At 38.1% G+C, this 60,948-nt stretch overlaps 2 protein-coding genes and 1 pseudogene across 2 annotated transcripts; 1 reads left to right on the top strand and 2 right to left on the bottom strand.

Moving 5' to 3' along the window:
- Positions 1-12,301: 12,301 nt before the first annotated feature.
- LOC137730048 (protein LATERAL BRANCHING OXIDOREDUCTASE 1-like) lies at positions 12,302-16,073 on the bottom strand (annotated as a pseudogene).
- A 13,456-nt stretch (positions 16,074-29,529) lies between these two features.
- Positions 29,530-30,940, top strand: LOC137727481 (protein SOB FIVE-LIKE 5-like). The gene is made up of 4 exons (XM_068466335.1): positions 29,530-30,107; positions 30,239-30,322; positions 30,415-30,476; positions 30,611-30,940. Exons 1-4 carry the CDS (start codon positions 29,646-29,648, stop codon positions 30,624-30,626), a joined length of 624 nt encoding a protein of 207 aa, XP_068322436.1. The 5' UTR covers positions 29,530-29,645; the 3' UTR covers positions 30,627-30,940.
- A 15,543-nt stretch (positions 30,941-46,483) lies between these two features.
- On the bottom strand, positions 46,484-47,717 carry LOC137730170 (uncharacterized). The gene is made up of 3 exons (XM_068469234.1): positions 47,404-47,717; positions 47,255-47,301; positions 46,484-46,809 (listed from the first exon to the last, which is right to left on the bottom strand). The coding sequence occupies exons 1-3, from the start codon at positions 47,618-47,620 to the stop codon at positions 46,678-46,680; spliced, it is 396 nt and encodes a 131-aa protein (XP_068325335.1). The 5' UTR covers positions 47,621-47,717; the 3' UTR covers positions 46,484-46,677.
- Between the last annotated feature and the right edge of the window lie 13,231 nt (positions 47,718-60,948).

Consider the following 60,948-nt stretch of genomic DNA (forward strand, 5'->3'; position numbering starts at 1 on the left):
TAAAACTACCTGAAACCAATGCGATCACGACGAGTGAACAATACTCCTCATCGGAGCTTTTAGTTCCAGAGGTTCCCGAAGCCCTCACGTCCAACCAAAACTATAGCTCAACTCCTGAGCTTGCAAGGAACACGAAAGTAACGTCCAGAACCTCAATCTGTGAGTGATGAGGTTGGTTGAGAGGTTGTCCGTGCAGTTGTACGGAAATGGAAGAAAAATCCGAGAGAGAAGAGAGAGAGAAAGTCCACGGGTTGGTTTAGGTGTGTGTGCGTGGTCCAGGTTGTAGCCAACCAAAAATAAGGAAAAACTTAGTTCTAATTGGGTCCAAACAATTAGGACTTAACATATTTGGTCCACAACCAGAGTGCTTGTCACACAACACCATTTAACGTCCAAGGGTATAAAAGTCATTTCATGCTATTGAAAATATATTTCGGGACGGGCTATCACATAAATAGTTTTCAATTCAAAACATTTCCAAAATAAAAAAAAATTAGAATAAGTTTGTAACCCTTAATTTTTTTATAAAAAGGTTTCCAATTTTTTTAATCTTATATGTACCCATTCATGTAATTTTTCAATTTTTTAATCTTAAAATGTACCCATTCTTAAATATACCAATTTGTTGTAGTAAAATGTACCTTTTTTTTTTTAATTATAAAAAATCTATTCAATTTTTTTCTAATCCATTTTTAAACTTATATGGGTACATTCTTTTTCTTGATTTGAGAATGTATCCATGTCAAGTTTAATCAAAGAAATTTACCAATGCTATTAAGCTTAATATCTATTATTTTTTGTGTGGTTTTGAAGAATGTACCCATATTTTGGTACAATAATTTTTTTGTTAATTTTGATGAATGTATGTGACATCCCACATCGCCCATGGGAGTGATCCTTAAATGTATATTCCCATCCTTACCTAGCATGATGCCTTTTGGGAGCTCACTGGCTTCGGGTTCCGTAGGAACTCCGAAGTTAAGCGAGAAGAGAGCTAGAGCAATCCCATGATGGGTGACCCACTGGGAAGTTGCTCGTGAGTTCCCAAAAACAAAACCGTGAGGGAATGGTAAGCCCAAAGCGGACAATATCGTGCTACGGTGGTGGAGCGGGCCCGGGAAGTGACAATTTGGTATCAGAGCCTAACCCTGGCTGCATGTGTGTCGACGAGGGCGTAGGGCCCTTAAGGGGGGTGGATTGTGACATCCCACATCGCCCAGGGGAGTGATCCTTATATGTATATTCCCATCCCTACCTAGCACGAGGCCTTTTGGGAGCTCACTGGCTTCGGGTTCTGTAGGAACTCTGAAGTCAAGCGAGAAGGGGGCTAGAACAATCCCATGATGGGTGACCCACTGGGAAGTTGCTCGTGAGTTCCCAAAAACAAAACCGCGAGGGAATGGTAAGCCTAAAGCGGACAATATCGTGCTACGGTGGTGGAGCGGGCTCGGGAAGTGGTCCCGCCCGGGCCGGGATGTGACAAATTGGTATCAGAGCCTAACCTTGGTCACGTGTGTGCCGACGAGGACGTCGGGCCCCTAAAGGGGGTGGATTGTGGCATCCCACATCGCCCATGGGAGTGATCCTTAAATGTATATTCCCATCCTTATCTAGCACGAGGCCTTTTAGGAGCTCACTGGCTTCGGGTTCTGTAGGAACTCCGAAGTTAAGCGAGAAGAGGGCTAGAGCAATCCCATGATGGGTGACCCACTGGGAAGTTGCTCGTGAGTTCCCAAAAACAAAACCGTGAGGGAATGGTAAGCCCAAAACGGACAATATCGTGCTACGGTGGTGGAGCGGGCCCGGGAAGTGATCCGCCCCGGGCCGGGATGTGACAATTTGGTATCAGAGCCTAACCCTGGCTGCGTGTGTGTCGACGAGGGCGTTGGGCCCCTAAGGGGGGTGGATTGTGACATCCCACATCGCCTAGGGGAGTGATCCTTATATGTATATTCCCATCCCTACCTAGCACGGGGCCTTTTGGGAGCTCACTGGCTTCGGGTTCCGTAGGAACTCCGAAGTTAAGCGAGAAGGGGGCTAGAACAATCCCATGATGGGTGACCCACTGAGAAGTTGCTTGTGAGTTCCCAAAAACAAAACCGTGAGGGAATGATAAGCCCAAAGCGGACAATATCGTGCTACGGTGGTGGAGCGGGCTCGGGAAGTGGTCCCGCCCGGGCCGGGATGTGACAAATTGGTATCAGAGCTTAACCCTGGTCATATGTGTGCCGACGAGGACGTCGGGCCCCTAAGGGGGGGTGGATTGTGACATCCCACATCGCCCATGGGAGTGATCCTTAAATGTATATTCTCATCCTTACCTAGCACGAGGCTTTTTGGGAGCTCACTGGCTTCGGGTTCCGTAGGAACTCCGAAGTTAAGCGGGAAGAGGGCTAGAGCAATCCCATGATTGGTGACCCACTGGGAAGTTGCTCGTGAGTTCCCAAAAACAAAACCATGAGGAAATGGTAAGCCCAAAGCGGACAATATCGTGCTACGGTGGTGGAGCGGGCCCGGGAAGTGATCCGCCCCGGGCCGGGATGTGACAATGTACCTATATATATATATATACACACACACACACATACACAAAATATATTGGAGATTATAATTTATATTTTAATAATCTTAATCCACAAATTATGGGTTTTTTATATATTTAAAATCTCATTAATACATACAACTATAAATTTCAAATTTTAATTTAAAAAATATAGTAACCTACATAGAAATATATTATCACATTAATTTTAGGGACTTCGATCAAAACTTGAAAACCAACAAGGTTTCAGCAAAAAAATATTGATAGTTAGGGACCGCATTCAAAGTGTCTCATCCTCAATTTATTATTGAGTGATTACTATAATCTCGTCACTAAGAGCCATCGGTGCACTATTAGGCCATCTCCAACCAAAGGAGGCCCATATGACTCTCTTTAGCCCTATAGCCCTCCAAGAAATTATATGTTAATGAATAGTGTCAAACCATATTTCAAACCATCTCCAACCGAAAGGGCCAAAGGACCATAAGCCAAACATAGCCCTGTGACAAAAAACCATGTCCAACCGAGGGGCCAAAATACCATAGGCCAAACATAATTTATTATTTTAATTGAATTAATATAGTTAATTAAATTAAACTACTATATTAAAATAAGATTTTCGGACATATTGAAGGATTATTGAAAGAGGTGCCCATTTGAAAATTATTGAAAAAAATTAAAGGAACAATTATTGGAAGAGAATAGAATGTGAAGAATTGAAATAAAATGAGGTAAGATAGTATGGAATGGTGAAAAATATATGAGAAATGGTGTAGGAAAAAAATTAGAATTAAAAAAAAAAAATTCATCCAAAAACAAAAAAAAAAGTGGTATAGGTTAAAAAAAAAAATTCGTCCAAAAAAAAAAAAAGTGGGCTGGGTTCATCGGGCTGGTTCAAGATGGCCAGCCCGCTGGCTTGATTTGATGGTTTTGGCCTGGTGGGCCCCATAAGCCCTTTGGCCTAGCCATCGGTTGGAGACGGTTTTCATATCATTTTGAGTTATTTTTAGCCCTACAACCATTTGGTTGGATTGTTTGGAGATGGCCCTCATTTTTGGCCTTATAATTTATTATTTTAATTTAAAAATTACAACAACGTAAATTTAAAAACTACAACTTAAATTTAAAAACTACAACAATTTAAATTTAAAGTCTATATTATAGTGAATCACAAGAATTCCTCGCCTTCCCAAGAATTCTAAGCACTATATTATAGTGAATCATGAACCTCATAACAATCCTTTCTCTTAAACCACTCAAAAATCTCCCAAGCCCTTTTCCAACACACCTGCTCCTTAAATTATACTCCTGTCCTTGTTAGTAAGCCTATCTTCCCACCGCCTCAGAGTCTCATCCAAATCCTCAATTTCATCCAAAGCCTTCAAGATTGCAGGAATGCAACCTCCGTAACTGACGCATTTGGTCGAACACCTGGAGTGCACTTTCTTCATCGCTCCATTCCCTCCCCCTCCCTCAACCCACCATCAATATCTCCACTTTTCGCAAAACCGCCACTACCCTTTACGTTTTTCCTCTTCTCCCCACCTGGGTTCTTCACAAAACTGGGTTTTTTTAGCTCGACCTCATGAACAACGACGCCATTTCCACACCTGCCATTTGTGGGTCGATGAACTTCACCCAACTTCTTCTTCATCCCTCCTCCTCCATTGGGACTCTGAACCACTATCTGTTTCCTATCGTTGCTTATGAGTTTAAGTTTGTCTAGTGGAGAGCGTCCTGCGTTGGGTGACGTTTTAATGGAACCCATAATTGGGAGGGCTGGTTGATCTTGGCCAACATGCTGACCTGTTTTGAGATTTTTGGCCGGGTGGGATCCACAAGCCCTTTGGCCTAGCCTCGGTTGGAAACGAATTTCGTGTCAAAACAGGCTATTTTTAACCTTATAATCCTTTGACTGGGTCGGTTGAAGATGACCTTAGGCCATCTCAAACGGAAGGGTCCAGAGGGCCAGAGGGCTGAAAATAGCCTGAAAACTGTCTCCAACCGAGGACTAGGCCAGAGAGCTGTGGAATCTTAGAGGACCCCACAGAATCGGAGAGGGCTGGCCAGAAATACTGGGAATCCTGTAGGTTATAACCAACAGGAATACGTTTTATATTATTTAATATAAATGTATTCCTATCGGTTATAACCGACAAGAATTTTTAAAAATAATTTTGAAGCCAATGGCTAGCTAGCGTCAGCTAGCTAGCTCCAGTTACCGTTGGATTCAATTTTTTTTTTTAAGGGTTTTTTGGGCCTTTTTTTTTTTAAAAAAAAAATTTCTATTTTTTTTTTCCTATAAATACCTAAATCATTCCTCACAAAATTTTCACCATTCCTACCATTTCAATTCTCATATTTTCCTTCCTCTTTCAAAAATCTATCCTTCAATTTTTTTAATAATTTTGAAATGGCCTCTTCTGCAATGAAAGGTAGGGCTTGGACCCGAAAAGAAGATGAAGCTCTTTGCAAGGCTTATAGATGGGTGTCGGAAGATAGTGTGAGGGGGAATTGTCAAACAAATGACGGTGTTTGGACTCGTGTGTCCAAAAAATACTTAGAGTTCTATGAAGGCACCACTCCATTGAATATTCGAAACCACGAGAGTTGTTCTTCAAGATGGAAGAAACATCTTCAGCCAAGTTTGAACAAATGGCATCAAGCATTGTTAGTAGCCACAAGTAGACATGAAAGCGGCGCTAATTACTACGACGAAGTAAGTGTTTTCACAATTTATTTTAAATATTTAATTATATTACATTTAATTTCATAAATTAATTTCCTTTCATTTTTTTCTAGGTACGCCAAGCGGAGGAATTGTATATGGATAGCAGCTCGAAACCCTTTCAGTTTCACAGTTGTTGGGAAATTTGTAAAGGGTGTGTGTTATTTGAAGATCCACCAAAGAGAGCTCCTATGCTGGTGTTCGAAACTGCATCCTCAGCTGTAGAAATGGATGAAGATGGATCTCCAACCATTCAACAAAAAAGGGTAGAAAATCTGTCTTCGGGTGAAGGTTCCATACCTAGGGCTATGGGACGAAACAAGGCGTGAAGGTTGAAGGAAAAGGGCAAGGCAAATGATAATTTCGCCGCTCAACATGAAGTGGTGGCCTCATTGCGATTATTGGCGGAGCAAAATACCCTTGAGGTCGAAGAAATGAAGCGTAGGCATGAAGAACAGGCAAAACAAATACAAGAAGAGATGGATGATAAAAATATGGAAATGAACACTTCGAATTACATTCCAATGAGTAAGGCCTATTTTGATACGAAAAGAAAAAAGAAATTATGAGCCGACGGCAATTGTTTACCTCTGACTATACTCCTATGATGGCGGATGATGAAGATGATGTTGATTATGGATATTAAATTTAAGTTGTTTTAGTTTTTAAATTTAAGTTAATGTTGTTTTCGAATTTAATTTGTAGTTTTTAAATTTTAGTTGTAATTTTTAAATATAAGTTGTAGTTTTTAAATTTAAGTTGTTATAGTTTTTAAATTTAAATAATAAATTATGTTTGGTCCTTTGGCCCTCGGTTAGAGACGGTTTTTTGTGGTAGGACTAAAACAAGCCCTCTGACCCTTGGTTGGAGACGGATGCAAATATGGTCCTGTACTGTTCATTAAAATATTAATATCTTGAAAAATCTTGAATGGCCAGAAAGTTAAAACGAGCCCTCTGGCCAGCCATCGGTTGGAGATGGCTTAGTGACTACAATAGCATTGCGGGCTGAAAATTTTATTTATGTGGGGGCATAACTGGATTACTTGGGGGCTGGTGCCTACACTGAGATTTGCGTTGGGCGGATCCACAAGTATTTTTAGCTTCAGTAGTACAATACTTATAAATTTCACGCATGACGGTGGATTATGACTTCAAATGCGGTGTGTACATGCAAATTTTTCTCTTTTTAGAATCATACCGAGGGGTCAAGAAAATGATTGTTTTATCTTTTTTATTTATATATATTTCCATATCTAACACTTGAGATCCGAAGACATTTTGATATTTATTTTGTGGGGCATTTTGTAATTTTTTTCAATGATTCAAATCGTTTATATTATAATTCATCATTTATAGACAACCGTTGCAATATATTTGACAAATCCAAAACCATTAAGGTATTTATTTGTAGTGAAAAAAAAATGGACGATTACGGTTTTGCAAAGAAACATTAAAATGACTACCATTTAATATAACACTTATATGATTCCAAACTTGGATGATTTTTTGGTAAACATGATTTTTGAGAAAAGACCTAAATGATAGATAGTTCAAATCGTTCAAAAAAGTTATAGAATGAATGGTACAAAATATGTGTCAAAAAATGGATATCCCCGATCCTAACACATGTACATACATATTATATATATATTTCAGTTATTGCTGCATCTTCTATTTAATTGAATCTTGACTTGCTTGTAATTTATCTTACGTTACCATAAATGCAGGTGTACGAGCAAATAATAGAGGCATCGGGGCGGGGAAAGGTTAAAATTCATCGGTTATCAAAAGTCTTGGGGGTTGCTGGCATAGCCGTGTTTCTTTTTTCTGCAGGCGCGACGGTATGGGAAATATATTTAGCTGACAACACACTTCAAAAGGCAACACGTGCGGCTGTGGTGGCTATATCATCAGTTGGAGGTGCGACGCTAGGAAGGGATATAGGGGTTGCCCTGGCAAGCTGTCTCCCGGTACATCCTTTATTCGTGGTGATGGCAGGAATAATAGTTAGCATTGCAGGAGCTTTTATTATTGGGGATTTCGCCGGCTGGTTGGTTGATTTGATTTTTGAATCTGGGGGTAGTACCACCTTGAGCACTGAGGGGCTTCGGTGCTACGTAGCACCTATGCTGGATGGCGTCGCTTTAGCCCGCCAAATTATGCATCATCATCCACCAAAATATTAAAAATTTATGATGTGTATCTGTATGGATAATATTGTTGTAGTATAAATCGTGAACTGATGTGTTAAGTGTTTGTATTAATCCTAGCTTACATTGCTGGATTAATCAGCTTTGGGTTTAAATGTAATTTGACTTATTTAAGTCTTATAGGTTTTAGGTAAGTGAGGTGGCTCTTCATCTTATAAGGTGTAAAATGGAAGACTGAGATTGCTTTGATGTAAGCTTGAACATTGCCAAAACTATGTAACCGTTTGCAGAGTGTGGGATTACTTCAGTCTCTCTCTTCTCAGCTCATGTTGTATGTGTGAATGAATTTTGCAGAGTAACATTCTCTGCTTGCAGTCTCTGTCTGTCTGTCTGTCTGTCTGTCTGTCTCTCTCTCTCTCTCTCTCTCTCTCTCTCTCTCTCTCATCGTTCTCCATTTTTCTGTACTGTGATTATTTCTTCTTCTAGAAGAAGTTGTGCGGTCGCTGCACACAAATCTCTCATTTAAATTCAAATTCTAGCAAATATGTGGTCCCCTACATTGGCCAATGGCAACATTATTATTTAATGAATATCAATTACTTGATCCTGAAAAGATAATCAATAGATCGATTCAGATATATGATAATGATTATCATTATCAGTTACTTGATAATTATTTTTTAGCTTAATTGGATTAATAGTTCCTGTAATGATAGAGTAGTTGGAAGATTACCCATGTGGTAAAAAAAAATTAGGATTTAAGCTCCTGTGATGAAGTTTGTTAGGATTTATGCCTAAAATTAAAAATTTCGTCAACTTTTGTTATTATTAGCACGTGGTGTGCTAACAATTAACATAAAGTTGACGGAATTTTTAATTTTAAGCATAAATCCTAACAGACTTTATCACATCGACTATCTTCCAATTACCATATCACCATAGGAATTAATAATTCAATTAGGCCTTACCTTTTTTTACTAAGAGGGAATAAACTTAGCTCATATCCTGAAGTATTGGGCAAACCAAACTACAGACAGGGATCCGAATTGCGGCCGTCAATGTAACCTACCCCTCCCCTTTCAAAGCAATTGGAAGGTGCCAAGCCCCCGATAGCTGCCTCCCCTATGAACATGAACCAAGAAAATTTTAACCGTAGACAACATGAAAAAGTACTAACAAATCCGATAAGTCGGAAGCTGAAAAAAGCTACGCAAATAAGCATAACAGCACAACCAGAACAACAATGTACCTGGCAGTCGACACCATAATTAGCCATAGAATTCGCTGCCTGAACCTGATTACCCTCTAAAAAAATATGGGAAACTCAAAATTGTCATGAAAGAAAAGAATATTATAATTGGCTGCTCAAAGATGAGTAAAAATTTCTACTCAAAATTTTTAGAATTTGAATCACAAAGCTTTGTGCATATAATCAAAACCGTTCATATTATCAATCACACTGTGTCACATCCCGGTCCGGGGCGGATCACTTCCCGGCACCGCTCCACCACCGTAGCACGATATTGTCCGCTTTGGGCCCCGACCACGCCCTTACGGTTTTGTTTTTGGGAACTCACAAACAACTTCCCAGTGGGTCACCCATCATGGGATTGCTCTAGCCCTCTTCTCGCTTAACTTCGGAGTTCCTATGGAACCCGAAGCCAGTGAGCTCCCAAAAGGCCTCGTGCTAGGTAGGGATGAGAATATACATATAAGGATCACTCCCCTGGATGATGTGGGATGTCACACACTGTAAAGATCATCTTTGGAAAAAATGAATTAAAATTAAGGTCGTTTAGTCAATCTATTTTAGCAAATATATAGACGGTTCATAATGCTTTTACCAATTTCGTTCATTTGTTTTTATACAGTTCGATGATTAAACAACCTTAGTTTTAATTTATTTTTTGTAGAGCATATCTACATAGGGTGATTTATATTATGAACAATTCTGATTATCCTTTTGAGTAGCCAAGTATTGTTCGGGAGAAAACCCTGACAGTTATGCCAATGTAAACGTGAGGCCCAAGGCACCTGCGCCATAGAGGAAGAAAGAAAATGGACTACTAGAGATGAATCACTTTCAATCGACAATGCTTGCGAACCATTTTTAATCGCCAAAGAAACTGCATGAATCACAGCATAAAGCTCAGCCTCCAGAGAAGAAGTCAGACCAAGGGAGCCCGCAAAACAACCCAGCACAAGAGCACAAGTCCATTATGATCACGGAAAATCCCATAAAGCCAGCCAAACATGGGGAACCTCCAGCTGCACCATCCGTGTTTACTTTAACCAAATTTGTAGGATTTTGATGCCCAGAAACTCCAATGGCTCATAAAATAACTCAGAAACTGAATTTCATGGAGCCTAGTTTAAAAGAATGAATCTCAACAAGTTGAGTTTGATCGCCCTAATTAAAGAAGCAACAAAACGTTGCCCATCTCGAAAACGCAAATTATTCTGAGTCTGCCATAGTAAATAAAAACCCGCGCCAATTAATCCTCACCATAACAATTGCAACTGAGTACCCGGACCCTGATGTAGTGGTTAAGTGAAAAACCCATGGATATCATGATACCAAGAACAAACTTGAAACCATGTTAAACAAGCCGACCAAAATTGTCTTGCAAAAGCACACTAAAGAAAGAGATGATCCACCGTAAAGGGATCACATAGAAGCCAACATAAAACCTCTCTACCTTGAAGCATATCATCAGTCAAAAGTTTACCATGCAAAAATTTCCATAAAATTACTCAATTACGTGAGCGAAAGCATGGATGCCAAACCCATCGATCCTAAAGAACATGAGGTTGACGACTACGCTAAAAATCACAAGCAAGCTTAACTGAAAGATTCCCATCAGTGCTGCCATCCAAAATAAAATCCGAGACCAAAGCATGCAAACGATTAGAAATAGGCAGAGGAAGTCCCAACTGATCAGAAACCAGCACATCCAACCACTTTGAATGCCAAATTTCACCTGACCACCCAAACCAATAATCCATTTTTACCCATCAGAGATAGCCGAATATAAGGGACGTAGCCCAGGCCATACCGAAGAACACTTGTAAGACGAACAAGGATGACCCAAATTATTGAAAAATCTCCTCCGAAAAAAACAATAAGCCATACTAGAAATCACTCGAATGTCCCAAAAAAATTTCATTTGAAAAGCTAGATTAAGAGCTGCAAAGTTGCGAATACCAAAACCACCCTCATTATACGCACAACACTACTTTTCTCAAGCAACAGTGAAAAAACCACTTGTATCAGCACACAACTTGACCAAATAAAATTACGAGCCCAATTCCGAACTTAAGTCAGGACAGAAGAAGGCCAAGCATAAACTGAAAAGCTAGGAGATAACATGCTTACCACTACCGATTTGAGTGAAGTAATACGACCAACCATAGAGAGAAGGTGTCCTTGCCATAACATACGAGCTCGGATCCTATCCACCAAAGCTTGGAAATTTTGTTTACAAGGCTCACCTCGAAACAGAGGACCACCTTTGTAACTGATGGGAGCTCACCCTGAGCAATTCCCAGCAAAGAAAGAATCTGATGTCGGCTATGGGTCGCATTGTTAGAATGCACAATTAATATGACATATTAAGAGGCAACCTCAAGTCATTTGCATGATTTTAGAATTTAAATGCATCTGGTTGAAATGGTTGCCACGCAAAATGCCAAAGCCTAAATACTAAAGGAAGTTCGTTGTACAGATGCAAAAGCAGGCTAAACCAAAAGCAAAAAAGAAAAGTTTAGATCATTGAGGAGGCGGAGCTTTAGAAAGTAGCATAATAATCTTAGTCTTGGTTGAATTTGAATGACAAGTAAAATAAAGAAATTAACATATTCTCTGAAGATTAATTTCCAAGATTTAACAAATAAACTTTAAAAATATGTTAATTTGACAACCAAGAGCAAGAAAATTGTACTACTATCTAAAACTTCACCTCCGCAATCTTCTAACTAGCCACTTTCTTGATCTCCACTGCAATGAATATTGTGGAGCAAAAAATAATTCTAAAAATGCAGAACATGACGCATGGACTTTATGCCGAAGAATATAAAATTGCCCTTATTAAATGGGCAGCAGGACACAATTATTCCCATGCACAACTCAACATACTTGGAGGTTCAAGAAGTTGACTACAACTGCTCTCACCTCCCATTCTTGTGGCATGGAAAAGTTAAAGACATTAAAGTTAGGATTAATCACCAAATCCTATCTTGACAAAAAAAAAAAAAAAAAAAAATCCCCGATTCATATCTTTAATACATTCACAATTAAAGATCAACTCCATCAAATAAGGAATCCCTTTCACAATCAATCATAGATGTTTCCATCATCCCAAGATATTATCTCCTAATTAATATCTTGGGAATATTATTTCCTCATTCATTCAATGAATGACACATGGCCAATCGGATGCCGCTATGTGTATGCCATAACCCTAACCCTATGGCCGGCCACTCCTCCCTATAAATGCCTTCATCTGCATCAAATTTTGGTAAGTTTTATGCTACACATACAAACTCGAAGCACTTACTCTTTTCAAAGATATTGACTTAGGTATCGGAGATCCATTGCCCCCCCCCCCCCAACACCAAAAAAAAAAAAAAAAAAAAAAAAAAAACCTCATGTGGCACGTGTGACCTTGGTCTCGATGAAAAGTGTTGAATCTTTTGTAGGTATAAATTTGTCAAGACTGAAAACAACGAATTTTTGCTACCCCACATGTTTTTTTGTTTTTTCATTTGCTTCTGGCCTGGTTGCCTCTATAAATCACACAAATAATAACCAAGCCGCACATACAATAATTAAAAGCAATACGCATGAATCCTGTGCTAGTTAGATTCGCACATGATAACAAATCAAATCCGAGCTAGGTGCCAAGGATCACATTCCAAACTCATATATTGGTTAACAAAAATAACAACATTAACAAAGCATGTAAAATCCCACACACCTCATTACGTTTTGGGTCTTTTGGAAAAGTTGATTGCTTGTTTCTCCGCAGTAGGACTAACTCTATAAAAGTGTTGCAAATAATCACCCACAACCACCTTCTCATACCCCTCATCTTTCAAGGAATTACGATCCCTTATAGGATCAATCAAAGTTCGGGGAGATGGATTATAGAACAAAGCCACTGAGAAGCGCTCAACATCCATTTGGGTCACAACCCTATGCCATGGGCTTTTTAACTTTCCATTGCTCATAATCTCTAGCAAATCTCCCATATTCACTAGCAATGCCTCTGGTGGCCAAGGCACATTCACCCATTTCTTGTCCTTCAAAACCTGGAGACCTCCAGCGGTGTCGAATTGCATAAGGAGAGTAAGGGCACTGGCATCCGAATGCGGAGTTAGACCGAGGGCATGGTCTGGTCTAGGACATGGTGGGTAGTAGTTGACTCTCACATTGATCTCACTGTCTTTGGGGTCAAAATTTTGGAGGAATACATGTTTTTCTAGTGATAAGGCTTCGGCAAGGGCTTCCAGTAAGTCATTCAAGATGGTTCTTGCTTCATGAACGTTGACACACCCAGACCGAGATCAGGGCGTGCTGGCCGTCACGCTGAGGTGACGTAACCATGTGCACGTGCGGAAGCTAATAAAATAGTAATATAAAAAGTACGAATAAATAAAAACTAGCAACAAAGTAATAAAAACAAGTGCTAGCGCAAGTGAGACACAATTTCAGAGCGTAAGCCTACAGCAGTCCAAAAGAAAGTGATACGACAACAGTACACCCGAAGGTGACCCTACGCTGGTAAGTGTCTGTCAGAAATGCCGGGAAAGCCCTCTGGGAAACCACCAAACCTGCTAGACAACTAGAACCTGGAGGGGCGCAAAACAAAAGCGTGAGTGGGCAAAAACAAAGCTTTTCGAAAACCATTTAGTAAAATACATTCTAACCCCTCGCCGTAAAACCTGTATACTTCCCAGAAAATAAACATATATACGTATGTATATAGATATGCCAATCATGCTCAAGAATATGCCATGTCGAAACCTCATAATGAAATGCAAGTGCTCAGGTATAAATCATATCAATAACAAATAATCTGGCAGCCGGAGTCACCTAACGTGACCTGTACGGCTGCATATAGAGCTCAAATCTCAAACTCAATAACTGAACCTGCCCACGAGTCGGAACCACCTAAAGTGGTCTGTACGACAGGCCTGGGTGTAACAAATATATACGCTCAAGTGCTACGATCACGTGAAGGCTGTGCGAATAATCGCGGGTCACCTACGAGTCGGAACCACCTAATGTGGTCTGTACGACAGGACTGTGCACCTAACTTGGATCCAAGCTGAGCGTGTGGTACGGGAGGTGAACATCACGTGAAGGACTGTGCCCTACTCTGGGCGGGAGCACTAACACCGGGGGTGCAGGTTATGAGCTCTCTAAGCATCTCGAATCGCTACTGAATGTAAACATGAATAACACTTACCTGGCACTCACCTGTGCGTCCACAGCACCCAATATGCATATGTATATATATGCAACTAATAATGTACTAACAATGCACAACCAACGATAATATAATGCATGGCATATAACTAATAAACATTTAAATCAATTCTGGGAAAATATAGTATATAGGTATATACGGAAAACCAAAAGCCCACTCACTGGTATGTGGAAGGGTCGTAGCCCCCCTGCCTCGAGTGACCACGCTCGTCCTCGGGATACGTCTCACCTATATGAGAAACAACTATAAAAACGTAAATTTTAAAGCACATAACCAACTTCTCGTAATAACTTCTCATACATTGCTCAAATTGGACAAATGAATATACCAACGTGCTCTACACAACCTCAGGATCACACCCAAATTTTTAGAATAATTTTTCACCGCCGCACGCTCCCCCACGCGCCGGCCAAGGCACGGCCACACGCGCCGGCCACGCGCAGGCACGTGCCTGGCACGCTGACGGCGTCAACTGACGCCGTAGGGAATATTCCGTTAGTTCTAACGGATTCCGTTAACGGCGTCAGGAATATTCCGTCAGATTTGACGGAATATTCCGTCTCCTTCTCCGGCGCCGGAAAACTGGAAAAATTTCAAACGTTGATATCTCGTTCGTTTTTCACCCAAATTTGACAAAATTACTACTAATTTGAAGCTTAGACCTAGGAGAACACGAATATACCACTTTTAAGGGTTAAAAACCACGAGATCTCACCAGCCACCACACTCCAATTCCGGCCAACTTCGAATACGCGATCCCGACGTCCAATTCCTTCAAATGAACTACTCTGAGACTCCTTGGGACCTCACCAAGCTACCTACAAGCTTCATTTTCCCTAAAACGTGAGAAATCACGTGAGCATGAATAGTACCCCAAATCGGACTTCGTGAAATCGACGTGAAAACGGTGGTTTTCTTACCTGAAAATGGTACAGCTGCACTCCTCCCAGCCTCACGAGCTCGAATGTGCACTCAGTTCCTTCGAGCTCGAATAGCCACAAAAATGTTGATTAGTGTTTAAAATTTTTGTGGCTAATGGTTAGGGCGATGGATTAAAGATAAGTTGCTTCAAGGCGTGCACACACACACATATATAAACAAGCCCTTTATCACCCATTGCAATATTTCCCACTTTATATTATGAAATTATTCTAACAATTACAGCGTTCCATGAGCTGATCAAGAATTTGATTTATTCTAAATCACTAAATGTTTGAATCAGTTGGCTAAATTCATTATCAATGTTGGATTTTTTTTAATTTATTCTAAATACTTAAATCACTACAGCTAAATTCATTATTACTAAGTAATTGTTTAATAACTATTTCGTTTTTAACTTTTGTTTTCACCTTTTGAAAACTAAAAATAGAAAAATTCTCAATCTCCGAAAAAAAAATTAAAAAGATTATCATATGTGTCAGAAAATAAAGGTACCGAAAGTATGATCGATGCACGCTTATGTTTTATTTGGTGAAATGCGGCACCTGAAATCGGCAGGCCTTTGAGGCCAAACATGGAGCCCTTGGGTTGCTCCGACAGGAGCTGCTTTCACAGTCACACGGTCAATCCAATCCAACGGTTGATCTTCCGACTTCACAAAGTTCCGGCCGTACCCCATGTTATCCACACTCACATACGACCCAACGCTTGCTTTCTTCTCTTCAAACGACAACCCAAAGAACTCCTTGACCACATCCTTCACACCATCTCAAACATGCCCTGGCACACCATGGTCCTTGATTATGAGCATACCCCAAGTATTAGCACCGCTTGCTAGCTCGGCCAGCTCTCGGGTCCAGTCTGTGGACTCAGACCGGGCTCGTAATTTAGCCATGCTTATGGATGGTAGGACTTCTGAGACATTATTAAGCAAAGATAAGTCGACAACATCATAATCGTGTTCAAGGTGCACCCTTATGAATCTCTCAGGCAAATGTTTGAATCCTCGCCGAGAGAGTTCTTGAACCACGGGCACTCTGGAAGTTCTTAATTGAACTTCTTGGTCTAGGTAGGTGGCTTCATGGAAGCAATTTTCACTCAGCTCCTCCATATGAGTCTCTCTAGCCAGCTAATTAAGCACTTCCTATTTCTTAGAACATGGATGGGCAAATGTGCTTGATGATTGTAGGAAACTTCAGACCTTAAGAGGGATGGCGTAATTGGTTTGCATGCTTACCTGATAAGCAACTAGTGAAATTTAGACCACATCTTTCATCAACTTGTTTAGTTCTAAAGGAGATTGATCGATTGCATGGGCCATGCGAAAATGACGCTTTGATTGGGTACATGAGGCCAGGCCAGAGGCCTAGAGGCTAACTTGTATTGCATTACAAGTATATTGGACCTGTAAAAACTGGAAAGAGGCCTTATATACAAGTCAACATACTAACTTTGTTCGACCAGAAAACGTAGATGGAACTACTGGACCGGATCACTTTTGAGTATTTAACGTGGCTTGCAAGGGTACGATTTGATTTTAAGTCACGTTTACTGTGATGCACTTCTGAGCCTATACGTATCCCAATAGGAAATGCATCTAGACCCACCAAACACGCTAAAACTCCCATCCAATTTAGTCAGACTTGTCATGTCAAAGCAGGTATGCGAAACACGGGCTAATACTAACATGCAGGGTAATTACAAGTCACTCTCTTCCAAAGATAATCATGTTTCTACTACTGTAAAAAGTTAAACAATTTAGAGCTTGTGGGATCATTATATAAATTGGTATTCTTCCACACAGTTCATGTCATGTGCTCAGGTACAAGTTCTTGATTGTTCATATTCTTGTGGCCCACTGCTACAAAATTAGCTTTAAGATTCGGATGATGGTGACGGTTAATAAGCCATTATATTAGATAAAAGTAATCCGACACATTTTTTAATTAGTGTCGGATAAAACGTAATTAGCGTCGGTTTAAACCGCCACAATTTTTTTTTAACCGCCAGTATTTGTGTTTTTTTTTTAAAATATTTTTTTAATATTTTGGTAGTTTTTAAGTTAATAGTGGCGGTTATAACCGATAGAAATTGACTATTTTATTATTTTAGTATTCTGGCGGTTATTATTTTAGTATTCTGCCGGTTATAACTGACAGAAATCGACTATTTTATTATTTTTATGCCAAAAGTTTTTCTGTTTGTTGTTCATTCAGATTTCTTTCTCTTCTTCATCTTCAATCTTCAATCTTTATCTTCAATCTTCAATCATTTTCTTCTCTTCATCTTCAATCTTTTTGTTCTTTTCATCTCACAGTAAGTTTTTAATTTCTTTTGCTTCCATACTTTTTATCTTCTATTTCTTTCTTCATCAAGCATTTCATCTTTTTCTGATTTGATTTTGCAGGGGCTTTATTTGGTTGGCTGACCATGTAAAGAGTAGATCGATGACAGAATTCTTCAATAGTTCAGGTTTTATTGCTGAACTTCTTGATGTTTAAATTGTTTGTTTAACACACAAGATTATTTATTTAGAGATTTTAATTTAATTAGTATGATAAATTAGGATTATTTGTGTTCCATTAGTTTATTTTATTTACTTAAATTGTTATGAAGAAATTGAGATAAATATTATTTGTAAATATTTATGTTAAATTGATAATATTTAATATACCATAAATTGGTAATATTTAGTAATATAGGTATATATTATGTTAATTAATTAAACATTTCACTCCAATTGCTATGAGGATATACAAAACTTAAATTTAATAAATAATCAAGAGTGTAGATAAACATATTTTTGTTAACCTTTGATTGTTTTTTTAATTTGTTTTACTGTGATAGGTGTTGAAAATTAAATTGCAACTGTGGTAGTCCGAGGTTGAAAGATAGGGATTGAAATTTCTAATAGTTATGCCTACATGATAGGGATTGAAAGATTGTAGGCATCTTAGTTTCAAAGTAATATTTGCTATCGTACAGTGGTAAAACATGGAAAATAGTTGGTAATATCGTGAAATTTGGAAGCATATACAAATGAAATTAATTTGTTTTTGGATCAAGCAGTTGCGAATGGTGTTGGCCCCGATAAGTTTAGATGTCCTTGCAAAAGATATTGTAATCGATATACTTTTGTTAGAAAAACTATTGTCGAACATCTTGTGTTGTATGATATGGATAAAGATTACAAAAATGCTTTGTGGCGACATCATGGGGAACCTTTCATTGGAGAGCAAAATATGAGGATTGGAGAAGAAGGTGTTGGGCCGTCTACTGAAATAGGAGATCGGTTGACTGGTATTCATGATGTTCTTAATGATGTATTTGTCCAACCATTAACGGAAGAAGGTATTGGGCCATCTACTGAATCTCTTTCTGGGGAAGGGCGTCCGGAAGAGGTCGAGACTTTTTTTTAAGCTGCTTGAAGAGACAGATCAAGATTTGTGGCCAGGTTGTAATGAATTTAAAAAATAGGCGGTTGTAAGATTGTATCAGATCTTCACCACGTTACTCGAGTTAATTAAAAAAATGTTGCCTGATGGAGATTGTTTGCCTGAATCTTGTTATAAGGCAAAAAAACATATAAATGACTTGGGTCTGATGTATGTGAAGATTGATGCTTGTCCCAATAATTGCATGATCTATTGGAAAGACACTGCAGAGTTAACCACATGCTTAGTTTGTGGTAAATCAAGATATAAAAATATCAACGAAGATGATGGCTCTAGAAAAAAAAAAATCGAAGCTAAGGTTATGTGGTATTTTCCTTTAAAACCACGATTGTATATGTCGAAGCATACGGCTTAACATATGAGGTGGCACGCAACTGAATGTCCTAAGGATGGGTTTATGAGACATCTTTCAGATTCTCCAGCATGGAAGCATTTGGATAATTTATATCCGGAGTTTGGATCAGAAATGCAAAATATTCGATTAGGGTTGGCCAGTGATGGATTTAATCCTTTCAGAAAAATGAGGCAAGATCATAGCACATGGCTTGTGGTGCTTTCAGTTTACAATTTACCGTCCTGGATGTGTATGAAGCAACCCAATTTGTTGTTGTCTCTGTTAATACCAGGATCGCGCAGTCCCGGTAAAGAGATTGATGTATACATGCATCTATTGATTGATGAGTCGAATGAGTTATGGGAGGTGGGCACTCCTACTTATGATGCGTATTCCAACCAAAATTTTGCGATGAAGGCTGCCGTCTTATGGACTATAAGTGATTTTCCAGCTTATGGAATGTTATCAGGATAGAGTACACATGGATATAAAGCATGTCCACATTGCATGCATGATAAAAAATCTATTTACTTGCCGGCGAGTAGTAAGATTTGCTATTTGGGGCATCGATGCTTTCTTCCTGTTGATCATATGTTTCGAAGGCAAACCACATCTTTTAATGGTCGGCGAGAGCATCGTAGTGCACCAAGGCAATGGACTAGTTTACAATGTCTTGATGAACTTTGTACTTTGAGATTTACTTTTGGAAAACCAAAGAAAGATGCTTCGGTTGGGCAACACAAAAAACGAACTGAGAGCAGTATAAGTAGTAAGAGCCAGTGGAAGAAGAAATCTATTTTTTATGAACTACCTTAATGGAGGCATCTGTTGATTAGACACAATCTTGATGTTATGCATATTGAAAAAAATATATGTGACAATATAGTGGGAACATTGTTAGATATAGATGAAAAAGTCTAAGAATAGATTGGTTGCACGTGCAGATCTTGAAATCTTGAACATAAGACATGGACAACATCCACGTAGGGAAGGAAATAGAACATTTCGACCTCCAACATTGTTCACATTGAAAAGAGAAGAAAAAACTGCATTTTGTGAAGTGTTGTCTATTATTCAGGTTCCCGATGAATATTCATCAAATTTGTCGCGATGTGTGCATGTGAATGAACGAAAAATACACGGATTAAAAAGCCACGATTGCCACGTTTTAATGCAGCAGTTACTCCCACTTGCAATACGTGTGGTTTTGCCTAAATCTGTTACTATGATATTATTAGAGTTGAGTGCAATTTTCAGACAATTGTGTAGCAAGGAGTCCGAGGAAGGTTTCAAGCAACTGAATTCAAGAATTGCCTTGACACTATGTCAATTGGAGAAGATATTCCCGCCTGCATTTTTTGATGTAATGATGCACCTCCCAGTTCACTTGGCAGATGAAGCAGCTATTGCAGGGCTTGTTCAATATAGATAGATGTATCCAATTGAACGGTAATTAACAAATCTTTATAAAATTTGTTAATTTATAATGATAATTTTTATTAGTAATTATAATAATTTTTGTTTTGTATTATAATTATAGGTATTTGCAAACACTGAAGCGTTATGTTTGTAATAAAGGTCATCCTGAAGGTTCTATTATTGAAGCATATTTGGTGGATGAATGCTTGTCCTTTTGTTCCATGTATCTTAGAGATGTCGAGTCTCGTCGCACTCGTAGAGGTTGAAATGAAGATAGTATTGGACGTGGAGTATCTGGTGGGTTATCAATTTTTGACTCTAAAGGATGTTATATGGGTTCAGGAGAAAATGTGGAACTCAGAGTTAAATGTTCTTGATCAGTGCCATAGATACATTCTAAATAATTGTGATGAGGTCAACCTATTTAAAAGGTAAGAACATCTAGTCATACGTCTTAATGTTTTATCAATTTTCTTTACTTTGAAAAATTAGTTAAGCATATTTGGACCTGATTGGCTAGGCAACGAATTCTTGAAAAATCAACATCGTCGAGCAAGGCTGACTATGCGATAAATCAAGGAACTAAGCAAGAAGGAATTTCCAGAATGGTTCCAGCAACATGTGAGTTAATATAACGGTCACGTTATTACTTTTTTTTTAATTTTTTTTTTTTTTACATTTTAATAATGACGTGTTTATATTTGTTGTGTCAACTTTTATCCTTTTACTTATTACAGATTAATTCAAGATGTCATGCTAATGACATCTTGATATTTGAAGACTTGCATTGGCCAGCCAATTATCCTAGTAGGGTTGTGACGAGATATAAAAGTCACATTATTCATGGGTTCAGATTTTGTACAAAATCTGTGGACGATAAGCATAAGAATCAAAATTGTAGTGTCTTTGTACCTGCAAATGTCCGTGGTGCAATTGGGCAAGTGAATTGCTATGGCAGAGTCATAGACATGTTTGAGGTTAAATATTGTGGCCCTACCTAAGCAGGAGACAAGGGTCGAGCTGTGATGTTGTTTAAGTGTGAATGGGTTAATAGTGAAAGTCCAAGAGGTATGAAGACCGATCAATATGGATTTACTTTAGTAAACTTCAATCGATTGGGATTTAAAGAGGATCCTTTCATATTAGCTTCACAAGCATTACAAGCATTTTATGTGGAGGACACAATTGAAAAAGATTGGCATGCTGTTGTTCGAACGCAGCCGAGAGATTTGTTTGACGTATTAGAGGATAATGATGCACTTGATGATTATGCTATACCTGATTTGGATGATCGTGTACTTGACAATGAAAATTTGCATACAAGGGTTGGTGTGGAAGAGACTCATTTTCACGAAGTATTACCGTTGCCTACCCAGTTCCCTCATTTTGTCAATGTCGATGATGACCTAACAGAATATGAAATGGAATAGTTTTATTATTTACCTTATGCTTTTTAAGTATTAATTAGACTATATTTCAATTTGTGTGGTGACTTTTATTTAAAATATTTTAGTTTGTGTGCTAAAATTTAAAATGTTATTTAAAAACACATGGTTTAATTTTTTTTTTTTTTTTAAGTCATTCCCTGTCGGATATAACCGACACGAGCATAACAAAATTTTGGGCGGGATATTTCCCGTGAATTTGATTCAAAAAAATTTAAGGCGCACAAAAACCGACGAAGGAAAATTTTATGGCGGTTTTTGGATATTTTTGTCGGTTATAACTGACACAAACCTGACATGCATATTAAATAGGCGAGCGCTTTTTAGTCATGTTGTCGGATATAACCGACACTATGTACTTTATTGTCAGTCATAACCGACAGTACTCTGACATCTATAACTGCACCGTCCTGACATACATAAATGCACTGTACTGACAAAAACATAAAAGCTCTGTCAGATTTTAATTTTCTGGTGGTTTTAGTTGAATTTCTGTCGGATATAACCGACAATATTTATTACCCTCAACTATTTCCCATTTTCACTTCAGCTTCTCCTTCCCATTTTCACTTCAGCCATTTTCACTTTAGCCGTTCTTTTCCTTCCCATTTTCACTCCTTCCCATTCTCACTTCTACCCATTTTTACTCCTTTTCTCCTTCCCATTTTCACTTCTACCCATTTTTACTCTTTTTCCCTTTTCCATTTTCACATCCACCCATTTCTATGGAGGAACAAAATGAATGTAGGACCAGCGGAGCTGCTATTCCAAAGTGGAAAGGAAGACAACTTTGTCTATTTGATTCAACAGGGAAATGTGTTAGTGAAAATGCCGGTGAATTTTTGAAATTGATAGCCTCGGAGGTTAGGGATCCAAGACATATTCCATTGAAGAGGGATTGGCGCTTGAAATGATAAGGAAGTTTTGTGGGAAAGAATTAAAGTATATATTTTTGTTTTGTACTTCTATATTTCAAGACTATACTTCGGATTTATACTAACATGTTTGTTTTTATGAAAATAGGGGAATATCATATTTCTTGATGAAGACCTTGATAGAATGCCTGTGATTTGTAACATGACTCTCCATGTTGCGGATCATGCATACAAGGAATATCGTAATTGTTTGAAAGCGAAGTATTACACCAAAAGACAAGAGCATGAGTGCTCAGAACCTCCCCCTGGTATGGATGGTGATCAGTGGGTCAAGATGTTAGAGTATTGGGATAATCCTAAAACAAAGGTAAAAAATTAGTGATTTGATATTTGGTATTGAAATATGTTTGTCTTATAAGGTTTTTTTTTACACTTTTCAGGAGGTGGCAGAGAAAAACAAGTATAATCAGGACTTAAAAACGATGAACCATACAACTGGTTCAAAAACGTTTGCTCGGGTTTGCGAGGAATTGGTATGTGTTGCTATTTTGTAATATATGTAGTGTTTTTTATTTTTGTATTTATAATCTGGGGGCAATCTGTATTTGTTTTTCTCTTTTAACATATTTAAACAAGAACAAGCATGGTAAGGAGCCATATCCCATCTTTTTTTTTCCGAGCTACCCATACCCGAAAAGATGACTCTTGGGTTGATGAATTGTCACAACAGAGGGGGTAAATGATTTGTAACTCTATTCAGATTATGACTATTTGTATTTAATTCTTATTTATCTTTCTATTTCGATTGTTGAATTTGTGTTCTAACACATTATTGAAACACAAAATCTATGTTTATATGAACCTTGTTTATCTTTCTGTTTTTATGAACCTGATCGATGAATCTGTTTTTATGAATCTTATTTATTTTTCTATATTTCAACTTTTAATAATCTTTTATTATTTTGTTTAAATATTATATTGCAAGACATCTATGGAGAGTCAAATTCAGTCAATTGTCGAGTCTGGAGAAGAGGACACCTTTGAGGTTAGAACACAGATTTATGTTGAGCAGATGCGTTCTGAGACTAGAAATAGGGTTTGAGTTTATGGTCATGGGGTGATATCAGAGATGGTGTCTTATGCAAGCTCTTCAGGTGCTAGCTATTCCAGGAAATCATCCAAGGGTGCATTGGCCAAGGTGGTAGCTGAGAACAACGAATTGAAGAGGAAGGAGGAAGAAGCCTCTAGAAAGTTGGCGGAGGTAAAGGCTGAGCTTGAGAAATCAAAGACCTCGCAAGAGCAGGTAAACCATCAGCAGCAGGCGATGAATTAGCAGTTCTTGATGCAGCAACAAAAAATATTGATGTTGCTTATTCCACAACATCTGCAGCAGCCACTACTCAGCCTTCAGGCATCACAGCATTCGGCCCCCAATTAGCCACCTGCGCCTGCATATCCCATGCAGCATATGCCATTTCAGCCGCACTATCCAATGCCAGTATATTGACCTTAGATGGCTTCTCCCGGTGACTCACCTATTTCTCCAGGTGGTTTCAATGGTGGATTATCCCCGGGTTTGTTTTCCAGATTGCTGTTGAGTAGTTTTGATGGGGATGTGCTGAGGTATTTGGGAGCACATGGAGGATTGGCAGAAGGCTTTGGATCACAGGAAGGATCGGCAGAAGGCCCTGGAGCACAAGGAGGTTCGGCAGAAGGCTCAGGTTCTATTAAATAGTTTGTTGGTTTTCCTTACTGATATGTCTGACACTTTATCTACGTCGAACAAATGTTTTTTGTCTAGTTATGTATTATGGCGGATTCAAATGACTGTATTGTAGGTTAATTTATATTTAACGTCTACTTTATGTGTTATGACAGATTCAAAAGACATTATAGTAGGTTAATATTTGAATGCATATTATGTTTGTTACAAGCTTTGATTATTTTATTCACTTATTAATTTTTTTTTAATTCATTCTGTAAAATTAAAAAAACAAATAGAAAGTTTCGTTTTTTTTCTATTGGTTGAGACCAACGAAAAGTAGTAGATTTTATTTTTTTTAAAATTTTTTCTGTTGGTTAGGACCGACAGGAGGAGAATGTGAATCCGACAGTATTTTTAATTTTCTGGCGGTCATGACCGACATTAATTGATAATATCCGACAATAGTTTTCCATTTATTGTCGGTTATATCTGACACAATTTCTGTCGGTTTTGGAGTATTTTCTGTCGAAAAATTCATTTCCTGACGCAGACAATTCTGTTGCTTATTATATCCACCACTGCATCCATTTTCTGTTAGGTTTTACTTAATATCCCACAGTAATATATGTTTTTTATCGGTTATCAGAGCGTCACTAATAAATGATTATGTAGCCCCTTGTTTATGCAGACTTCCGACCCACACGGAAGTGACCAAACACCCACTTTTATAAGTAGGACAAGTTCCTGGGTGTTAGTGTTACATATATCATCCCTACCATCTTCACCAAAATAATAAATTAATCTCTATCCACCACATGATTGAACACATGGTGCGGAAGACAAACAAAAGGGAATTGTGCAGAGCCTTGCTTTTTTTACTAGATCTACCTACTCCATATATACTCCAAGCTAATTTTACAAAGTATCTAAGAAGATGATAAGGACAAAGAAGTGCATGATACAAGAGAAAAGTAAGGCTTTCTCAACATCTAATGATTTCATTTTGAAATGATAAGAATAAATGATTATAATCATCATCTTCTCATGAAATATTGTAAGCATCACCATCATCCCTTTTAATACATTTGTACTACTAGTTATAAGTGTATATGGAATTCAAGAAAGTTGTTGGGAAGAATAGGGAGGGGAGATAATATTCTATATGACACGTTCATGTGAGCTATGACAATTGTACGTAAAAAATTCTTATTGAGGCACTTTAGGCCTATATGTGAGGATAAACTCGCAAAAATTACTTCTCATCTTCCATTTGTATCTCTCATTCACGTAATTACATACTTTATAGACTAGAGTGATGAGACTTATATATTGCATTATGAGGGTCGTAATACACAAATTTTTAACTCTATACATATTAATAATTTTTATATATACACGACTATGCAATTTTTTTGTAAATCGAAAGAATAATTAACCTAAATGTTGTCTTTAAATCGAATGATATAAGTGTAAGTCTATGAAACATAGAAGTAGAGTAACATTTATCAATAACACAATTGAGCAAGTAGAGATTATTATCTGAGAATGCTCAAGAATGCACTCAATATCGATTGAAATTTTGGAGTTTTCATTTTAGACCCATGCTAGTGCTAGCCACCTGGAGCTGACAGCTCAACTTACTCAACTCTTCTTATGAGATGAGAGCAATACAGGATCCTGTGATCTCAATTCATCAAATCCTACCAACGCTTTAGCCCCAACAATATGGGGTAAATTAGACACACACATACACACTCACAGTTGCCCTACAAGTGCGTGTACTATAAACAGTGACGTGGCGAGGACCTTATCTCAATCTTTGTCCGGGACATGCATAGTTGCCGCAAAAGGATTGGCAACGATCCACGTGGAGGCAAGATGAACAGCTCCCTCCCCCTGTAGACATTTTCGTCGTAGATACTCGATATGGCGAGTGGTCGGTACAGTGTGCCCTCGGACGCCCGTCCATACGATGTACACTTGCTATGCGACAAATCACTACCGTTGTTCTTGTATCTTGTGTGGATCCCACGTCTGTGTTCTTTGGAACTACCTCACTTTGCCAGCTGGAATCTATTAATGGATTCGCCATCGTTTTTACTACGTATTTCTAATTGTACGTGGAATGCTTTAGAGCTTCATGTTGTAAATATAAACCCTAATTACGTTCTTATCAGATTTAACCTGATTAATCATCTAGTTATACAGTATAAGTATATTAAGTTCTTTTTGTTTTGCCACATGTGTGTGTGTATATATACACATGCACGTACGTAATGCAATTACAACTTCATCTACATTATGTCATATGTGTAAAAGTTCAATCGACTCATGAAACATGTCTAACCACAGAGGAATGACTTCAAAACTACCTATTGTAATGTTAAATTTGTGATTCATACTTGTAACATTACTCTTTAATACAAACGAGATATTGAGGAGGAAGAATTTATATTTAAGGGTGAATAAATTTAATCAATTGAGTCACCATTTTATAGTTCAAATTAACATTGTTAAATCAATAATACTACAAACACCAAATTAATTTTTTTTTTTTTTTTATGCTTCATTTGCTTTTAACTTCATAGAAGTCCTCTTTAAATCTCTCTCTCTCTCTCTTTTCCTTCTCTTTAACACATCTACTAGTAGTTAAAGATTTTGAGTAAATGCCACTTAGTATTACGGTCTAGTGGTATTCCTTTTTACTTGTAAGTGAGAGGTCTTAGGTTCGATTTTCGTCAAAGGCGAATTTAAACCACATTGTTGCTAGCCTATTGTGAGGCTTAACTCACTCTCCCACCCATTAGGGTAGATAATATTGTTTGTTAAAAAAATTGAGTAAATTATAGGAAAATAAACATCCCGGCAAGTATAAATGTATTTATGTGCTAATTAAGTAGGTTAACTAATTAACCAAGCATAACAACTTAATTAAGTAGGTTAACTCCTTGGGTTAACTGCTCATCTAATTAAGCGTGTTTATGTGCTAATTAAGTAGGTTAACTGCTCATCTAATTATCTGACCAAAAATAATAAACACGCAACTAATTAAGTTGACCAGTTCATTGAGGGAAGATGAGGTTAAAATAGATCAAGTCTATGACCCAATGTTTGTTATGCCCCCCAATCAGCATTTGTCAAAGCGTGGTCCATATGAGCTGGATTGGACATGGGTACCTATTTTTGCTACAATCAAATAGAGAGAGAGAGAGAGAGAGAGAGAGAGAGAGAGAGAGAGAGAGAGAGAGAGAGAGAGAGAGAGAGATAGATCATATTTAATCTTCGGAGTTACACAGTACTAGACACAGCACCTGCATCACAAATTGGATGGGTTTGATAGTTACACTTGGACGTCCTAATGAAGCATTTGATGGGCTATTAATAATGAGTGATCCAAGAGGGAATGCACTTGGCTTTTTTAAAGTTGTAACCTTCGTTTTCTTTGCTACCATATATGGTATATGTGTGGTTGCCCTATTGGTTTATGTACTATAGTAAACCACTAGGTGTTTAATCCATCACAATAGGTTATGCATGAACATGCGCATGAGCTGATTCTAATCATTAATCGATACATGTGTAGATTAGGATGCATTAATACTCTAGATCACATTAAACACATAAGACAGTGGTCGAATATTGCATTCCTTCTCGTACATTTGGCTTGTTTATATAATATACAACCATATATGCTTCAATTATTATCACTATACGTGTTGATGATAGTTTATACGGCTACGGATAAGTTTAGCACATATTCTTGTGCCCCTTTATTTGACCACCACATGCGTAATACACGTTGCTTTGTCTTAATTTTTTTTTTTTAAATATTCAATACATATAAATAAAAAAAGTATACCAATTAGGGCACATCGTAAAAATGGCAGGAAAGAAATTTTTTGAAAGGGAAGATGTGAAGGAAGTTAACATTGGAACTTTGGAAGTGGTACCAAAGATAAATATAATCTCACAAGTGACCAATTTTAAAATGCAGCTTTGAAAGAGCAATTTAGGTTGAAGTGCGTGTGCACGTGCAGACATGTGTGTAAATATGTGGGGAATTCTGCATATGCATATACACACGTGCCCACATGCGTGTGTGAGCCCTTAGAGGTAAAGAGTAAATCCCTCTGCAGAATTTCAGTGTGAGAGGAAGAGAGGGAGAGAGAGGTGTGAATGTGATTGCATGTGGATTCATAAACACCCAGTCAACTGCGCTTTGCCCCAAGAAATTTCTACAGTCTCCACTCATGCAGCCATGCCCTAATAAAACTTTTAATCTGTGTTTAACCCTTTTAATTATTGTGGCTTGATTCTTAAGAGTAGACAATAACTTACGAATACACCTACTTTTTGTTCTGCATTACCCACTTCTGCGAGAGTGTATTTGGTTATGTCTAGATCTAGTCTCAACCTATAATTCGAAGTAATAACATATGTACGAGAGTGTATTTTGATGACTATCAATAAGTATGAGTCGCATGCATGCACAGTAAAATTCAAATAAATTTTGATTGTTATTTATGAACACATGAGCGACTAGTCTTAACATTCATCTTTGCAATACTCATTCAATTACTAATGCTGATAAATCCTTGATAAACTTAGTAGAATTACTTTTCATGACACTCTCCTAACTCTGACTAACGTTAATAAACCCTAGACATATGGTAACTAATAATATAGAAAGGAGGAAAGTATCTTGTAGATTATGCATGTGCAGTTATAAGTTCAATATAACATGCAGAGCATATAATTGCTTTGCTTTATTTATCTGCTAAAACATATTTACAAGGACCACACGATAGCTCGAAAAATCTCGTACTAAAAACTCCCATGCTAGATCCAATCAAGCTAATGTCATCACCAACAACAGAGAGAGAGAGAGAGAGAGAGAGAGGCAATGACTGGTACTGATATGAAGGGATAGGTGTCCATATACTGAGAAGGGGAAACGGACGTGTACCCAGTTTTGTTAAGAGGGTACACAGTGCCTAGCTGTCTTAGCATGTGAAGGGATATTGTGCCTCTCTGATTTCATATTTTCTTTCTTTCTTTCTTTCTTGCTGGCCATTTCTCTCTTTTAATTTTAATTTTAATTTTAATTTTCTCTCTCTTACATGCAACCAATTTAATCCTCCTCGATCCCAACTGGCATTTTTTATTCATTCTCACAAACTGCTGAATGGGAAATTAAATAGGCGAGTCCAAGTCAGGACAAAACAAGTCTAAGATTTGAGTTCAAATTATTCCCCTATTTTCTTTCTTTCTTTCTTTCTTTCTTTTTAAATTCATTCCATACCCTCCTATATATTTACATTAACTTTTGTTGTCCGAAGTCCAAATATAGAGAGACACATTCCACCAGTCCTCCATTGAGATATATCATATATCAATATCTACTTAATTAATTAACTAGAGAGAGAGAGAGAGAGAGAGAGAGGTGTATTGATATTCATCTATATATATATATTTACCTCTCTCTCTCCCTCTGTCTTTGTGTTATTAAAAGGAAAAAAAACCATTGAGATTATAGCTTGTGAAACGGAGAGTAGAAAAAATGAATGTGTTGGCCTCAGAATGCAGTAGTGGTTGTGAGTCTGGTTGGACTATATACTTGGAGCACTCTAATTATCTTTCTCGTAATCCAAGTGCTTCACGCAGCAGAGATAATAATTGCAAGAGCAAGTCCGATTTTTGTGGTAAACAAGTTATTCATGATAAGGAGGAGGATGATGAAGAAGAAGATCAGTCAATGGTTTCTGATGCATCTTCTGGGCCTCCACATTTCAATGAAGATGAAGTTTACTTGGATGAAAACAACAGCATCAACAATAATTATGGGTCCTTTTATCCTCCTCAAATATCCAAGGATGCTGGAAATTTGAAGTTTGGAAGAAAAAGGCAGCAGAGAAATAATATCAAAGGAAAAGGTAGGCGCTCATGTGGTGATCAACAACAACAACAACAACCATCTTTATTAGATGACACTGCTAGCTCTCCTGTCTTCAACTACTCCAAGGTAATTAGTATTTAATTAATTAAGCTCAACTTCATTAGTGTGGCTAATTTTTATCAGCATGCACTGATATATCTATTAATGTTAATTTTTTTGGATTATATTTGATGGGTTTTATGATTTTTTTTCTGCAGAACAACTTCATTGTGTCAAATAATCAAGCTTCTGGAGACAGTGTTCTGGATTATTCACAAGGTTTCTCATCTACACATTTTAAGGTACTTGTTTTTTGCTTAGTAATTGTATTATTTTTGTTTTTGGCTTTATATAGTTTGAAATGGTTACTGATCAAAATATTAAGTTCTTGCAGGGGAGATCTGCATACCAAGACCACTGTGGTTTCTTACAATCTACTCCATCTGGAAATAACCAGTTGAGTCCTCATCTTTTTCCTTTTTCTTGAAAAACATTATTACAATTTATGCATTAGTTTACAAATACATTGTAGTTTTTAATTTCCTTGTGTTCTTTAAACTGAATGAGTTTCTTAATTTCTTGACATGCAGGTGGTTTCAAGGGTAGTTAGCTACTCAGCTTCTGCTCTTTGTATTCTACTAGCTGCATGATTGTACGGAAGCTGCTGCATTAGTTGCTAGCTCTAGGAGTAGGGAATGGTGGGGGGGAGAGGCTCCAAAAGTAGATGGAATTTCGATCTCAAAAGGGATCTTGCATGTTCTTTTTTTTCTTTTCTTTCATATTTTTCTTTTACCTGTCAATTCGATAGAAACAACCTAAGAGGAGAAGTTGGAAACAAACCTTCCTGCTTTCAAACTTAATTGTTTTTATTTGTCAACTAGCAGGTGGTGCAAATGAGCTGGCATTTTTTACTTACTATATATACTCCTCCACCTTCTGTTCAACAAATTGGAAAAAGGCTAAGCCTTTTAAATTAGGCAATCTATGTGTATCCATTATCCAATGCAGCACTTAATTATTTTCTAGACACTTAATTATTTTCTATTTTTTTGTACGTTTAAGCTGATTTTTGTTTATTATGCGTTATTCAATTTTAATGTCATAAATAAATAAGGGTGTACATGAGAAAAAAAATAGTGCGGGAAATGGAAATCCATTTTTTATGGATCCAAATCATGCTATTTGTACCATACCATTGCAGTTCCTAAAATAAATCAGTTGGTAAATAATTAAGGAATGAATAAATAGGTCTTAAGCGATAATCGTGTCTCCATATCACAGCTACCCAAAATTCTAAGCAATTCCAAGCTTCTAATTCCATAACTTAATGAAAACCAGTTTCGAAAAATGGTATTTTCATAACAATTAAGTAAGAAAAATTGAGGTTTAATTAGTATCATGTCTTCTTTTGACTACTATTCGATCTGGAGTTTCTTCTCCAGATTCGGAGTTTCTGACTACAATTCATGTACTATAGATTTTTTCAATAATTAATTAAGGCACTTTCTTGAGTGCTTTGGAGAACCCGGCATTTGAGATGTTTTGATTGTTAAAATATAAAAATTAAAATCTAACTGTTAAAACAATCGAATTAGTGAGTATTCTGGAGCACCTAAGAATTTTTTATTAATCAAACCAGCTAAATCAAATGGTAAGAACAAAAATGAAGAATCCACCTACCTCCTTTCGCTAGTACACAAATTACATGATAAAAAAAGGTTAAATAATCATCACATTTTATTAGGTGGGATTTCCCTCATCAAATCTGCATTGTATAGATAATGCTGTCGATCAATCTATCCAGAAGTAAAACCAAAACCTTTGGAAAAAAATTAAAAAATAAAACTTTAGACATTAATAAGGACAAGACCCTTGATGTCCCTAGTGTCCGGACAAATTCTCCATCCATGCATGCTGAATGATAAATATTTCTTCTCTCTTAAAAAATTTAGGGCTTAAAAATGCATATGAAAATCCGAGACAACTTGATGTAAAAGTGTACGAGTGATGGGCAGTCTGATCAGAGTACAGAAAAGAGTTAAAAAATGAGGAGGCAAAGGCCAAACTAAAATGTTAGCATATTTGATATGCATATTCACGTAATCGAGTGTAATGATGTTTTAGGATTCATATAACCGACCTTATTTAGTGGGAAAATGTTTTGTTGTTGTTTGTTTGTTGTTGTATTTGATATGCATATTTTTCATGATCCTATTTCTCTACAGCCCAGGAGATCCTGCCTGAAATCTCCCTGACCTAATGGAACATGCCCCATCTTGTTTAATCTGTGCTTCTTTATCTCATTTGGAAGGATCCCAATTTTTTATTTTTATTAAGTATTTTATATACTATTTGTTATTGTAATTTTGCACACTCCAAGCTTGTCTGCTGTGAAGCTGTCATTGGACTTTATTTCATGCACAATTATGTGTCATTCTTTGGCATTCCTTATTCCCTAAAAAACTATTCCTATTGAAATAAAAACTTTGTTTTCTTTTCAAAAGGTTGAAAAAGGATAAAGATAATATGAAACTTGGGAATTTACGATGTCAAAGTTGTCAAAACAGTCCTCCCACATGTTGTTTTGGATTATTAAATTTGGGGATTGAGTAATAGGAGTCTTCCATGCAGTCGATCAAAAACCCAAAAACAATGGAAAGAAACATAAAATAAAGGACACGGATTGATAACTTACAGGTAACAAGGTATTCTTGTTTCATTGCAAATCACAAGCCAATATTACAGAGTGACTATAAAATAACAAAACGAAAAGTTTATACACTTTTATTAAATTGCAATTCATCCATAACTAAGGAGTATTGACTCCAATTATTATTCTAAAAGAGTATCAAGCAATTTAAAATCATATATATAAAGTGATGGTTATATAGTTATGTTTTGCCTCACTGCATTCCATCATGTTGCAGAAAGGCACGTACGGATAATTGGATAAGAATACAAAAGGTATGGGAAAACATCATTTGCCCTTCCAACCACCTACAAGACAAAACCTTCAATTCCTGCAAACATAATAGAATAGAGGGGGAAAGGAAGGAAGGGAAGGGTTATGTTGTTTCTTATTGTGTTGTAACATTGAGTCCCAGCTTCCTCCAGTGCCATTTAATTTCAAGTGTTCCCAAATCGTAAGACAAAGTCTCAGCAGCTCTTATCGTCTCTGCAATGGACCTGCATGTCCTGCATGAAAAATTATGAATTAGTGAGAAGGTACCTGCACCTGCAGGCTGCAGCTATAGGAGCAATGCAAAGATCTACTTTCTTAGAATTAGAGATCTTGATCGATATATACAACTCAGGTAGAAAGTGAAAGATCATAATATCGTAGCAAAGGTTCTTATTGCACCCCAATATAATAGGGTTTGAGAAACAAATGTGTAGGTTTACTCCAAATATGTTCGGGGTACAGCCAATGAATACTTTATCGGGTACTTGCCCAATACCATGAAAAACTATTGAAATTCGAATTTTTATTCCTAGCTTATTATAAGAAAAACAGAACAGTGATTCTTACAATCTTACTCCACACCCAAAATAAGAATTGAACTTAGTATGAAAGAAAATTGCAATTACCACGTGGACATATTAGTGCATTTACCATCTATTATGAAATATGTTAACAAATGAAAGGAAGATAAACTAATTTTAAACATATTTTTATTCTATTGATACACAAGAAAGGAGAAGATGACAAATTACCATGACGATTACATAACGAACGAAGGACTACACCTTATTACCACTTAATTCCTACGAAAGTACAAGAGGCGTATTTGTAAAGACCTAATCTTGAAACAAACAAGAGAGCAATCTTGAAACCCTAGTCACAAATATGAAAGCAATCATAATTCTCATTCTACTAGGAAACCTATTACATAAATTACAAAAAATACCTAAACATAAAAATAAACCAAATTGCTAAACTTTTCAAACACATTAGCCATCCAGACTTAAATTGTTTTTCTTTTCCTTGTGAGTTCTTGTTGACCCTAAAAACTACTTAGCCTACGTGACGTGCAGGCTGAATAGCTAATAAGTTAACTACGTCATTCGGTTGAATGCAAGGCGTGCCAACTCGTCAGCCGAGCTTGGCTTGGAGAATGAATGAATGTTGATGTGGCGTTGGGCACGCTGATGACTTCTGAATCTTACAACTGCGGCCAAAGAAGGAACACATCTCGGCCTTCGAATTCTAGAGCCTGAAGACAAGGCTACTAGTTCTGCAAAGTTCAATAAATATTTGGCGTTCAATGTGCTGAATGCCTCAACCTGGTAACACCTAACTTCGGCGAGAAGGCTGATGAGATGACCTCTTCCAATAAGGACTCGGAAATCCCTACTGACCGAGACTTGGGTAGATAACCAATCGGTCTCGAAGCAATGATGTTTAGCCAAACTGAAGGTGTTCCTCAGTTGGCTAATTCTACGACTCCTGTGTTGTTTATCTAAACTGAAGATGTTGCCGGTTGCCACCACAATGTTGCTTATTCAAACTGAAGATGCGTTGACGAGAAAAAGGAAAATAAAAATCTCAAGATCTTTGAGAGGTTTCACATAGAGTGAAAGTTTGCGCATGGCAAATTTGTGTGTTGATTTGAAGGGGTTTTGAATGATGCACACTGGCCTTCCCATACCCCGATGTCCTAAGGACATCGGGATGGTCACGTGCTGGCCGACACCCGAAGGGTGACAAAAGCCACTTAATTTAAGCAAATGCTAAGAAATAAGCTAAAACATGCAATAGGGACTAATAACACAAAATTAAAGTTCAACTACTAACTATTAAAATTAGGAAAATACATGACATATTTAGAGCATACGTCTATTATAGAGTACAAGCGGAAATTTAGAAGAGTGCTATTACAATAGGTGCCGAAGCAGAGAAGATATAGCACGGAATCAATGGTAGGGAAATTCCTTGTAGCTCAGATCGTAATCCTCGTTCATAGGTCCTGAAGGGAACGCAAAACAAACATGAGTGAACCAAGTTGATATACATATATATATATATATATATATATATATATATATAATAATAATAATAATAAAACAGTTATCAACATACTAACCCCCCAAGTTTTATGAAAACACATATATCATGATAAACATAGGTTTTCCGAAACCTAGCATGCGGTGCAATATCTCAAATCATAACTTGTATATATAATAATCACTAGTGAATGTTCGATAACCCCCAGGCCCCATGCCGACTCCCCGTCTCTGAGCAGACAGTCAGAGAAAAATACACTTCAGGCCCTATGCTGGTTCCATGTCCCTGTGCTAAATAGCCGGAGGAAACATACTTCAGGCCCTATGCCAACACCAAACCGTCGCCCGGGACGGACCAGAAGGGAGTTCAAAACCTTCAAGCTTAGAAAATGAAAACCAAAAGCAACAAAACTCATAACAAAACCTCTATCCCTACATCCCATAGCGGAAAGGACCACTAGGTAAGTACAAAACCAGTGAACATACATATATTGAAAAGAAACTTCATAGTATAAAGTCATTCATCATATATACTATAAAGAAGTGTTCTAAATATGTTCTAAATATCATATCGTCATCCGTCGGATATTCTATAAGAACACGGGTTATAGGAAAAATAGTAATAATTCAAACTAGCCTCAGTAAGCATGTTATCTCATAAAATATTTCATAAAACATAGTCATCAAATCATGCTTTTCATTTATGCATTTCTAATATGAAAACATGCATTTTTAGAAAGGGTCCACTCACCGTACACTGTTGGTGCAAAGCCGTACCAAAAAGGAATAATGAAATCACTGCTATTAATTGCACCTATTCACACAAAGGGTACCTTCAGTCAAACTCTACTCAAACGATTGAATTTGGGAAACGGACTTCAAAAACGGGTCCAGGACATCGAAATTAGCCTAGAAAAGGTCCTGGACGAAAATCGAAAAAGTCAACCTGGGTCAACCTGGTTTAGGGTTTGGCTATTGGCTCCGATTATGGTTAAAGGATTTAGGACATGGGTTAGGAGCTCTCTGGGCTAGGCCCATACCCACACGGCCCAAGGGCTTAATTAGAAAGGGTTTTGGGTTTGTTGACATGGCCCTAAGGCCTTTGGGTCTTACAGAATTTAAATAAAATAAAAAAGGAAAAGGACTGAAACAAAACGGGCTTAAGGCATGTGGGTTTGAGAAATAGCCTGAAAGGCCTGGTGCGAAACGGAGAAGAATGTCGGAGCTTCTACAGCTCTGGCCGACTGCAAACGTACACTCTAGACCCCGATCTAGGTATCAAAATGAAGAACTAGATGAGAGCAATGTTTTTATACCTTTGGTTTGCCATAGAATGGTTGGAGATGATTGAAAAATCCCTTAACAACCACGAGCTCGCTGAAGATGAGTGAACTTTCCCCCTAGCCGATCTAGTTCTAAAACCTTGGAAATAACAAGATAATACTCAAAAATCACATCCAATCATCTCACTAACACGGAGAGAGGAAAAATCCAAGGCTTACCATGATTTCTAAGGATAAAGAACTTCACCGGAGTTCTTGGCTTTCCACTGTCCTCGCTGCGATGGGAGAGAGAGAAAAGAGTGAGGTTTTGATGATGGTGATGGTGTCTTCCCTCGAGCAGGTGTAGCTATGGGTGTGTGTGTGGTCACAATGTAAAAGAGGAAGAGAAAAAAATGAGAGTTTCAAGAGAGAGAAGGGAGAGAGTGCAGAAAAAGAGAGTTGAAATAAGATAGAGAAAAGGGGTCACAAGTAGGGGATCGAAAAGTGAAGTGAGGTGAGCTGGGGTGCTGCCACGTGGCAGCCTGGGGACAGAAAGAATCCCACTTTAGATCCAGATTGGGTGAAAGAATAGGGTCCAAATTGATAATTCTATTAATTTTTTAGGAGAATTACATAATTACATTTATAAGCGGGGGCGGGTGTAACACACACCCCTCTCTATTTATAGTAGCAATTTCCTCATGGTCGAGAGTCCCATTAGGACTAGAATTCCTTAACCTAATCCAGATAGGTCTTGGCCAATCCTGATACTTGTAGGATTCTGCACCAAGCTCTTTAATTACCCAAATTTATTCTTGATTCTTGGCATCTTTTCTGATTCAAAGTATACCTAGCTTCTGAAGATTCCTGGTTGTACGAGGACTCCACTACAAGACAACAGTTCATTTATCATGGGCTTTATGAGCCTATTATAAAAAAGTACAAATTTACTAAGGGTATAATAAGCACATGATGAATAACAATTTTTTATCACGAGAAAATCTTAACTCGTTGTAAAATAGAAATTAATGACCACGCGTAGAATTTTACGTTGTAAATATAATAAGTCACCACAAGCATTGCTAGTGGTCAATATTGTTAATATCCACATTACCTTTTTGTTATCTACTACAGTCATAATACGTGATAGAATTGTACATACTTTGTGACATCCCACATCGCCCAGGGGAGTGATCCTTAAATGTATATTCCCATCCTTACCTAGCACGAGGCCTTTTGGGAGCTCACTGGCTTCGAGTTCCGTAGGAACTTCGAAGTTAAGCGAGAAGGGGGCTAGAGCAATCCCATGATGGGTGACCCACTGGGAAGTTGCTCGTGAGTTCCCAAAAACAAAACCGTGAGGGAATGGTAAGCCCAAAGCGAACAATATCGTGCTACGGTGGTGGAGCCGGCCCGGGAAGTGATCCGCCCCGGATGTGACAAATTGGTATCAGAGCCTAACCCTGGTCGCGAGTGTGCCGACGAAGACGTAGGGCCCCTAAGGGGGCTGGATTGTAACATCCAACATCGCCCAGGGGAATGATCCTTATATGTATATTCTCATCCCTACCTAGCACGAGGCATTTTGGGAGCTCACTGGCTTCGGGTTCTATCGGAACTCCAAAGTTAAGCGAGAAGGGGGCACGAGGCCTTTTGAGAACTCACTGGCTTCGGGTTCCGTAGGAACTCCGAAGTTAAGCGAGAAGGGGGTTATAGCAATCCCATGATGGGTGACCCACTGGGAAGTTGCTCGTGAGTTCCCAAAGGGGGTCATGCTACGGTGGTGGACCGGGCCCGGGAAGTGATCCGCCCCGGGCGGGGATGTGACAATTGGAATCAGAGCCTAACCCTGGTCGCATGTGTGCCGACAAGAACATCGGGCCCCTAAGGGGGGTGGATTGTGACATCCCACATCGCCCAGGGGAGTGATCCTTAAATGTATATTCCCATCCTTACCTAGCACGAGGCCTTTTGGGAGCTCACTGGCTTCGGGTTCCGTAGGAACTCCGAAGTTAAATGAGAAGGGGGCTAGAGTAATCCCATGATGGGTGACCCACTGGGAAGTTGCTCGTGAGTTCCCAAAAACAAAACCGTGAGGGCTTGGTAAGCCCAAAGCGGACAATATCGTGCTGCGGTGGTGGAGCTGGCCCGGGAAGTGATCCGCCCCGGGCCAGGATGTGACATCAAACATCTTTGAAATTTGAAATTTTCACAGCTCCTGGACGCTTATCAAAATATAAAGAAGGAAAAACCAAATTGTAATATGTCCCATCAACTACTGTAAAACTCCGTCTTTCCAAAATTTAGCAAAATTTCAAACATCTATGGCTACCACACTCTCTCTCTTCCTCAAATCCCCTCATTTCTTCTCTCTAGTCTTCCTCGATTTCAAAGGTTAGGGTTTTCCGATTCTCTCTCTGTCGAATGCATCACCACATACGACGATGAGGAGATTCTACAACGAGATCAAGGGATTGAAGCTGAAGGATTTGCCCAACCACAATAAGACAATGCTGTTTGTTGACTTTGCCAAGAAGAATCCGCAGAAACGCTTGGACTACTACCAAGCCAAGTACATCCAAACTAGCTCCGTCGACCCCCTCCTCTATGTCTGGTTCGGTGGCACGATCTTCTCCTACCTGGTCGCTCTTCCCGAGGGGCACTACCACATCAAGCATGCCAAAGAGCAAGGCCATTGCCCTCGATCATACAAATGGTATATTCCTTCAGTTTTTCAATTTTTTTTTTTGTTTTCAGCTTTTCTTCTTAATTTTATGGGTCAATAATTTGGTTGGTCAAAAAAAAAAAAAAAAAAAAAAAAAAGGAATTCGTTTGTTAAAAATTCGATAAATGTATTTGTGGTTTCACATGGGTTACTGGATGATATTTATGTTAAATCTGAGTATTGTCAACAGAGATCTTTTGCAAGCTATGAGAAATCACATTAATATTAAACGAAGAACAAACAGGCTTTATATAAGCCTTACACAGTAACTGAATGAAAACCATGCAGCCCATGTTGAACATAAACCTAAACGTGGTAGAAGACTAAGTCTGAAGGAAACTGATCCCTAGATTCTAGGGTTTATTTCACCATGCAGTTGAAACTGCTTACATAATTAACCCTAAACTTACGTAGTGGATAAAACCACTACTTCTAACATCCTCCCTTAAACTGACTGCTAAGCAATTAGTTTACATCTGATTCCAAACACACTCCCATAGACTCCCGCAACTTCAGGAAGGCATCAGTTTTCAATGGCTTGGTTAGTATGCCTGTTATTTGCTCCTGAGTGTTGCAATAAACCAGTTGCACAATTTCATCCTTAGTCAGCTCACGAAGGAAGTGGAACTGTACATCTATGTGCTTGCTTCGACCATGCAGCACATGATTCTTGGAGAGCTTTATTGATGAACTATTATCACAGAAAATCGTTGTAGAGTCTTGCTGAACCTGACCTAAGTCCTTCATTATCCTTCTTAACCAGGTTGCATGACAAGCAGATGAAGCTGATGCAATGAATTCAGCTTCAGTTGTTGATAGTGTAACCACCGGTTATTTCTTGGAAGACCAACACACAGCTCCTGAACCTAACATGAACAAATATCCTGATGTACTCTTTCTATCGTCCAAGTCACCTGCATAATCACTGTCTGTATAGCCTCTGAGCTCAGCATGTTCTCCCTTTCTGTAAAGAACTCCAAGGCCGATTGTGCCTTTTACATATCTCAAAACCCTTTTTGCTGCTGCCAAGTGCATTTCTGTTGGACCTTCCGTAAACCTGCTAATTAAACTTACCACAAACATAGTGTCAGGCCGAGTGGCTGTGAGATACATGAGACTCCCCACAATTTGTTTGTAGTAAGTGTTGTCGACCCTCTCACCAGTCAGGTCCTTCGTTAGCTTGGTACTTGGAACAATAGGATTATGCATTGGATTGCAATTCCCCATATTAAACCTCTCCAACACTTCCTGAGCATATTTCTTTTGACAGATGAATATTCCATCTGGTTTCTGCAATACTTCAATTCCAAGGAAGTATCTCATATTACCAAGATCAGTCATTTCAAACTCATTCATCATCGACTGCTTAAACTTACTGAACATGCTTTCATCATTGCCAGTATAAATGAGATCATCAACATAAAGACAAACAATGAGAATGTTACCTCCATCTCCTACTTTGATGAACAAAGTGTGTTCATGGAGACACTTCACAAACCCTTCCTTCAAGAAATAAGCTTCTATACAACTATACCAAGCACGAGAGGCTTGTTTAAGTCCATATAAAGCTTTCCTTAATTTGTAAACTTTATGCTCCTTACCTCTCTGCACATACCCATGTGGTTGTTCCATAAATACTTCTTCGTTGATTTCCCCATGTAAGAAAACACTTTTCACGTCCATTTGATGAATTGTCCATTCCCTTTGAGCAGCAAGTGCAATCACAATTCGAATGGTATCTAACCTAGCCACATGAGCAAAAATTTCAGCATAATCAACCCCATATTCTTGAGCATACCCCTTTGCCACCAACCGAGCTTTGTACTTGTCCACCTCTCCATTCTCATTCAGTTTAGTCTTGTAAACCCATTTAACTCCAATTATCTTCCCTCCTTGAGGTAGATCTGTCAATTCCCAAGTGTTGTTCTTCTCAATAGCTGCTACCTTAACATCCATAGCTTTCCTCCATTTGGCATTTTTCACAGCTTCATTGTAATGAACTGGATCACTACTCGCAAGAAGAGCCAAATGCACCGTTGCTTCCTCTTCTTCAAATAAACCTTCTCCTGTCACATAATCCCGCATCCATACTGGCGGATTTCTAGGTCTTCTTTCTTCTGAACTGGATGAATTTGCTTTTGAGACTTCATCTGATCCACTATTGTTGCTTGTATCATTGTCATTTCCATCGAATCCATCTTCATCTCCTCCCTCACTGTCAACCTCATTAGCTTCACTTGTTATGTCTTCATCATCATCCCATTCCAAATCTGCTATGACCGCTTCATGATGATGCTCATCCCAAACCTAGCTACTGTTCTCATCAAACCTAACATCACGACTAATTATGATCTTCTGTGAGACTGGTTCAAATAGCCGATAGGCTTTGGACCCTTCGCTAACCCCAAGTAGCACACACTTCATACTCTTATCATCCAGCTTGGTTCTCTTGTTGTCTGGGATGTGCACATATGAAATGCACCCAAAAACCCTGAAATAACTTACTGACGGTATCGTACCACTCCATGCCTCCTCTGGTGTTTTGTTTTTTTACTGCAAGTGTGGGACTTCTGTTGAGCACATGAATTGTCCAGTTTGCTGTTTCAGGCCAAAATGTCTTTAGCATCTTCTTCTCGGTTAGTAAGCTTCGAACCATGTTCATGATGGTTCGATTTTTACGCTCAGCTACTCCGTTTTGCTGCGGGGTGTAGGCTGCAGTTAACTGTCGTTGAATCCCATTCTCAACACAAAACTCAACAAACTCATGAGATGTAAACTCCCCTTCCCGATCTATGCGCAGACTTTTAATGCTTGCGTCAGTCTCATTCTCAACAAGACTTTTGAAGACTTTAAAAAATCGAAAAGCTTCTGACTTCTCTACCAGGAAATAGACCCAAGTCTTGCGAGTAAAATCATCAATAAAGGTCAGTAGATACCTGTTCTTACTGTTGGATGCAGGCTTTATTGGTCCACATATGTCTGCATGAATGAGTTGTAGACTTTGAGAAGCCCTCCAGGTACTCCTTTTTGGAAAGGGTTTCTCAGCTGCTTGCCTACCATGCAATTCTCACGCACTCTTGAGGAGTCCTTTATCTGAGGCAGTCCATTCACCATCTGCTTCTGTTGGAGAGTCTTTAAGCCACCAAGACCCAAGTGCCCATAACGACAGTGCCACAGCTGAACTGGATCATCTGTGAGAGCATTGAAACATGCCTGGACACTGAGTTGATGCTGAGCAACAATAATAAACATGCGGTTTGCAGCCATAATGGTCTCCATGATCAGTCCTCTCTCAGGGTGATAGATCTTGCACCTTCCATGTTTAATGAGAATAGCAAGACCTTTCTCCTAAAGCTGACCAATGCTTAAAAGGTTGTTCTTCAAAGCAGGCACATAGAAAACCCCTGTGAACACCTGAGTCATCCCACTCACTTGTAGTCTAATGTTTCCTTTCCCCAAAACAGTCATACTAGTATTGTTCCCTAGTTTCACACTTTCTCTAAAACTTTCATCAAAGTCAAAAAATAGCTCCCTCTTACCACACATATGATTGCTGCACCCCGAGTCGAGGAACCAAATATCTTCTTTGACCTCTGGAGCATCTACATACGCCATTAGCAACATCTCTTCACTAGCCTCAGCATAATTGACCTTTGCTTCCTTGTCTTTCTTAGGACACTCATACTGAAAGTGCCCTAATTCATGACAATTATAGCACTCAATTGTTGACTTGTTAAAGGTTTGTCGACCTCTCCCTCTGCCTCTTCCATGAAAGGTTCCTCGACCACGTCCTTTTCCTCCAGAGTTCTCTTCATAGACCACATTTAGTGCTTGCTCCTCCACAACATGTCCGATCATCCGTTGTTCATGTACCAACAAACTGCTTTGCAGTTCATCAATTGAGAGAAGATCTAAATCTTTGGATTCCTCAATTGAACAAACCACATAATCATACTTAGGAGTCATCGATCTCAGAATCTTCTCAATAACTTCTACATCTGTTAATTTGTCACCGTTGATTATTCTCTTGTTGGCTATGGTCAGAGTTCGACCAAAAAACTCATTCACAATCTCTTCTGTCCTCATGTGAAGCATCTCAAACTCCTGTCGAAGTGCCTGCAACTGTGCTCGCTTGACACGAACAGTCCCTTGATACTTTTGCTTCAATGAATCCTAAATCTCCTTAGCCGTATCCTTGTTCAAGATTGTTTCCAAAACAGCTCGATCAATTGCGTGAAACAAATAATTCTTAGCCTTTAGATCTTTCAACTTTTGATCCTCAAGCACCTTCCTTTGCCCCTCCGCGAGTGAGGCTCCTTCTGCTATTGCAGTGATTCCATGCTCTACAATGCTCCAATACTCCTTTGAACGTAGAAAATTTTCCATAAGCATCGCCCAATGGTCATAATGCCCATCCAGTTTCGGAATGGATGCTTGCACAAAACCACTTCCTTCTCCTGCCATATTCTCGTATATCTTCACTCAAAAATTACTTTCTCTCAAGCTTTAATCAGAAACCCCAAGTTGGGGCTCTGATACCAAATGTTAAATCTGAGTTTTGTCAACAGAGATCTTTTGCAAGCTATGAGAAATCACATTAATATTAGACGAAGAACAAACAGGCTTTATATAAGCCTTACACAGTAATTGAATGAAAACCATGCAGCCCACGTTGAACATAAACCTAAACGTGGTAGAAGACTAAGTCTGAAGGAAACTGATCCCTAGATTCTAGGGTTTATTTCACCATGCAGTTGAAACTGCTTACATAATTAACCCTAAACTTACATAGTGGATAAAACCACTACTTCTAACAATTTATTTGATTTAGGGGGTATTGTGTAAGAACATTTCATTGTCGATTTTTCCGATCAGTGGATGCTTCAATTTTGTATCTGTTTGTAAATAATTGTTGATTTCATGATGGATTTAACTTGCTTGTCTAATCTAGAGATGTTGAAGAGGGTGTTGTAATATTGTAGATTTGATAAGATGGGAACCTGAAAGAGTCAGAATTATATGTATGCAAGTATATGAACTCTATGCAGGTTGTAGGAAACAATGTGGAATTTTGAGTCACTTGATGAATGTATGAGTCTATCACAATGATTTTTTTTTTCATTCGGTAATCACTTTTTTTACTTGATAATAAATGTGTATTTCCACCTATAGTAGTACAATATATTTTCTTTGATCTATGTGCTTATGTCTATGCAGATAAGCATTCTTAGGCGTAGTACTTCACTCTCAAAGCATTGGGGGCAATAGTTCACTCTCAAAGTCCTTTGTTTGGAGGTGTTCAAAGAAATGTGAAGTCTTCAAGTGACAATGTTATTGTTATTTGAGGTCTATGGATAGTTTGGTATTTCTTAGTATATGTCATCGGTTTTGTTGTTAGCTTTAGTATACTGTTGTAATATTTGAATATGTAATTTTTTATGTAATTATTATATTGTAGTAAACGTGTAATTTTGTTTATAAGTATTATATATATATATATACACACACACACACACAATATTTTATTATTATTTTTATTTTTGGAATTTTTTTTATAACTGACATCAGTCGTGGTCAATTTGTAATCCACAATGGCTATGTGCACGTGGTGTTAGATATGAATCTACCATGGGCATAGTCTGTGGTTATATTACATTTGACAAAGAGCATTGCTAAGTAGAAGCTGAGACTTTTTATCATGTCCAGATTATTAATGGGTACAATATCTGTAGTGGATTGCACTGGGCCAGGCCCATAGTGAGAATATTCCTAACACTTTTTATTAGATCGAGAACAATTATGGACTCAGCCTAAAATGTCATTTTGGATCCAAACAGTTTTGCATCCATTGTTCTATTAATAAAGCACGAGACTTGCATGAGTGGAATAGTGTTTTCAAGTTAGGTCTAATCTCAAAATCCAAATCATGATAGAAGTTCCAACACAAAAGAAAATCAAGATTGAAGTTCGCATTAGGGGTGTTGTTTGAAAAAAACGTATGGCTTTTGGGGGAATAGAGCCTCCTAAACATCTATTTTGGCCAAAAAAAAAAATGTCGGTTTTATTTGAAAGACGTTGAGATTACTAAAAATAAAGTGTTTCATAAAAAGAATCTTTGAAGTACTAATGTACTTAAATGACTTAAAAGTATTTTAAAGATTTTTTACCAAACGAAATCATAACCACTTTTAGTTGGCATAAAGCCTTTTCGCATTGGAGGCAGATTATCTATTCTCCTGTTTAGGTGTTCTTTCCATTTCTTTCATTTTGTGCGATCACCGTTAAGTCACGTTAACATTTTATATTAATTTTTTTTATAGAGATAATAAGAAAAAAAACAATAGGAATATAAAATATTGACGTGGCTTAACGTGACCGCACAAATAAAAGGGAATGAGAAGGACATCCAAACAGGAGGGTAGACAATCTACCTTCCAAACTCCTTTTGCATTTCCATAAACAGTTCCAGACAGGCCTATTTGTCTGTCTGTTAGCATTCCATTTGATGTTCTATTCTGCTTTTCATAATGACATAAAATTAACATTTAACTCTATTTTGCAGACAATTCCCTTTGAGTTAATGTGGTAAACTAATTTATTCCAAATTCCAATAAAATTCAGTAAAATGGTTTGGTTTGTCTATAACTAATGCAGATTCTGTCATGAGTATTCAATCAGGCTCATTGACATTGATAAAGGCTTAAACTGTTTGTTTGATGATTTTGGTTTTGATGGTTGTGTAATACTGAACCGGATCGAGTTCTTGGAGAAGAAAAAACCAGGTTTATACAGAGTTGGAAGTGGCTTCCGCTTTAACCGGTTAGGGTTCAATGCTCCAATGAAGGATTCAAAGGACAGAGTTTGCTGGATGAATTCCTGGCACTACAGGAGGAGCTACTTATATGAATGCTGGAGCAAATGGGCAGGAAACTTCTAATGCCGAACATAGTGTTGAATTTGTAAGTTTGTAAAAATAGTCAATAGATGGGAAGTTTCATAGACTTCACAGGACTGATCTTGTTTTCGGGTACCGTTCATCTCCTTTTAAAGGTATGGAAGAATTAGCAGTCATCATTGCTGTTACATTTGAACTGCATCACTCCTAAACTTGTAGGGGAAGTGATTTCCAAATACCCTTTTCTCCCCTAGATCAATGTTTATTTCTAACTTTAGGATTGAATAAATCAAAAGAGAACCAAGATTTATAAATAAACATGAGTGTGAAGAAGGAGAAGGGGCGTATGGAAATCATTTCCCAACTTGCAGATGCTTATGGGTGGTGTGGCTAAATTTGCAGGAGAAGAATGTCTCAACCGGTTGGGGAACAATCCGCTGGCTCGGTCTTCCACAATCCATTGGACAGCAGCCGAGATTGAGAAAGTCAGGTTGAATGGGTTTAGAGTGGGAGGGGCAATGGTATCCGAAATGCATGCAGATTTCTTTATAAACTGCGGTGACACAACCTCTAAAGACATGCTTCACCTCCTTCCTTGCCTTTGATTCATACGGAATTAACCGATGTGAACGAAAACAAAGACAGATGATTTGCAAAGACTCTACATAATTTAATTGCTGATAAAAATATTCATTCAAATCGAAAAGATTTGTGCAACTAAGACACCAGATGAGCAGCTTCTTTGCTTTCAATTTTAAAATTTTGAAGTATTCACTTGTTATTTTGAAGCCAATCGAGAATACCCTTCTCTGATTCTGTAAGCTCCCCTTTCTTGGCCCTAATAGTTCCTTCCTCAAACTCAAAGTAGTCCTTGTAATTGCGCTTGAAATAACTGTCCATTCTCTGCAACATACATATATATATAGACACATATATGTAAAACAACAAGATGTGAAAACAATAATAAATGCATTATTTATATGAGTGTTGCTATTTAGACACTCTCTAATACTAGTGAATACTACGTGCAATTGTGGGGTCCATCTTTATTCATCTCTTGTAGAGAGCGTGTCAGTTTTCTATGGCTAAATAACATTATTGTATTTAGACCCCATGGAAACGAAATTATACACTATTGCTCCTCTAGCATTTCAAAGAACACACCACCTCCTTGTACAACATTCATAAATAAAACCATATATTTCTGGAAAACATATTGAAGAATTAGTAGACCGGTGTTACCTAGTGGGCATCCCCTTGCACCGAAGTTCGAATTTCCCAATAAATTATTAGACATGTTTAGAATATTGCATTATGAAAAAAAATGTTGTAAAATTAGAAATGTTACCTCCTTGTCATTCTTGGCCTTGTTCTCTTCTGACTTCTTCAGATACTCTGATACAAATTTCAATCACTACTAAATAAGTAAACGAAAAACCAACAAAAAAAAAAAAAAGCAGGGGCAAAATAAGCACAATGAAGAGATAAGCACTTTACTTTTCAGAAGCTCAGCCCCAGAGTCACTGAGTGGAGGAGTAGCAACTAGAGCAGATAAGAGAAGCCCTCTTCTTCCAATATCATTGGTGCTTGTGGCCGAAGTGCTTTTCTTTGGTGCTTTTTTCTGCTTTCTGTGAACCGCCTGCACATTTGATGAAGCAAACTTGTTCACAGTGACAGTCAGTGCCATCAAAATGCTCTGGCCTATTGAGCTCATGGCTTTTGTACTACCACCACCAGTTTTCTGAGCATATAGATGACGACGATGAGGTTATCTTTTGGGTTCAGCTCTTTGTTTACAATTCCACGTCAGCGGGCTTGAGGCTATAGAAGGGCTTATCACTAGTGGTTCCAAATTGAAATTTGCTTATATATAATAAATTTTTTAGTTAAAATAGTATCTGAGATTTGCATATTTTCTCACTTTAGTCCCTGAGATTTGAAATCAATACAAGTGGTCATTGAGCTTGTCCACCATCAATTATTTTGGTCATTCCGTGAATAGTTATGTTAAATAAAGATTAAAATGACAAAACTACCCTCAATTTATAAACAATAGGCCAAAATGATTTGACAGAAATTAAGGATATTTTTATCATTTTAATCTTATTTATTGGAGATTTTTCGCGGAATGACCAAAATGCTTAATGGTGGACAAACTTAGAAACCAATTCTTTCGATTTTAAATCTCAGAAACAAAAATGAGAAGTTATGAAAATCTCATGGACCATTTTGGATTAAAAAAACTTATATAATATTACTTTTCTTTACGTAGAGAGGGTTCGAACCAATGTCATCTTTCAACACTGAAAGGAAAAGTAATATTAGACTAATAAGTTAATAACAAATTCATAGTAGCTTCTTTACTAATAACAAATTCATAGTAGCTTCTTTACCAATAACAAATTCATGGTAGCTTCTCTATGTGACTTTTGCAAGTATGAATAGTAAACGATTGCTGAATCCTAAAGTTTTACTCCCATTACTCCATTATAAAATTGGGGAGGGGGTAACTGTAGCTTAGCTACGGTGAATCTGAAATTGGGGGAATTTCAGTTTATTTACGAAATTACCACTTCATCTTCCAAATTTCTTTTTTTGGCAGAGGGTCTGGGTGAGGCCCTTTGGGCCATGCGTTCGTTTACGTTGTGTTTAAGGGCGGGATTTTTAAGTTGAACAGGGACCTTGCAGAGAGAGGGAGTGAGGCCCGTTCCTACAAGATTTCATACAGAAAATTTTTTGGGCTGTGCCTGTGGTTATTTAAGCTACTTGCTAGAGAATTGGTTATTGAATTTTCTGTATATTTTTCTGGGTGTGATCTAAAACAAGTTGAACTTGATTAGATGCTTACTGATCCTGCTTATGCGTATCTTTTTTTATAGTGCATATTACTTTTGAATAATAATATTTCTGTATAAATTTGGTTATTGAAAAAGCAAATTGTTTAACTGTGGAATATCTGGTTATTTTTCCATTGAATGGTAATTTAGTTGCGGTTTGTTGTCATAGTTTCATAGGAAGAATTTGTGAAGGCGCTTTGAGAATTTGAAGCCACTTAGCAATCCTTTCCGAGAACCTGTAGTGATCCTAGTATGAGTCTAACTCTGCCTTGATCATGGCTCAACAGAGAAAATTCATGGAATATCTTCTTTATAAGCGCCATACACTAGCCCGGGATTTATATCTTTTGTAGGATTGACATGTCCATATCCATAAGCAAATCCACTATTGAAAATGTTTTTGCTATTATTTATGATCCAAGTTGTATACACAAAAGAGAGTTGCTAGCTCAAAATCAAAATTCAAAAAGATCATTGCTTCACATTGTGATTCTAAGCCTTTCATTTCCATATACAAAATTTAACCCTATATGTCATACTATCACTTATAGTCCTTTTATGCAAAGGGAACCCCATTTGTTTTTTTGTTTTTCGTTTTTTTTTTAAAAAATAAAAATAAATGGGGATTAGTTATGGGACCACTCTACATCAAACTTCAATGATCCGAACCGTCTGTTTTGTAAGTCTGGATTCATAGATCATCCTTTAAAAAATTCAATTCAATCCGGAACCATTTGCCAATTTAATTATCATGATGAAATTTCATTGTTTCTTATAGAACAAAACATTCGTTAATATTTTTGAACTCAATTAGATGTCTTAAATATTTTAGATTAGGCTAATATTTTGCAAGCATGATCTATGAGGTGCAATTTGAAAAATAGACTGTTCACATTATTGAAGTTCGATGTGGTGTTTGTCTCACAACTAATTCTTTTTTTAGAAGAAATGAGAATTCATTTCCTTAAAGGCTTCCGTGTCCAGTTAATAGTCTCATTTATGGTAAAGGTGTACATAGATATTCGTTTTTAAACTCAACCATTGTTTCCTCCTCTTTTACAGCCCATTCAATTATAGGATGAGAAATCTTATATGTTTGCAAGTGTATGGCAACCCATTAAAGAAAAAGGGAAAAAAAATTTGCTCTGTTGTTTGGCCGTTTCATGCAATGTAGCTCTGAAAATGTACTTTAGGAAACTCGAAGTATTGTTCCAAGTAAAATGGAACTTCTGCATATTCGGTTGTTTTGGAATGACTTGAGCTAGCATTTATTTATTTATTTTTTTTTTTTGGGTGGAGAATTATTGTCATACCAACATCATATTAAAATCTGATGTTGGTATGACAAATTGTTTAAAATTTTAGTTTATATAACAAATTGAAAAATATGAGCAAATTCATATGACGTTTCAAAAATTTTCCCTTATATATTCTATTAGTAAAATGTGTTGCCAAATTGCAAATTTGTGTTATAATACCAAACCATCTTATCAATTATAATAAATAGCTCAAAATGACTTAAGTTCGTTGTTGAGCTAGAAATTTTTAAGCTCGGCCAATAGAAGAAGGAAGCCAAGCCTGGCAAATGTTTGGAAATGAAATTAAGTAAGTCGAACTTGAGCAAAGTGATAATCAGTTTAGCTCGTTGCTGGCCCTACAATGTGACAATCACAGTAAAAAAAAATTTCTTTTTCATTAGAAACTAAGAAGCTGTTAATTGGATGAGCTTATGATTACACTGTTATTGTAAGTATTTTTTTTTTTTTTTTCTTTTACTATGCATCAATGAGTGAGATTCAAACTTTTAAAAGTAAGGGGGGGGGGGGGGGGTGAGTTTGATACAGATGTCTAGGTTTTAAAATTTTGAGATTAAACATTTATGCATTTTAGAGTTTTGATTAAATATCTTCCTACAATTTAGATGCCACATGGATTAGAAGTAGCCTTTCTTATAATTTAAATTACCCAACTTGCCATTATATAAATGTGACATCCCACATCACCTAGGGAAGTGATCCTTAAATGTATATTCTCATCCATACCTAGCACGAGGCCTTTTGGAAGCTCACTGGCTTCGGGTTCCGTAGGAACTCTGAAGTTAAGCGAGTAGCGCGAGAGAGCACTCCCATGATGGGTGACCCACTAAGAAGTTCTCGTGTGAGTTCCTAGAAACAAAACCATGAGGGTGTGTTGGGGGCCCAAAGCGGACAATATCGTGCTACGGTGGAGTCGGGCCCGGGAAGTGGTCCCACATCGGCCAGGGGAGTGATCCTTAAATGTATATTCTCATCCCTACTTAGCACGAGGCCATTTGGGAGCTCACTGGCTTCGGATTCCATCGGAACTCCGAAGTTAAGCGAGAAGGGGGCTAAAGCAATCCCATGATGGGTGACCCACTGAGAAGTTGCTCATGAATTCCCAAAAACAAAACCATGAGGGAATGGTAAGCCCAAAGCGGACAATATCGTGCTACAGTGGTGGAGTGGGCCAAGGAATTGATCCACCCTGGGCCGAGATGTGACAATAAATATACCTTTTAATTCCTAGATAAAACATCAAAACTCCTAAAATCTTGTAGATAAATATTGTAGAATTTAATTCCAATAAAAAGTCTTTCAAAATACCCATGAATGCTACTTGCCATTATATTTAATATACCTTTTAATTTTCTTAGATAATATCTCAAAACTCCTAAAATCTTGTATATAAATATTGTAGTATTCAATTTTAATAAAAAGTCTTTCAAATTACACATGAAACGTAGATTTCTTCTTGGTATATATTTGATACGTTACTTAATATATCTTCTTGGTACATATTTGGTATGTTTGTTTTCTTTTTTGTACGTATTTGGTATGTTTATATTTATTTAAAAAAAACATATTTGGTACATATATTTCCTCTTGATTAAACATATATTTCTCCTTGGTACATATTTGGTACATTAATTTATATATCTTCTTGGTACGTATTTGGTACGTTCATATTTCTTTTTTGTATGTATTTGGTACATTTATATATTATTTTGGTACGTTTATATTTATTTAAAAAAACATATTTGGTACGTTACTTTATATATCTTCTTGGTACGTACTCGGTATTTTTAAATATATTATCTGAACGTACCAGCCTCAAGCCTCCGAAAATAGAGAATATGTCTAATTATCTCACATGATATCAATATAAAATAGTGAAAACAACCACTAATTGAAATGGATAAGTCCATTCAAAATTCAAAAATGAAGATCATAGAATTTTAATGTGGGAGAAGAAACCATACGACTCAAACGTGGGAGAAGAAACTCCCGTGACCCAGCCTGCTCTTGCCAAGCAGCCCACTCTTGTGGCCTAGCCTGCTCTCACGGCCCAGCCTGCTTCTGTGACCCAGCCTGCTTCCGCGGCATTCCAAGCAACCCAAATCGTCCTAAGACTATCTCAACCATCCGAACAACCATCAAGCCGGGTGCATTTTCACCATGTTTCTCCGCGGATTTGACATTTCCCAATTCAAATCTCGCGCCCGGAGCTTACCATACTTCCATTGCTCAAGGAGGCATATTCCTTCCAAGCTCTTCTAATCCAAATGGTGAACAATACTTGTCTCGACAAGTCATAGAGTTGACAAGCGACCTTGCATAACAGACAACCTTGGTGAATCAACTCTTGCAACGAAGCTCTCCACCAATGTCCCGACAAGCAGCCACTTGACCAGTCACGAACCGAGCGTTCTAACAGAGTACACTCCCGATTGGACCCCCGAGATAGCATATATTCCCATCTTAACGCGTGGAGAAGCGTGCACTCTCAGTTAGGCCCACAGACAAACATATACTTACAGTTGGGGCCACACTCTAATAATCAACATGAGCAACCTTCCAGGCAAATTGTTTATTCACGGCAAAACCTGCAATGAGCATCCTCCACCTCACATCGGAGTAGGCAGCACAGCGGACGAAGATAAGTAGTCACTTAGTCCAGCTCAAGTTCAACTAGCAGCTTGCGAGTTACTCGCTCTCTTGTTAGAAGCATACCACACCGATCGCATCCGCGACATAGACGAGTCGAACACATGGAATAACAGCCTAGACCAGCAGATTATGACCGGGGGCAGCCGAGGGCTTTGCCACCCCAACAAAGGAAAATTCAGGAAGAAGTAGAAATACTCTTGAACGAGCGATTGAGTGATTTCCCGCGTAACGAAGCTATTGACAAGGCGCTTTGATGAGACATGACCAATATAAGCGAGTCATCTTTCAATGACAAGATAAAGCAGACGGGACTACCCCACATAGATTGCCGGATACAGAGACTTCTTCTATTTTGAAAAAATGTAGTAGCTTAGCTTAATGGCACGCTGGGGGCAGACGAGTATTAGAAGGACACACCAACCCAACTACCAAGAACCGGGGCCAAGCCAGCCCCATCTCTGCTTTCACAACCACGCCTGCCTACTTCACGGCTTCCGACAACCATTGATCTGGCACCATGGCTCCCAACCATGCCGACCTTTCCATCTGGCTCGTGCCAACCAAGCCTCAAAAAGGCACATGACGAAACACCTAATGATGGCACAATAATTTTGGGAGTAGCTTATTGCGCTTGCACCTTTACGCAAGGTCCACAAGCAGTTCGAAGTCTCAAGCAGATCACCAAACATAACCTCGCAGGCTAAGGATTATTTCGGTTGTCCCAGCAGTTCAGCTTTCCTCAGCTGCACTCATGACAACGACTTCCATGCTCTCCAGTGCGAGAGGGTAAACTAATTGCTCTCTAGTGTGAGATGGTAAACTAATTGCTCTCCAATGCAAGAGGGTAAACCAATTCCCCGACACCCGTGTAGGTCTGCTCTCCAGTGTGAGAGGGTAAACCAATTCCGGACACCTATATGGGTCTGCTCTCCAATACGAGAGGATAAACTAATTGCTCTCCAGTGCGAGAAGGTAAACCAATTCCCCAACATCCATATGGGTTTACTATCCAGTGTGAGAGGATAAACTAATTGTTTTCCAGTGCGAGAGGGTAAACTAATTGCTCTCCAGCACGAGAGGGTAAACTAATTGCTCTCTAGTGCGATAGGGTAAACTAATTCCCTAACACCCATCTGGGTAACCTCTCCAGTGCAAGAAGGCCACATAACTTAAAAGATCGAATGCTTGAAGACCAACTAGGCAGCAAATGGTCAGGGGCCAACAACCACTTTTGCACTTAACAGTTCACTCATCCGACAATTCATCTTTAGCAGCTCCGATCTTGGCAAATTTATCCTTGACTGCTCCATCTACGGCAGCTGAGAAATCAAACTCAAGCAGTTTCCTCATTTTTGGCAAAGTAGCCCAGACATGGCAGCCCAAACCGTTGCCCGTGCCACACCACTTCCTCGGCCCATGCTGAGCTAATCCTTGGCTTCAATCAAGCCGAGCAGCACAAACACTGGCCCCTGCCACACCACCTCCTTGGCCCATGACAAGCCGACTTCTGGCCCCTGCCAGCAGACGTGCTGCACCACCTCGACGTCTGCACCGTGGTAGCACCTCCCAAGAAGAAGACAAGGAGAATTACGTTTTCCTTACATCGGTGCGGCGCGAAGAAGATGAAGAAAGCAACGAAAAACAGTCCTTTGCACGGGCAAGTGTAGAAAATTGCTAGGGGAGGGGGAACAAATATCCTCTAAGCTTTTTCTCTCTTGTAGGGTAGAATAAATAGCTCTCCAAAGTTGATTTAACAACCCACTTAAGGTGGACTTAAATAGGCTTGAAGAGAAATTTATTTCATTTTCCTAGAAGGATCAAATTTCATATTAAAGAGGTAATCTACATCAAAATAGGAAGCAGTCCTAGAGCAAGAAGATCTCTACACCTGATGCCCTTTCCTACGAGCAGTGCAGCAGGTGTAAGGGCATTTGTGGAGCCAAAAATAATCAAGAGGCGACACATGGATTTTTAGGTGAAGAGGACAAAATTACCCTCGAGACACATCGGGTTTCCTACGTGCGAGTAGTGGAGAATTATCCATCAACCGAGTTAAGAGTGCCCAAAATAGTTAACAAGTTCAAATTTATCTTATCCATCTTTACTCCATATCCTCTACAAGGAAATCATTCCATAACCTTCAAAACCTTCCATATAAATTAAATTAATTAGGCTAATTAATGAATTAATTCTTAATTAATCCACTAATCACCAAATTAATCACCATTACACCACCCAAAAAACATCCAAGGGCCGGCCACTCTCTCTTCCAAAGAGGGTTGGCCATGCTCTATAAATAGGACTCCATTTGCTTTGAAAGACCAGTTCCACACTCTTAAAAAAACTCTCAAAAACTCTCCAAACACTTTTCTCTCTAAATTCTAACTTTGGCATCAGAGGTTCTTCGGCCAAAGGCCACCACCCCCCCCCCCCCCCCCAAAAAAAAAATCATCGTGGGCGCGTAAGGCTCTTGGCATTGACCTAAGGTGTTAATTATTTTGTAGGTGCAATTTTGTCCAAGAAGAAGAAGACAGAAATTTGCATCCACAAGTGTTAGGGACCAGGAACGGCATCCAAAGTATCTAAATTGAAGACACTTACACACAAAGCATGTTCGGAAAAAAGAAAGCCTTGGGTTTGTTGCGATGACATAATTCGTTTCTTATTTAGGTTCAAAATAAATTTTATTGTGGAGAACACCAAAAATTAGTTCAACTTCTTAATAATAGGAAAGCATGCTGAAAAATTTCTAGGTATTTCTTACCAACTCTCTGGTCATTGAAAATGGCCATGATGATTCTTTTGTGTTGCCACCACATCTTCAAAAATTGATTGGTTGCACAAAAAAGTTTCAAGCCTGTTTCGGAAATCATAAAATGATTTTTGCAAGACAGACTTTGTTGTTTATGGACTACTTGAGGAGGAAGTACCATTTGAGTCAGTGATTAGCTCAGTTGAACCACACACACCTGCTGCAAATACTCGAAAACAAATTATTGGTGCAGAGACTCCCTTCCCTTCTCCACCTTTGCAACCATAGGGTAAAGATATTCAATCAGCTGCATCAAATATGGGTGTGAAAAGAGCGTTATTCACTGAAGAAGAATTTGCAAAAGCTCCCAGGTTGGATTTTTCCTTCAAAGTTACTTATAACTCTTAAAAAGACGAAAGACAATTCTAAATATACGGATTATCTTTTGATGTTGATCAAAGCCACTGGAGTAATGTTATGACATGATGGTTGATATGTTTTGGCTACCATTTACAATGTTTCTTTCTGACCTTTTTAGTTAGACATTGAATGACAACAAATATCATAATGAGACCTAATCGCAGTCTGATTGTCCCCAAAATTGAACCCTTTGACAAATTTCCTATCAGCACTGAGAAACAGGTCACAACCAAAGAAAATAAAGGAGAGGTATAATTACAATGCATTGTTTAGCCAGTTACCTTAATCATATCCGTGGCAGCAACACTTATTCAATTATGCTCCCTGTTTCATTTCAGTGCTGAAGATGTTCATTCCCAAAAGAAATAAGCTATAAGAGACTTAATAATGGATTGGTGCGGAGCATTAGAAATGGGTATTTTATTTTGGTCATTTCACTTCTATAATTACTTGCTACTGACACTAAGAACCTGATTTAATTTTTTTTCCTTTTTTTTTTTTTTTTTTTGTAATCACTTAGGTGATAACAAAATTTGTAGGACCCATATTTGTTTTGTTGCATGCACAAACAAAATATGTGAGCTACATGCTACTTCTGTTTCTTATGTAACCAAACCAAACCGAACTGAATCTCTTTACACTTTATGAATGTATGCCTATGATGTTTCTTTTGTGAAACTTTGTTGCCAAATTTGAAACTAAGCCTAGGGCTCTTTCAAGGAGCGTACTCGATTCAATTGGAGAGGATATTTCGTTGGTTATAGAGGAAAGTTTTGGAAGGCTTTGGAACTTGGAAGAGCTTCTCTATTTGTTTGGTTTTTGAATGGATACGGTGATCTTTTTCTTTGCAATTGAGATTGTTGATAGAATATGATTAGTTTATATGATTTTGTCTATGTATAACTACCTTCCCACTTTTCACTTTCCCCATTTTCTTATTATTAGTCTACCAATGCCTCTTTTCTAAATTCTATATTAAAAAAAAGATTAAGTTTTATAAAATAAAAAAAAACCGAAACTGTACCAAAACCTAACCAAACAAAACGAAAAAAAAAAAAAATAAAGGAATGAAAAAAAATACCAAAAATACCAAAAAAAATTAAAAAAAAAAAAAACTTGGCTCATTAAAGTAAACAGTCATTCCTCACTCAAAGCAAATTACAATTTGACACATCTGTTAAAATTTTTACTTTTGTGCTTTTAGTGGGTTAATGGTGCATATGTCAAACAACAACTTGATAATCATCATGATTTTTCTCAATAACACTATCTCCAACTTTTGGATTAAAACCTAAAATTTTTAACTCAGAAACATGTTTTATGCTCCAACCCTCCGGGTTAAATTTTTAGTCCAAGATTTTAAAGAATGAATTTTGGATTCTTAAAGTAACTTAAAAAAAAACTATTATGTAGACTATCCTAGTTTAATTTTATGAACATTTTAACCTAAAAATATTTAGATTCTGATAAATATTGAAAAATCACTAAATGGACACCATGAAACTCCTGAAACACTATAAAAGTGTGACAACCCGTCCCTAATTTTACGTTTTTATTAATTTTAAAAGCGTGAATTTACGAAAATGCCCTAGAGGCAAAGACTTTGACTTTCGTTGACCATCGGTTTGAGAGATGTGAGACTTATTCTTTTAGCATATCCTCGTAGTGCTCGTTGGTACAAACGCAGAGGCGAAAGTCGTTTGCGAGTCCGGATTATAACGGTATAGTTATGGACGTTTGAAAGTGGTTATTTAAAGTTTAGTTATAAATTATTTGAATTCCTACCTTGTGGGAAAGTGGCCCAATCAGATTTATGCTAGTAAAGGACCAATTAGATAAAGGAGTGAGTGACCAATCAGAATGGGAGGAAGGAGGGCAGCAACCAATCAGAGAAAGGGAGAGAAGCTCCCAGCCCATGCACAACCCAAAACCACCTTCGCGACCTTCCATTTTCTAAGGCCAATTCCGGCCAACTCCGATGGAGTTTTTCGATGCCACCACCACCATCTTGAAGCTCTCATTCCCCTCTATGAAACCCAACCATAAACCACCTTTATAAACCACCACCACATGTGGCGGGGTGAAGCCACGACATCTGACGCGTCAAAACCATATTTGGCCACTCTTTTCAAATTTCCGGCAAATCGGCAAAGCAATGGCCGATGCCACCACTTGGGCTTTGTAGCCCAGCATCCCAGGATAAAATCCCAACCAACCTTGACCCCATTGGACCATCGTAGACGACGAATCGACGCCGGGAAGCTTTAAGCATCCGCCGACTTTGTGGACAAAATTGACCATCTTCCGTCCACTTTTGGACTTTGTGGTAGATATGAAAGTTGTTCCTCTCTTTGAGATCTTCATTTTTGTGAAATTTGAGAATTTTTAGAAATAGTGGAATTTTGCGGCGAACTGTGGCGGTCGTCCACGACGCGCAACAGTGCATGGGCCGAGACTCCACTTGACCTTCCTAGGCTAATTTTGAAGCTCCAATTCCACATTTGACATCCGTTTAGTGAAATTATGATGTTTAATATAGTTTCATAGTTGACCACCTAGTTGGCCATTGAGAGATCTTTGCATGAATTGACGATCCGACCGTTGGATCGTCACCAAATTTTAATACATTATGGTATGTAATATTTAAGGATATTAGAAAGTTACAGATTGGAAATCTGACGTATGGATCTTCCCAAATTGGATTTGTAAGTTCGTAAAATAAAACGTTGACCGCCACTTGAATTGACAATTGGCGGAGATCCAACCGTTGAATCGGAATGAAACTTTAGTATTATGTTCTGGAAGTTTAATGTGGATCTTTAGAAGTTTCAGATAGGAAATCCTAGATGTGGATCTTCCGGATTGAGTTACGTAGGGTTGTGGACCTTACCGTTGATCTTTGACCAAAGGTTGATTTTTGGTCAATGGATCTCAAATCATTTAAGAACATCCTTGGGATGTGTTTTATGTAAACTATGGGTTCTATAAATAAGAGTTCTGAGACGTGACTAAATAATTGTTCTAGGTGAGGATTGTTCATGACATCTCGATATTCGTGCTTGGGAGTTGTAGCATGGACCTAAGGTGAGTGCGTTTTTGACATCGCCACCAACGTTTATAAATTGAATATTTCATATAATTTTTGTGAATGCTTTGGAGGACTAGTACGAACTACGAATGGCTTGATCCCCGTTGGGTACGTAGGCAGTCTAACGAGACGTTAGATGCAGCCATATAATAAATGAGACTAAATAATTGAGACAATAGCCTTGCTTGGGGAATTGAGCAATGTGAGGGACATTGGTGGAAAATGTGAGATTTAACCTTATGATTTGGTGGTTAAATGTTGGTCATAAATCAATGTTTGAAGAATCAAGAAATTAAAGTAAGGAAACGTAAGTAATGATAGTTAATTAAACTAGTGTCTAGTTGGGCTTATCACCGATAATTATTCCCGAAAATAAATAGTTTGGAAGTGGGGCGTTATAGATTATGCATTTCATGCCATGTTGTGTGTGTATATATATTTGGAAACACTATGTTATGGTTGAGTATTAGATTGCATCATGGCTTATCCATATGTATATTATATGCACATCATTATTGTGAATGCTTTGAAGTGCAAAGGTGAACGCAGGACACACAGGTAAGTTCAGGTGAGTTTATGGTATTAGTTGAAATGATGGAGTTATGGCATGACTACATTTATGTTTTAGGCAACTCCGACATTGTCGTATAGGTTGCAATAATAGGCAACTCCGACCTTGTCGTATAGGTTGCCCATGAGTCGTACATGTTATATTAGATGCAGTTAGAGCTCATAAACCTACACCCGGGTGTTAATGCTTCTGCCCATGGCCAGGGCACAGTCCTTCACGTGATGTTCACCTCCTGCACCTTATGCTCACCTTGGATCCAAGGTAGGTGCACAATCCTGTCATACAGATCACAATAAGTGGTTCTGACTCGTAGGTGACCCACGATTATTCGCACAATCTTCACGTGATCGTAGCACGCACAGTCTTTAAGTGATCGTAGCACTTGAGCGTATTTATTTACACCCAATCCTGTCATACATATCACTTTAGGTGGTTCTGACTCGTGTACATGTATACTTATTGAGCTATGGCTGAGCCGTACAGGTCACGTGAGGTGACTCCGACTAGCATGTTGATGAGTTATTGATTTAGCCATACAAGTCACGTGAGGTGACTCCAGCTAGCATGTTGTTGAGCTATTGGCTAGCATGTTGATGAGCTATTGATTCAACCGTACATGTCATGTGAGGTGACTTCGGCTAGCATGTTGATGAACTATTGGTTCAGCCGTACAGGCCACAATAGGTGGATCCGACTGACATACCATTTCATATTGATTTATTTCATCTAGGTTACTTATTCTTGTTGAGTTATTTGACACGACATAGCTGTGAGATTGTTATTTTGGTTATGGTTTTGAGTTATAGTCACGCCTGTTATTTTCTGGGAAATTATACAGGTGTTATGGCGAGGGGTTATTGCCTTTGGTAATTGAAATTGGTTTGAAAAGTTTTGTTTCGCTCACTCACATTTTCTATTTGTGCACCCCTCCAGGTTCTAGTAGCAGAGTTATCGACGAGGATTCGTGACACTTTTCAGTACAGATGTCTTCTTATGATGATATAATCATTATCTTACCTTACTGTACTATACCTATGCTTTGTATCACGTGTGAAATGGGTCCAGATCTGCTCACCGCACACTCTTGTACTTAAGCACTTTTAGATTTTAATTTATTCACATTTTATACATTATCACATTTTATGGCTTCGTCACCTTCCAGGTGTCACCCAGCATGGCTCAATTCGGGGTCTTAGTGGACATTCTGGATCAGGGAGTGTCAAAAAGAATATAAAACACATGAAAGAATTTTTTAATTATTTTAGCCGTTGGATTTAAATTTGGACCATTAGATCTTTTTCTTGACCGTTAGATTTGATCATATTATATCTTAGCAGTTGGATTCAATGAATTTATAAATATAAAAGTAAAAAAAAATACACATATATGGTGGACAAACCTACTAA

This window comes from Pyrus communis, chromosome 3 (assembly GCF_963583255.1).
Source record: "Pyrus communis chromosome 3, drPyrComm1.1, whole genome shotgun sequence".
NCBI lineage: Eukaryota > Viridiplantae > Streptophyta > Magnoliopsida > Rosales > Rosaceae > Pyrus > Pyrus communis.

What these genes read in the sequence shown, in the direction of transcription:
- LOC137727481 (XM_068466335.1), top strand. Translation starts at nt 29,646, where the DNA reads ATGAATGTGTTGGCCTCAGAATGCAGTAGTGGTTGTGAGTCTGGTTGG. An exon ending in CTGTCTTCAACTACTCCAAG is followed by an intron (nt 30,108 to 30,238) that starts GTAATTAGTATT and finishes TTTTTTCTGCAG; the next exon opens with AACAACTTCATTGTGTCAAA. An exon ending in TCTCATCTACACATTTTAAG is followed by an intron (nt 30,323 to 30,414) that starts GTACTTGTTTTT and finishes AAGTTCTTGCAG; the next exon opens with GGGAGATCTGCATACCAAGA.
- LOC137730170 (XM_068469234.1), bottom strand. Translation starts at nt 47,620, where the DNA reads ATGAGCTCAATAGGCCAGAGCATTTTGATGGCACTGACTGTCACTGTG. An exon ending in TGGGGCTGAGCTTCTGAAAA is followed by an intron (nt 47,302 to 47,403) that starts GTAAAGTGCTTA and finishes AATTTGTATCAG; the next exon opens with AGTATCTGAAGAAGTCAGAA. An exon ending in AGGCCAAGAATGACAAGGAG is followed by an intron (nt 46,810 to 47,254) that starts GTAACATTTCTA and finishes TGTATGTTGCAG; the next exon opens with AGAATGGACAGTTATTTCAA.